Below are 72089 nucleotides of genomic sequence, written 5' to 3'. Positions count from 1 at the left end.
TACTAAATCGCGCTAAAATGATATCCTCCACAAAAAAAGCATTGCTAATTGAAATAAAAAACATTAAACAAGTACTCATCAATAATCATTTCCCCAATTACATTGTTGATGAACAAATAAAAAAAATGCTACAATCTTCCGATAACCATAATAATAATGTTAGCCAACACCGGAATGCAAACCCCATTAATATATTTTACCAAAATCAAATGACGCCTAATTTCAGAATCGAAGAAAATGCAATTAAAAATATTATACGAAGATACTTGACGCCTGTTGACAGTAATTTTAAAATTAAATTTATTATCTATTATAGGAAATTTCGAACACAAAACCTTGTGGTTAAAAACAACTCTTCACCGGCGATAAAAACGTTGGAACAAACCAATGTAGTGTATAAATTTAAATGCTCTATTGGAGAATGTAACTCCAAAAATAATACATACATTGGGCATACAACAACAACGTTGTCCCGGCGAATAACTATGCACCTTAACGACACAAGCGCGATTTACAAACATTTAAAAAAAGAACATAGCTGTCCCCCCTCCAATGTTAGAAAGGTCCTCGTTGACAATACAAAAATTATACAACGGGAAAATAATGTAAAAAAATTAAAGATTCTTGAAGCGTCGTACATTAGAACTCTTCAACCTAATATAAATGACATTGCATTTCAAAAAAGCAGTAACGTTCTGAAATGTCTTGCGTAGTCCGTGTTGGACGGACTTCGTACATGGTGTCTACGAACTTGCTGGTTTTAACACTCGAATTTTTAATCGACTTTTATTCTTAATCGACTTTTATTTTAACTCATCACTGACTATATATATTTTAGTTTTCATTTTTAATCCTCATTTTCGCAACCCTGTATTTTTAACACCTGATGATGATTCATGGACGAATCGAAAGCGCTCGTAACAGCAACATGTATGGATCCTTTATTAATATTTTTGATTTCGAAACAAAAAAGACAATACGAAAAATTGAAAAATTAAAAAAAAGAATTATAAGACAAAATATCTCCGTTGTATTTAATAATATTTGCTTGAATATATATATATATATATATATATATATATATATATATTAGTATATTTTGGCAGCAAGTCATTATTCAAGTACATCTGAATTCTTTTTTCCGATTTTGTTTGATAACTTTTCAATTCACCAAGTGGTCATTTTATTTCGGCTGGCATGTTGTATATTATGGTGCCTAGTAGTTGTTGTTCGGCCATATTCTTCTCAAGCGCTTTTTTGGAATGCATAGATACATTTATTTTTGTAAAAAGACAATTGTCCTAAATTAATATTTTATTGCATAATTAGATCAAATTGTGAAAATATAGTTAAAAAATACAATGGAAAATTATATAAGCATCAATAAATAAAAAAAAAATCAAAATATTAAACAGCAATTGGAATAATTAAAAAAAAAAGAAAAAAAAGAATTTCCCAAGACTTTGGTAATTTTTGTTTATTTCTTACTAACTCTTTACACCCATTTCTAACCAGTTGACACTGATAGATACACACTTTTGACTAACCCAACAAGCAGCAAAATCGCACCCCTTTATTGTTGAGATCCATACATGTCAAAAAGCCTTTTACTCTAATAGTTTTGAATTCCGTCTTTGTTTCTTATTTCCTTGATTGTACTAATAGGCAGAAGTTTAAATGTAACTCGAACAGATATTTTGTAGCTCAACACCCCACATAGTCGCCTGTAGAGATGATCCCAATTAGTAGTCACTCATGCCCAAGTGATAATATGCTACTTTTGAGGGTGAAAAAAAAAAAGAAGAGATTAAATACTTCCAACCAAGATATACAAGCTTGATATTGTCCTTAAAGCAAGCATCAAACCATGTGGTTATTATAAACGAAATAAAGGAAGTCAAGAAATTCTCTTTTTCTAGAGCAGATGTTTCTTCTCATTCACTGGTTTTCTGCAAACTTAATATTGTAGTAATTTTGTCCGTGTTTTCTCTTTATTCCAACATGAGTTGGTGTTTACTAGGTTGGGTGGAAAAGTAACCAGAAGGAGGAATTTGGCCAGGGTGATTCAAGAGAGTGTGGGAAAAAAAAAAAAAAAAAAAAAAAAACAGCCAATAAGCTTGCATACAAAGGGGAATAACCACTAACGCAAAAAATTGGTATGAAATATATTTCTTTGTCTTTGGCACTCATTTCCTGCTTTGTGATGATCAATTGCTCACTAACACTCATTATTCAATAAACCTCGAAAAACTAATTAAAAAAAGCAATTAAAATCAGTGAGTCACTTTTTGCATTTGTAGGAGATATGGGCAAAGAACACTGGTTAAGATAGACATGGAGAGTTACTTCCCTTGAGGAACACACACACGCACACAGAGTCCTGGCCTTGACAAAGGGAGATACATTTTTACTCCTCATGGAAACTATGGCCACTTGAGAGACTGAGTAGAACTGTAGCCACTTCTAAAGTGAGTGCTGAATTATTGTTGCTCTATATTGTGATGTTACTTTATTCTTTACATTTGTCGATTCGTAATAAATGTATACTTATGTACTTGTGAACTACTTGCGTTTATTAAATATTTGTGTTTGTTAAGTATTTTTAGTTTGAGTGAATCAATCAACAATGAGACCCCTAATATTTACAACACATTTTAATCACAGTGGGATAAACATCAGGAGGTGTGTAATTGGCAAAAAATCTTTGTCCCGTGTCCTCTCATGGACTGACGGGTGTTTGACATTATGCCTCAAGGCATAGCGTCACCTTCCTCACCCACACATGCTTGGATGTGATGTTTATGGAGTTGCATCAAGCTGCTAGGCTGGCCAATAACAATACTCTCATGATTTTTACGCATGTTTCAACCATAACTACTCAGACCAAGAAGAGAATAAGGACTTCAAATGACATGAGCCAAAGAGAGAAACAAAAGATTTCAGTTGACACCAGTTTTACCTTGACATACACACATGGTCTCTGTAAACAAATATAAAATGACCAACTTGTTTGGGTTTTTGCCATTGTTTTGTTGATTTTTACGACCAAGATTTATTTCTTTTTATGTACAGTGTATTTTTTTTAACATATATTTACAAAACTTTTTAATAAAACTATTTAAATCAAACTTAAAAAAATTTTTAAATATAGAAAAATCCACTAAAATAAACATTTTTTTGGCAGACATTGTCCAGTCCACGGTGTCCCATTTTGGAAGGAACGAACTCCCCAAAATGGGGCACTCTGGATTGATATTTTTATTTAAAACAAAAGAAGAATCATATTATTTGCAAAACATTTTGGTGGGGAAGCAGATTTTCCCTATAATAAAAATCAACTTAGTAATTGAGAATTTAGGACGTTGAATGGTTTATTAAATCAATGCTCGGTGGTAAAAGATCTCACTTAGATTCTTATCTGAAGGAATTCTTTGGCATGAAAGACACTCAGAAAATACCTTTTTCAAATTGTGTGATACCATCTCTGCACCACATCCATTTATTTAAATGTATTTTGTTTAAATATGTTTTGTTCCTAACATTAAAAACTTACTTTGTATTTAACTTTCATCTTGTGGGGAGTCAAGCAATTAGCCAAGTTTTGTATAAAAAATTTAAAAAATAAAAAGATTTGAAAATAAAATTATGTATTTTATTATTGAATATTATGTGATTTTATGATGCAAAAAAATTGCCTTGGTCTACAAGGATTTCTCCTTAACTGACTGCAGACAAGAAAGATCAATGTCGTAAAGTCTCAATTCTCATGTTGATTTTTAATGTAGGGAAAATCTTTTTATTAAAAATTTTTTATGGTAGTAAACTTCATCATTCCTCTCTTTGGTCAGTGACAGACAAATCCTTATTTTGGGAGGCTTGTTTCTCCCAAAATGGAACACTGTGGATTGGAATAGCAAGTTTTTTTCTTTCAAAATTGTCTTTGATAATTTGGCTAGGTGCAAAATGTAGTAATATGTTGTGATACTGTTGCATAAATGATGGACAAGGCCGTGAAAATATTGGATGTATTGCACGTACGCTAATTCATGATCTGAGCAAAGCTAGATGTTACATCCTATTGCTGACTGATGTCAACCCTACATTTCAATTGAACACAGGGTCTTGGAACAATGAGATGACATATTTTAACTTGGATTGGAATTGTTAAAAATGTGAAACAATAAAACAATAGAAATTCAGATTAATAAGAATGTCTAAATAAGTGAACAATCAAATTCCAATGTATGGAATTTCAATATAAGATATATGAAAACAGTCAGAAGAGCGAGAGCGAGTGACTCGGCAATGAATGACATTTCTACTGTCACCCCAAATCGCCCACAATGACCCGCCCACATTGACCGACACCAGACCACCAAACCCACATATCAGCAGTACTCGTCATATGCTCTTAGTGAAATGTAAATAAACTTGTATTTTGACTTAACAAATTATCTGTTTTATTTTAAAAAAAAAAACATGACTAAAAGAATGGAGAATGGACAAGTCCCTTAATCCTACAGGTTCGTGGGAGCGCTGCATTATTTTATGAAGTGTCTTGTGCAAGAATAGCCTGGCGGCACCATCCCTTTACAGGCTTCGAGCACATACAGTACCTGGTATTACCAAATGTTCACCCATTTTAGTATTGGCCAGGCTCAATGCTGCTTAACTTCAGTGATCTAACAGTAAAACCAGTGTGCCAACATGATTATGCCGTATATAGCTAAAAGAATAGCAGTGTGCATGTACCTTGGCATGCATTTGTTAAAAGTGCAACCAATGAATTATATAGACTGACTATATTACAATACTACACTTCATCCTTATAAAAATAAAAATTATAAAAACGTTAGTAAATACAATTATATATTTTTCAAATTTCACTTGTTTATACTTGTTGCTTATCTCTAAAGTAGGGAAAATCCTGTTCCCCACAAAATGCTTTGTAAATAATATCAATCTTTTAAATAAAAATATAAATCCAGAGTGGCTCATTTTGGCGAGCTTGTTTCTCTCAAAATGGAACACCGTGGATTAGAATAGCAGGTTTTTTCTTATCTCTATCTTTATTTTTGCTATTGTATAAAAGGAGCTTTTTTTGTGTGTGTGTGTGTGTGTGTGTGTGTGTGTGTGTGTGCGTGCGTGCGTGCGTGCGTGCGTGTGTGTGTGTGTGTGTGTGTGTGTGTGTGTGTGTTCTCGTTCCTTCCTATGGATTCGAAACTTGGCTGGGCCGATTTTTATGAAATTTCACATGAAGGTACTTTATGTGCTTGGCAAAGTTCTTAGATAGATTTTGTAATGGAATGTCTTTGATAAGTATCGATAATCAAAATAATCCAAGACGGAACAGGCGATTTTGACCAAAGTTAACACCTTGCACAACCTAACATCACAAGTGCATTTGAGAAGTTTTATTACCACACAAGCCAAAAGGCCCAACATATAAAATCAACAGTATGTTCTTTGATATGACAGGGGCGCATTCAAAATGATTTTTTTCTGTTCTCTACTTCGCCCATTTGTCACTCAAATCGATTGTCTGCTCTAGTTGGGGACCCACAATAATGCATTTGGGAGGAATCTTCACATGCCTCAGCACAGTGACTTAGTCCACAAGACATTTTAATGTACATTGCACTGTAGAGAAACTATTGCTGACTTTATAAAATTATTTTTATATGATTTGAATTAAAGGTTAAAATGCAAAAATTAAGTATCATGGTTCAACATTAATTCCAAACATGCACCAGTCTAATCAAAGAACCTATTGCTGATTTTGTATGTCAGGCCTTCTGCATGTGCGGTGATAAAACTTCTCAAATGTCCTTGCGATGTTAGGCTGTATAAAAATGTTAAATTTGACCAAAATCGGTTTTTTTTTCCTTCTTTAATCAGATTTTTTGGATTATTAATATTTATTTGAGATATTCCAATACAAAACCTATCTAAGAACACTCTCAGGTACCTAAAGTACATTTGTGTGAAATTTCAAAAAAAGAATCGGTCTGTTTTGAAGTTCATAGAGAATGAACTCTCACACACACACAAAGTGCCTTTTATATATAAGTATCTATATTATTGTAATCCCCTCTGTGTTGCATCATCTAATCCTCATTCATGAGTAGGGCTAGGGCATACACATGGACAGGAAAATGTGCATTAACCCTATGTCCAGGTGATTACACTCTTAACTGTCTAGTGGTCGACCCCTAAAAATGTAACCAGATGCTTACTGGTTATTAGAAACTACTGCTCTGATACTTTGGGCACGCAAAACATGCACGACTCTATGTCTGTGTGGCAACACTTTTATCTTCAGCTGGCCATTCGTCATCAGATGCTGCGGTTGAGTTCATCTTTCATAGGTCCTCTAGTGAATGGCTGGTATGCTGCTTTTCTTAGCTGCAACTTGGCGTCGAGTTCATGGTAAATCTGAAAACAATTGTGTTACTCTCAAACCAATATGCAATCAATAATCAATGATAACTCTGGAGATAATTTTCTTATGAATAAAAATAATTATTGCATAAAATCATTTTGGACACAGTTTGTACACAAAAAGTATAAATTTAAATAGCATTCAAACTTATACCTTGGTCACATGGAAAACTTTTTATTTAGAGACATATTTGCAATTGTGTGACTTTATATCTTTATCTTAAAAATAAAGTTAAATTTGGGGCTTCTCTCGGATTTAAGAAAAAACAAAATGTTTCTGGATGCAGAATCTTTCAACTGAAATGAAACTCTTCAATTAATTTTCTCGGTCGAAGGAGGAAAGTCGTTCTTTTCACTTTACTCTTTCGAAAAAAAAAAAAAAAAGCTGATGTCTCCTGCTTCGAGGTCAGCAAGTGAAATTTTCTATTTCTAAAAACACAGTTGCTTTTATGAAATCCCAATTCCGGCCACCATCTCTTTGAGATCACTATTTCCCCTCTGTCGTTTGAAGATTACCCTTTCTCTTTTCCTCTGAATCTCCTTTTCCATCTTTATCTCAACCATATCCCTCTTCAATTCTCTTTTCCCTTTCTAACTCATTTTCCAAGGAAACTGGCTTATTAGTTATGCACCCCATCTTTCTCTCTCTATGCTCCTTTACCTCATTCCTTCCCCCACTCTCTCTCTCTCTCTTTGTCTCTCCTTTCCAACCAAATATAGCTTAAGTCAATAATTTATTTATTTATTTGTCCATTTACTTCTTTATATATTCTAAAGGTTGTTTGTAACGACCAACCCTTATTTTTCTCCAACTGATAGTTTACCACTGTCTTATGGCTGCCTGGGTGGTCAATCATTTAAACATCTAAAATAGACTGAATAGATAATTCTTCTCTGATTCATAGTTTTTATAGACTTCTTAGCAACACAGTCTAGTTTTTAAATCTAAATTCCGGGTAACTGTCTGGCTTCACTAGTTATTTAAAATACATTTTTACCAAACCCAACTGTTCATGTTTCGTTCTATCTCCTCTAGGATCTTCCGACCACTCGGTTGTATCAATTAAGATAAAAATGAAATGCAAAAAGTCTTCAGACGTACCTCTCCACCATACAGTATATCGATACTCTATGGCTGACTGGGATAGCTTCCGTACATTTATATCTGATCTACCTCTGCATTCCATGTTTAAAAAGGATGTGTCCTCTATAGTATCAGACCTGACCGAACGGTTAATTGTAGGTATAGACAACTTCATACTATCCAAAAAATTCCAACAAAAACCTAACAGCCAGCCATGGTTCTCCTCAGAATGTGCTGCTGCCATCGCGCACAGAAATCACTTTTTCCATAGCTACCAACGTAATAGATGTACTGAAACTAAAACTGCTTTTAGGACTGCCAGCAAGCACTGTAAAAGAGTAATAAAAAATGCAAGAGAGCTATATGCTCAGTCCGTTAAATCCAAAGTAGTTGAGCAGCGGTTTGGTTCCCACCAGTTTTTGCAAATAGCAAACAGGATCTTGAACAAAAGCATGCATTCTATCCCAACTATCATCAATGGACCTGAGGTCATCTCGTCAGCATCAGACAAAGCCAAACTATTTGCCAAGAACTTTGCAGCTAATTCTACCCTATGTGACCAAGGTCATCAACTCCCCGTATTTCCTCCTATAACAGACAACATGCTATGCAACATACAAATATCTGTGCGTGATGTCGTCAAGCTAATCAAGAACCTTGATTCCAGTAAAGCAACTGACCCTGACAGCATTCCAATTATAGTGTTGAAAAAGCTTCAACCAGAACTTGCCCCCATACTTACAAAACTGTTTAAGCATTGTCTTAAGGAGAAGTGCTTCCTAACATGCTGGAAAACCTCATCAGTATGCCCTGTATTTAAGAATTCAGGTGACAGGTCATCTCCCTCTCAGTACAGAGCAATAAATCTCCTGTGTGTCATGAGTAAGTTGCTGGAATCCATATTACGAGTAAATACAGAAGTAATCAACCACCTGAGCAGAAATAACCTTCTTAGTGACACATAATATGGTTTCCATTCTGCTAGATCTACAGCAGATGTGCTAACGGTTATATCTCATAGGATTAGTGAATCTCTCAACAAAGGTTTCCTTTCTAGGGCAATTGCTCTTGACATATCAAAGGCCTTCGATAAGGTATGGCATAAAGGCCTACTTCACAAGATTTCCAGCTACGGTATAACTGGAAATGTTTTCTCAATTATTAAATCATTTCTCTTTGATAGGCTCATAAGAGTAGTGGTTGATGGGTAGAAATCAGAAGCCCACAGTATTAATGCTGGTGTCCCTCAAGGGTCAATCCTGAGCCCAACTCTTTTCCTGATCTACATCAATGATCTCCCAAAACACATACTTAAATCATTTGTTGACATCTATGCTGACGACACGACCATCTATGGCAACACATCAAAGGCCGTAAATGACAAAGTTCTCTCTGATTCTCTCTCCTCTGATCTTGATCTTGGTACAATGGGGGAAGAGGTAGTTGGTTACATTTAATGCAGCTAAAACCAAGCTTCTATTTTTACATTATCAACGCTCTGATCCCCATCTGGCATCAATTGAAATGGATGGCTCTTGTCTTGGGGAGGCTCCATGTTTTGACAAGCTTCTGGGATTGACCTTTACTCCTGATCTGAAATGCAACACATACATCAAATGTGTTGTCAAGGTCGCTGGAAAAATGGTGGGATCCTTTTACCGCTCCAGAAGATGCAATTCTCTATCTGTATAAAAGCTAAGTACGTCCAAGGATGGAGTACTGCTGCTATATCTGGGCAGGAGCTGCTAAAAACAGCCTATCCTGCCTTGACAGAGTACAAAATAGACTGGTTTAGTGGGGATGCCCTTTTCTCTTCGCTGCAACCTCTCTCCCACAGAAGGGACGTTGCGAGTCTGTCAATGTTTTATCATTATTTTCATGGGAAGTGCTTGTCTGAACTCCAATCTCTGCCCCCCCCTTGCCAATCTTTCATGAAAAACACCCATCTAGCTGAAACCACTGTCAGTAATTCTCCCCACTCTTTATCTGTGCCTGAATCAAAACGTAGATTCCATGAACAAAGCTTCTTTCTTAGAAGTGCACGTCTGTGGAACTCTGTTCCGTTTGCCTGTTTCCCACCTGACTACAACCTGGATGTCTTCAAATCCAACATAAACAAGTTCCTGATAAACCGCCCCCTTAAGTAAGATACTTTATCAGATCTCCATTACTAACGATAACTACGATATTGTCTCATTGATTATTGTATACGCAATAATCCTTATCCCCCGAGTGGCCTCCGGGCCTTGATAAGTGGTGACTTCATGTAAAAAAAAAAAAAAAAAGAAAAACAATCTCCTTCCTTAGTTCCCTTGTTCTAAAAAAATCCCATTATCAGGTTTATATTTTCATTTCACTGAAACAGATATTATTTTTCTGATGGACAAAATTTTATGGACATCTGTTTTTCCTGACCAATTGTCAGCATAACCTCCCTTAACCATACCTCATCCTCTCTCATCCTTATCTATCTGAGTAAGATTCCTGGTACCGCTCGGGATCTTGCTACATTATTATACTAAAGTTAAGTGTATAAAGGTTTGTTTCACTAAAGTTTTATTCAGTATATATTTTAATATAGTTAAAATATCTGTCAGTTTTGGGATTGAGTTATGTTTGAAGAAAAAAATCTATTTCATTTGTCAATTATGATTAATTGTTCTAATTAGCCATAATCACTCTTTGTCTTTATTAGCTGTCGTAGGTAATAAAGAAAAAAAATAAAACAATTGGAACAGTCCATTATAAAGAATACATTAATACACTTTAAGCCTTAGTTAGAGAGTAAAAAAAAAAAGATATATAGTAAAAAGAAAGGGGCTAATTTTAAAATTTCTATAATCTTTTAAAATGTTTATCTTGCTTTAAAAACTCCCTTCCCTTGCTCTTATTAAAACGATTTAAACTATGTCCAATGAGTACATGTATCTGAATAAAAATTTTTGGTTTTAGAGTAAACTTTTTTTTTTTTTTTTTTTTTTTTTTTTTTTTTTTTAAAGCTGACTCATGTTTTGCATAGACATATTCCATAATATATAAACAAGTACTAATTATCTATGGCGCAAAAATCCTAAAAGATAAATATGATACTTAGCATTCAAACTCATGCCTGGGTCACATAAAAAACTTTATTTAGAGACATGTTTGCAATTGTATGATTTTTTAACTTTATCTTAAAAACTGAAATAGAATTAATAAAATTTCAAATTTTTGGAAATGTACTTAGTCTAAAAACACTTTGGCCTTCAGGCCAAGATCACAGCGTAGTATCTGTTCTGATGTTACATTTCACTTTTTCTGTCCTTGGTCAGTGAAGGAAAAGTTCTTCATGATTGAGGCAATTTTTATTTTTGTTCCTATCCAGAGTGCCCCTTTTGGGGGAGCTGAATTTTCCCGACATTAAAAACCGACTTTGTGTCTGACTTCCTCGTGGGGAGGCAAGTAAATAGGAGCACATATGCATCTCAGTTTTAAGTTTTACTTCCTAAAACAATTCACATTAGTAATTTTAATACTAGCTCTATATACTTTATGTAGCCAAGTGGAAATGTATCTGCTATGACATTTTTTTTTTTTTACTTGAGTCACCACTTATGAAGGCCCGAAGGCTACTCGAGGATAAGGGTAAATGAAGGTAAGGTGATAGTGTAAATTGGGTAGAATTTGATTATTTATGGGGACAACTTGTTTACATAGGGTTTGAGGGCTATCATGTTGTATTCAACTGGGAAGCAGGCCAATGGAGCAGTGTTCCACAGGTAGACAGTTTTGGGAAAGAAGCTTTGTTCATGGAATCTTTGTTTAGGTTTAGGCACAGACGGAGTGGGGAAAATCGTATATAGTGGTTGTAGCTAGTAGAGTGTTTTTTTTTTATATGGCATTTATTGTGAACAAACAACAGGAATATGGCTTTATTATAATAGATTAATAGCAACACCATAATTCTATAATTTTAAACTTTGCTAATAAGTGGAGGAGAGAGAACTCATACTTTTTATTGTTACACATGGATCCATATGCAAGTTGGTTCCATGCTCTGATTCAACTTGTTTGATTGCGATAATGACCTCCTGCATCAACTTAATAATATGCTTCGATACTCCAGATACAAGGGTGCATGAAAGACAAAGAAAAACCTCTCTTGAGAGTGTGTACAAAGTCATCTGACTGCTTTGGATACTATGGATTGGACCACAAGGAGAGCAGATGTAAAATGTTGCCTGGTGGTGCCAACCTCCAAATCTAAGGCACCCATAGCACCTTAAATAAAAAACCTGATGTTAAGGATTATAGTCAGCTTTTGATTCTTCTGTGTTTCTGCATCATCAATTCATCTGTGTGTGGTCATAGTGGTTGACTGGAACAAGATCTTATTTAAGAGACAACACCATTTTACAATTCACAAATTTATTCATATCATCGGAAATAAAAAAAAAAAAAAGCAAACAATGTTTGTTAAAGTACCCCAACCTTCTACCTAAAGCAGAAGAAAATGTGCCTTTTGACCATTCAAGTTTGCCTCTGACAAAATCCAGCAGAAAATTTTGACATTACTTTCTATTATTCAGTGATAAACAGTGGTTGGGGAGAACGGTGGACAGCTTGCCTTCCTGAATTTTAGAAGCCAGTGTTACAAATAGAATCTTCATAGTCAACGTTGGGTGTGTGAGGTAGAGCAATCATCTTTTATTATATAATATCCCTTCTGCCTTTATTTAAATACTTTTACTTTTTTTTAACATTATAAAAATTTAACCCAAACAGCAATCAACAACCATGGTACACAAATTAATCTGTACAAAACACAATTACAAGCCAACCACTCAAGATAAAACTATTGTGAAAGCAAAAAAAAAAGGTTGGAACTCCTTACTAACTCTTCTTAACTCTCAATTCACCACACCAACTTTTAGCGTTGTATTTGGTCAAAACAAAAGGCTTTTCTCTTCCATGACTCACTCGCTTATTCACCCAAGCAGCAGTAGTACTTTCATCTTCTTCCTAACTGACAACAAACTCACGTGAACGAACTAATGCCCCCCCCCCCCTCGGTTATACATAATTTGTCTTTTTATGCTGCTATCTCGAACCCCAACAGCACCTAAATTTGCATTCCTTTTTTTTTTTTTTTTTTTTGTATCAGAAGGATTCAGGGTTCGAATACCAGTGCTTGTCTACAGTGGACACACACACACACACCAACCATGGTTACTTAATACTATTACCCTTTACACTATTATCACACTCCTTCCTGATTTCATGATCACACAGCCAGCATTCCAAATGCGGTCATTTTTGTTCGGTACTCCTTCACAGAAGTGGGGATTCTTCAGAATTTTAGGCTTCCTCAGGAACATGTGCTTCCACTTCTACCTTGTTAAAATCGTCAGTTTCATTATCGTATATCAAACTCTCTGAATTGCTCTCCGAAGATATTATGGTATCAGAATCTTCTGACAAGACTGTAATGGGGGTGTAGGTCCTTCATGTGTCGAGGCCTCCTATCCACCAGGATGGACTGTGAACTAATTATCTCGATTACCTGATCCTGGCCAAATTTCATTGTGCAGCGATTCTCTAGTGCTTTCACCCACATACTGTCCCCAACCTGGTTGAGATTGAACTCAAGACCTGCTAATGGTGGCATAAAATCAACTTTTCTACCTGGATTTCATAACGATAAATGGCATTGGCTGGTGCAGTCAAATAGGAGTCAATGTTTTTGGGATCAAGTTATACTAGTAGACAGCCTCTAGTATAGAACAGCACATACTTGCCAAGATTAGTTTCACAGTAGAACACAACTCTGCTATGCCATTCCCAACCAGGATATATGCACAACAAAATCTTAGGTTCACACCCCACTGTTGTGTGTTGAAGATGCACATACGCAACCACGCGCATGGTAGCTAAATGCACTGAACAATGGGGTCAGAATGTCAGAAGATATCGTGAATGGTGAAAAGTCAACTATTTGATGCATGCAGCTATCGAGATGAGCACACCTACAGAACAGTAGGTCACATATATAGTCCAGAGAAAAAGGCAAAAAAAAAGAAGAGAAGCATACAGTCAGCCAGCAAAGCAACATTAGCATGAGGTCCTGGTTCCATTCACTCACCCTCCTGTCCATACCTGTCTCTAGCTCGGCGCCGTACACAAAGCAATAATAAAAAAAATATTTTCTATATTTTTATATAAAGCAAAAGTGTTTTTGTTTTTTTTCTTTTAGTCAGCAAAAAATCAACTGCACAACACCACTAGTCTGCAAACATCCTGAATTCCATGCTGTGGAAGGCTAGGTCATTATGTGAGTAGCTCCTGTGGACTACATCCACAAAAACCACTTGCAGTTCACCTGCTGTCCTAACTGCCCCCACCCTCAAAACAGCGATGGTCCACAATCTGTGATAGTTAGGAAATGGTAAGCATCATAATGCATAATGTCCATCCCCAACTGTTGCCTATCATCGCTCACCTCTAGCTTTACCTTTTCTCAGTAGACTGCTGTTGGATCTATAGATTGGTATTTCACGTATGCTTCTATAGCTAACTTGACTGCTGCTTTCATCATTGCAGAGCAAACTGACAAAATAGATGGTATGTTGCACCCCTAGGTGTCCACTGTTTCTGTGGATGGCCATGATCTAGTCCGCGTCCATCTCAGCTACATGCACTGCACTGATCAGGGGCTCGGGTCCCCTTATCCTTCTTAATGGCATTAAACCACCACTATGGCACATGTGTCAATGGGTCAGCCATGTTGTGAATTGATGCAACCAATATCAAATCCACAGAGAGCTTGTATTCCTTTAAAAGCTCCAAGTGTGCTTAATCGTATCCTAATGAACATTTCACTAGCAACCTTGGTGTGAACTCGCGCTAGCCACAATCATTTGTCCTGCTTAACTCTTACAGCATTCTTGAGAAATTCCCATGTCTGCTTATGGCTCCTCATTTATCACAAAGATAAAAAAATCATGCTTTCACACTAACAAATTTTGAAAATCCGTCATCCAACATTTTATCCTGGCCGAAGCACACCATGACACTGGTCGCCTCAAAATACATGTCGTCTTGACTATTTGTCATTACAAGTCAAATCTCATCTCTCAAAAACATAAAAAATCATAATGCATACCTTCTAACAGTTTGAAATTCATTACTCAAACCTACAATTTCCTCATGTGGTAATTAATTTATCTCACAAAATAACAGCAAACAATACAAAGCACACACACACAAAAAAAAAAAAAAAAAAAAAAAAAAAGAGAAAAGTTTCTATCATAATTAACAGTACTACTATTTAACGGTACATATTTGTACACTTCTGTTCATCTCTTCAAGATGTAAAGGGAAGTAACCCTCATGTTTATCAAACTATATTTCTCCATAGACAGCTACAGCTATCCACGAGTGATTTTATATCTGCAACTGAAAAAATGATTTACAAAAAAAAAAAAAAGTCAGAACCTTAGGATTACTTCTTTTTATAAGTTAAAAGCTTGTTTATGCTTTCAGAGAAATTTATTTTAGAGTAAAACACAAACATCGCCATTTAGATTCAGGATTTGACTAAGACGTCAGAGAAAAATGCTTGATTGATGATCTGATTTTAGAGTTTGTCGCAATGAAGGTTTTGTCATATTATCCCACTTCCGAGGGCCTCGGAATAAGCACGGATGGCTAGGTCTACATTCTTCACAGGATAGTAAAACCCTAAATAGACCAGGTAGCTGCTGGTAGGTAGTACATGTAGCAGCAAGCCTTACCATAATACCCAGAAAACCTAGGCCTTGCTGTAAAAACCTTGACTGCACTTTAACTGACATCTGACTTCCCTGCCTACAACCCTTCGATTTCTTCATGTGAAGTGTTCTAGAACAAGGTATTAACAGAGCCAGCTGCAGCATAAAGGATGAGCTAAAGGCCAGGAACACCAAAGCTTCTGCAGCCTAAGCTGTGAGAAAATGATGAAGGCCTGTGCCCACTTCGAAGGCTATCATGAAAGCATACATATGGAATCCAGATGAAGTCATTAGATAATCACAAAGGAGTATACTAAATCATCTCCCTCAAAATTCATTGCATTTTATCGATAGTTTTTACTTGAACAAGAAATGTTAAAATTGCACATTTGGGGCACTAACCCCCACCCCAATATACTTATGAATTCAATGCAAGACAAATAAAAAGTAATTTAATTAAAATTTCAAAGTTCTATATTTACAAGTAACATTGTGCCTACTGTCCAATCATGAGCATCGGTTTTAATAACTGATAAAAATGTGATACATGTTCAATCTCAACACAAAAAAATTATTTTAAAAGTAAAAGAAAAAACAAAATCATTTTGTAAAAGTAAAGTTTGTCAATCGATCTCACAATAATATATGATGATGAAACAAAGATAAAACTTCTCTTAGCAAATTTACTGGGATCTGCTCTGTGCGGTATTGAATTTCTTGTCTTGCTGGATCATTGATTACAATTAATTGACACAAAGATGTACCCAAACTACCTAGTTTTTTTTATTGAGATACAACATTCAGGTCCAGAAGCAGAGATACAATCAGTACTGAAAACCAACCATCATCATCATAAGAGCCATGTGCAGGTTTATTCTTGTTCAAGCAAATCTTGACTGCCTGTTACTTGGTTACATGGTACCTGACTTCCAACATTTTCCTCTCATTTGTGATTTTTGAACTGATCCCATAATATTAACTTCCTTTCTTTGTTTTATTCAAGGCCAATTAATATAGAACATTACAAATCAAACTTGCAGTTTATCGGTTGTCTTTATTTTGGAAATAAAATCGACTTTATTACCAATGTGAAGTTTAAATTGAAAAACTATTAATTTTTATTCGTATCAGAGTGAAACTTTACCTCATCATATTTATGTTTATTTACTTTTGTAGGAGGTAAGGCTCATGATCATGAGGTTTGAAAAAGCAAGTACATTAAGTGAAATGTACTCTGGCTTATAAAAAATGCACAAGCAGTCCCATTTGCATTCTCCAACAAGGACACAAAGCAATAAACTAAACCCCTTCTCAGATTAAGATAAAACCTGAAAGGGTAGATCTAGAACTAAACAGAACCATACATAATGTTTGTAAAAGATACAGCACAATCACATTGACACACTAGTTCTCGTTAGACCAAAGTTGAGCAACATTGAGCCTGGTCAGTACCAGATGGGTGACCAATTTGGGAATTTCAGCAGATGTATGTAGAAGGATGTTGATACCTCCCTGCAAGAGGGGCAAAAACCTAACATTGTCATTTCCCCTAATGGGCATATACATGCGACTGGGGACCACTTGTGAATTTTACACTCCCATGGAACTTGTTTGGAGGAAGTCAGTTAAACTTGCATAAGGTTAGTGACATTTTCAATTTTTTTTTCCAAACGTTTGTAAAGGACAAAAGTTTAATTTAAAAACCCATAAAATAATGTAACTAAAATCTTGTCAAAATTTTAAAGAAAATCATAAATTCGATATTTTAAAATGGAGGCCTCCAAATGAAAAACACAAAAGGGTCATTAGATGCATGATTCTCAAAATTTTTTTTTTTTTTTTTTTTTTTTAAAGAAAATTTCACTTATCGACTTTAAAGGTGACACACTTTTTCAAGTGTGCTCTAGATATTGTATCATTGTCTGGGAGGTTTATAAAACAGACATTTTACTTGATATGAAGCATTGATGTATGTTCAACAACTGAAAAAAAAATCTAAAATTATTAGATTTATAACTTGCTGAAACTGTATTTAGTTTTTTTATTTCACAATATATACTTTGCACTATATCAAAGATTTCAATTTCACATGGCCATGCCACCTTAAATTCATTCCTTTACAAACCTCTGAGGCAACAATACAAAATCTAAAAACTTACTGTGTCAAAGCTGAAAAGATATAAAAGTCAATAGATTGAATTTTCTTAGCAAAAGATCAAGCCACACTACACATGAGGCATTTGCAAATTTAATATAAAATAAATAAACTTAAAATTATGAATTTTATTTTTATTTATCAGAATTGCTTTGGTATTAAAGTCGCCTGTATAAATTATTAGATCAATTCTTATCTGAATACATTTGTTTACAGTGAAAGAAACATACATAAATTGTAATAATAATAATAATAATAGTGATGGTATGTACAAATTTGAGGAATGCAGCCAGACTACACCAGCATCATAACACCTTCAATAAACATGGACCATTCCATAAAGAAAGCTGGACAAAGATAAGGAAAAATTTTTTATAAAAAGAAAAGAAAAAGCAGAAAAGTCACATTTACAACTGCATGGACATGTTTCTAATAGCAAAAATGAATACAAGAATTATCGTTTTTTTTTTTTTAACTAAATCAGTTAAAAAATTTAATTGTTCTGATAACCAATATTGATTGCAAAGATAGAATTGTCATTCTTTTTATTTTTCAAATTAAATTAAAATGTTTAAAACATTTATTTTTGAAAGATGTCCGTACTCTACAAGTATTTATTTATGAAAATCAGACTTTATAGTTTTGGATACCCCAAATGCGTTACCTTTCTTCATCTCGCCAAGTCTAATAATGTGACAATGAGGGAATAGGTGTAGAAAAAAAAATATAAATAAATGACTAAGACCAGCATCCATACGTATGTTTACACGGTATTTGAGATAAATGTGATAATTCTTTTGTTATTTTTTCATTTCAGTATCATTGAGCATTTAATAGCGGTAAAGTGCAACAAATAGCCATTTCTGTGTATGATTGGTGAGTTTTGAAAGATTCAGACCTTGGTCAACTATAAAATGCTAGATTAGAATTGACCTGCATCATGATGATTCGGGCCAGATTTGAAAATCTTAGCAGTAGCTCAATTCTCCTTGAATAACTTGAAGACTGAGCTGGATAATTGAGCTGAAGAAATAGTGGCTAGCAGGAAGGATCATAGACGTTCTGTGTTTGCATAATGAAATTCAGAGAAATTGCAGGAAAAAAAAAAAAAGTTTGCAAAGAAATCTCGGCAAGACATTGCAGACATTATTGAAAGAGATAGGTGGTGGAGAGGCAACTATAAAGAAAGTTTTAAGCGAGGATATTTGTTATTCATACAAGAGTTGCAAAAGTTCCAAAAGCCAGGAAAATGTTCAACAAGGTCAAACATCCAAGTGAATTACGGATGCTCAAGATTCAATTCAGATGGCTATATTAGGTTGCTGCTATAATCACGTTGACACACCGGTTCCCGTCAGATCACCAAATTTGAGCAACGTTGAGCCAGGTCATTACTAAAATGGGCGACCAATTTGGGAATTCCAGGCGCTGTATGTAGGAGGATGTTGACACCTCCTGCAAAAGTTGCAAAAACCTAACTTCGTCATCTCCCCTAACGGGGATATACATGCGACTGGGGACAACTTGTGAATTTCATGCTCCCATGAAACTCACTTCAGAGGAAACCGGTTAAACCCGAATAGGGTTAGTGCCGTTTCACACACACAGGTGTCAAACACCGAGTAGAGAAGGTGGCTGCAGAAAGGTCATCCATGCAACAGCAAGAGAAAGGTGACTGACACAGACTGACAAAGTGAATGTGCCGTTCAAATCCAATTCATTCCAGAGAAACAGTTTCGCTTAGGGATGCTGGCAGCCTTCACAGTCTTAGGGTACTTATTCTGCCTTTCTAGAAAGAATTTTAATTAGAAATATATCAGGAAAACATGCCAATAATAATCATCTGATTTATATAAAATGAATGAATGATGCTCAGCAGTAGTAGGACTCTACTCCATAAAAGCTAAGTGGTTGAATGCCAAGATTAAGTTGGTGTTCAGGCCCTTTTCGAAGGACACTATGAAGGTCACATACTTCAAATTCAGATCCTACTTAGAGGCTATGGCGGAAGCTCAGGGTGGTTTCTTTGAGCAAACTATTCATCTAAAGATTCTTTAACAGATGCACTTAGAATTTTGAGAATACATCAATTATTGTCTATGATATGGGGTTTTCTTTTTCTTTTCCAAAAAGCATCAAATTTAGTCATTTTGTTGTTTTGCTTTATAGTATATCAACTCTTCAGATTATTTTATGCCAAATCCAGTCATTTTTGTAAAAGTTATGTTTCAAGTAATTTATATCTTCAAACGTGCAGATAATGTATCGAGCCAAGAAAAATGAAAGCACACTAAAAATATATGTATATGCTATTGTCACTTTTGATCTCCTATTATTAGACTGGGATAGTGTTAAGGAGAGCTGTACAAGATTAGAGGTTATTAGAGTTCCTTGCCACATTTATAGATAGTTGGGTCAGTTTTGTTGGCTATGCCTGGTCATAGCAACTTTTGATCACCTAATTCCTATTCTCAGGCAGTGAACTATTTTTACACTGGAACCAGGGTTTTATGAACCAGGTGAGAGGGCCTCAGAAAAGGAGGTTATCATGTCAGATGAGGGAGAGGACATTCTCTAGCCTTTCAGTTGATTATTCATTTAGCCCTTTGATCCATTTTTGAATTTCAATTTTGATTCTCTTCCACCCCTATTTGCTCTATTTCTTCTTTCTCTTCTCACTTGTTTCTGTCTGGTTTAAAAGATATGACTTGCATGTATATATATATATATGTCTAAAACAATTTCTACCAAGCTTGGGATGAACTATGGTACTAGGCCCTTCATAAGTCATCTATTGTTAGACAGCCCACATTCCTCCTCTACTTTTCATCATGGTCTTAAAGGTACTGTAAAAGAGTTTCAGTTGGGCTGTCCATGAAAGTTACTATATGTTGGTGATTTAATAATTGTTGCAAAGTCTTTAGAACAGATAAAAGATAAACTAAAAAACATAGAAAGACAGCCTGGGGGAAAACGGTTTTGAAGGTTCACTTATCTAAAACCAAAGTGATTGTGTGTCTCTTGTGCCGATAGTGGGTTCATAAAAAGTATAGAGATATAAGAAAAAGTTAGCTCCAAATCCCAACTTCAAATGTAGGAGACATTGAGGCTTGTAAACAACTGGTAGGATCTTTAATTGTATTTAATAAAGACTCAAGCCTTTTAAACTCTTATGCAGGAGTTAATCTACACTTATGATGTAGACTTTTTTTTTTTTTTTTTTTTTTTACAAGCGTGTCACCACTTATCAAGGCCCAGAGGCCACTCGAGGATAAGGGTTAATAGGTATACATTAGTCATTGTGATGTTGCGCACAGATGGATATTAGAGTGATAATAAAGCATCAATCTGGAGAAAACTAAGGTAATGAGCAGGACTCCAGTGAAATATAAGGGATCAGATCAAGTTCGTTGATTCCTTTATATATCTTAGTACTCTTGCCCAGAATCTCTGGATTCCAATGATCATGGAGGCTATCAAAACCTTTGATAAGCTTGAAAAAGCATGTGATTAAAGAGCCATTAACATAAAAAAAACAAAGTTCAATGTGTACAAATTATGCACTATGTCCAGAGGTCCCTAAAGTTTTCAAATAGGAAGGCCATATTGTTGACTTTAGAGCTATATAGGCCAAAATAAAAAATTTAAAATGACCTGGACATGTTTTGCTTATTAACTTTGCGTTTTAGTGAAACCTCATTTTTTTAATCATTTTCTGAACAAAACAAAAATACTATTTTCACACATTTACATTTTTTTTTTAAATTTTCTTGAATATTTTTACTTTTTCCATAAGAGCTTTGCTGATCAGATCAAAGACTTTGATGGGATAGATCTGGCCTATGAGCAGTAATTTGGAAATCCCTGGTCTTATTTGTGTATTCCTCAGCAACATGGACCAAGTATTGCCACTACATCTAGGCCTTGGAAAGGTGCGAAACATGCCTAAAAAGAACCCTAAACATTAAATAACAATTGCTTGGATCAGACACCAGTTCCACAGCAAGCTAGTACATTGAGCATAGTAGATGTGCCAGTTAGGATGAAAGATGGCAGTTTTCCTTAACAGCTGTTATGCGGACAAATATTCAGGACTATAGCATGTCTTGGACTCAAGCAATGCTTTAAGGATATAGTTAAAGAAAATTTGAAAACCCTTAGAAAACCATTATGGAGGATTAGAAAAGACTACTTTCGAAGCAATCAGCTTGGCACAAGTGTCTATGATGGTTGCAAAAGATTAGCAGCAAAACAAATAGAGTACTTTATTTTGAAACATGCTCTGTAGAAGTGGTGAACATTGAACATCCCAAACATTTTAGCCCAAACATGTGCATGGTTCATGTACAAAAACCTGTCAAAAGGTCTACTGAGCCGCAATATCTTAGAGTAGCAACCAACTGCATAAGTGTTAAACAGAAGTGGGAGTTATAGTCGGTTAATGTATTTCTAAATTTCTGATGTAGCGCTACCAGAAGCAGTGTCAAAGGCAAATCAGTTCCCTCACTTTTATTGTTCTTCAGTATTTCTATTGTGAAGCAATTTATTGAAATAAAATATAAAAGGACATTATTGAAAAGTACACAATAAAAATGAACAAAATTATAAAAAGATAAAAATAGCAGAAGTAGTCTTTACTTGTATTTTTATAATAAAAAAAAAAAAAAAATTAAAAACTTTATAATTTATATAATTTTACAAGAAATGTTTATGAAAACATTTCTTATAAAATTTTAAATAAGATAAAAACTTATTTTTTTAGTTTTATTAAAAGTGCAAATAAAGAATAATTGTATTATTTTGTTAATTTTTATTGTATACTTTCCAATAATGTACTTTTCTTATATTTTTATTTCAATAAATCGCTTCACAAAAGAAATACTGAACAACAATAAAAGTGAAGGAACCGTTTCTGGTAGTGCTACACCATAAATTAGGAAGTATGTTAGCTGACTATAACTGGAATAGAATATAACTCAGTGGTTTTGTCTGTTATATGTGAAGTAAGAAGTAAAAACATAAATAAGAGCTGCTGAGTCACCTACATATCCACAACCAAACATCGCAATCTTGTCAAGATAATCTTCTTCTGTAAAGAAATGACCATAACCATCCTTAAATTTGAGCAAGCCTTCTTAGTGAAATTGAATGTAATGAAACTTTTTGAAAACTTGAATGACATGTAATGGTTATTGTATTGATGTAGTATTAAAGTACTGTTTTTCATACTAGTATCTCACTAAAGTTAAAATTTTATGGAATTATATATATATATATATATTGCTGTTCAATTTATTTGTATCATTATTTAAATGAAATATATTATATTGACAATTTATAAAAATTATAACGCAAAAAAGACGAAAAACGTGAAGGGAAAAAAAATTCAGTTGTAAACCATTAATTTGAAATCTTACCAATACTTTTACCCTGCAAAAAATTCTTTCTTTTAAAAAGGATACGTCCAGAATAATATATATGTCTGGAAGAGAAGGTCAAGGAAATAACGATTATGCAGAATTTAACAAAAAAAATTAAAAAATGAGTATACGAAAGCAAGAATATTGCAACATTATCAAAATATTTTACAATTTAATAACAATTTTAATATTGCAATAAGAAATATCAGATAGCAATAGTAAAACAAGATAAAAAAAAAATTTTCAGTGATAAAATACATCAGAACTTAATTTTATATAGTCCCCCACCTATCCAAGTTATAATCCGGCATAATAAAAAAAAATGAAAAGCCGAAAATTGTTTATATATTCAATGCTTTATTTTTATTTTAAGACTACACTTTTTGGCAGTGTACAGTTTTTATTTGACAATGCTTTGATGATTGAAGTTTTCTGTTTACTACTGAAACTTGTTCAAGTAGGCTTTCTTTTTTTTTTTTTAGAAACACGTATCAGCTTTACTTTGCTTTAAAACTGTCAATAAATCTCCATCATTACTTTAGGGTAAAAAGTAGATTGGGTTTACTTACAGCAGCCTTGTAACTCTCGCTTTCCTTATTTTGCCCTTTAGTCCTCACATTCCATGAGGAATGTTTCTGACAAAGGAGGAATAATTGCTGTTTTCTAGGTTCAAATCTATTCATATTACTCATCATTGACTAGTTTTTGACCTTGAAGTGGTATGCTTTTAGCTTCTTACATCAAGTGGTTTCATATCAAAAATCATACACACACATACATATATAATCCCAGGTGTAGTATTGTTCATAGAGGTTGGATAAATAATCCTATAAATCTTGATGTATTTATATAATCTGCATACATGTTATTGCTTGAAAAATCTGTTTTACTTAAATTTATTAATCATTTTCAATTGAATGAAATTTTAGCATTTACAAGTTTTACATAGTCAGAAACATTTGTATAAATAAAAAGTATACCATTAGTATAAAATAAAAACAATTTTTAAAGATTCACTAAGTTGTTTTTGTTCATTTAATTCTGATCCACAATGAGATTTGTGTTTCAACTAATTCTTCTGCTTACATTTCACTTTTTAGCTTCCAATCGGATATGGAGGATGTGGCAGTGTAAGCACAGAACATTTGTGTCACACATATTATGCTACAAGCATTTATTTACAAAAAACAAACTTATTGTTACGGATGGTTCACCATCCTTCTTGTAAACAAGTTCACTTTAACAATGCTAAGCTAGCAATATCAAGGTGACAACGATGGCTAAGTAGTTAATCACATGAACTGACAATCTAGGTGTGCCAAGTCTGAATCCAGTTTGTGCAATGGAAAAAAAATTCAATTAGAGATGTTGGCAACCTTCATGTGGACCCTCTCATAAGTACCAGAGGTTTTTACTAAAACAAACTAACTAGAAAGATAACAGAAACGAATGCCAACAATAATCATCTGATTCAGTCAAATGAATGATGCTCAACAATAAACAGCATCATCAATTAGAGATATACACATAGAATATCAAATATAGATTGAAATAAGAGATGATGAAGCAAGCATCCATAAACATGTTAGAAAAATAAAACTGTGTCTAGAAGCCAACAGAAGAAATAAATAAGTTTGAAAAGAAATAAATAAAAAGTAAAAAACAAAAACAAAAAAAAACACAAGGGTAGGAAATTAAGAGTATATGTTAAGTTTCCAGACTTTTTCATATGGGCACTTTTATTGATAGCAAACACATGAAACTAGACCACTTCAAAGTAATCTCCTCCAGCTGCAATTCACATAGCGTTCCTACAACTTCTGGAAGGCCCCATGGAAGTCCTCTTGTGCAAGCATATCAATGACCACTTGTCACAGCCTCTTTCATCTCCCCAATGGTCTCATAAGTACAGCTAAGGTTTACTTTGAGCTTGGGGAAAAATCAAGTCACAGGGAGCAAGGTTTGGACTATAGGAAGGGTGAGGAACCATCTTGATATCCATCTTGGTAAAATAGTCTGTGATCTTCTGACCACCCTTGGGACAAACTTTGCTGCGCAAATCTTCTGCATCTTCAATTCCTCGCAAATAATTGTGTGTACAGTTTCTACACTGACATCAAACTGCGTTCTTATTGTTTCTATAAACATGACAGTCCTTATCCATGAAATTCTTTATTTGGCCAATCAACTCTGGTGTTCTGACTTCCTTACTCACACCTGCCCTCACAGACTCCCTGCCTTCCTTGAATCACTTATGCTACTCAAAAACTGATGCTCGATTCATACAAGATGGTCCAAAAGCAGTCTGAAGCATTCCATATGTTTCTGAGACATTTTTTCCAACTTTAAAACAGAATTTTAGTGCATATTGTTCTTCTAAAATGTCCTTATGTCCAGATTGCATTTTTGAAATTCACCAGCTGTGATAATCAGGCTTTAGTAGGGTGTATTCCATTTCCTGCTGTAGCTGTTTATTTGAACCTAAAATCAGAAAAATTGGTCAGTCATCTAATAAGATGCATAGCAATAAACATATTGACAGACTTGAAAATTCGGGTTTAAATGCTGTACAAAAAACAGCCTGGAAACCTCGTATTTGCTATTGCCACAGCTATAAATTTATTTGCTATTGCTACAGCTATAAATTTATTTGCTATTGCCACAGCTAGAAATTTAATTTCTTCCTTCTTTTCGTCGTTGTCTTTTATCTTTCCTCCCTTCTTTCCTTCTTTAACTTTACGTCTTTTTAATGAGCTGCTGCTGCTGCTGAAAGAATCACGCCACAATTGGTTCTACTAAGAGATATTTTTCCCGCGAAAATTCAACAAGTGCACTAGAGCGGAGCGAAAGTCAGTTTTGGAGAGAGATTCCACGAGGGTAACACGCAAGTTACGAGCTCTGGTCCTACTCAGACATTCAAGTCTTAAAAATAGTAAAAGTTATTTCATTGTTCATAGGAATGAATAATGAGTTTCAGTAAGAGTGGAATCAAGTTGGTTGACTCGAAAAAAAAAGAAAGAATCAATTCTAAGAAGAATTGATCTATAAACTTGACGCACGATATGCGATTAAATGTCGGCATGTGGAAACCGAAATGTCTTTCCATGTTGTAACCAGTGAGAATTTCATCTGACAAGAAGGACGAACGAAGGTTTTACTAAACAACATTGAGTTTTCAAATTCAAGGATTATTTTCAAAAGAACTTTCAAGGATTCTGTCACTGAAGTGAGGACAGATTGATTTGGAGTGGCGTGAAGAAAATATATATGTAAAAAAAAAGGACTCACACACATATATATAAAGATAAAAAAAGAAAGGTTAAAAAAAAACGAAATCATTGTTTTACGCAGTAAGTTCTTATTCTAATTTTCTCTTATTTCTGTACTCTCTCTCTAGTGTTAATTAAGCCTTCAGTGCTTGCCATAAGGACATTTTTTGGCAGTCGAATTGGTGAACATATAAACTGTATTTTCTCTTGTAAATTGAACATATAAACTTTTTTCTCAATAATTGAACTTTGCAGCTTTGCTGCCTTCTTTCCCCAACCCTTATGCTTTCTTTTCCCTCCATAAAATGTCAATATTTTTTTTATTCTTAAAAGTATTTCCTTGTCTTTATTTTTTCATGTCCTGATTTTTCTAGGCTTATTAACATGAACCACGTGGGATAACCTTCACGGGACTCAGTGAATAAATTTCCCGCACCATGAGTATTATGAGTTATTGCTCAGGAGAGTTAGATAAATAAACAGGATTTGTTATTAGGGCTTCCCTACAGCACTTTACTTGGAGAACGGAGTTGTTAAGACTAACAGTGATATTGGACAAGCAGGAGACTTTAGCAACTCTAGCTGAAGTCAAGGCCCCTAATGATGCTGGCTTAAACAGAGCTGAGAAGGAGAAGATCACTAAATACCAAGGTCTTATGTATGACACAAAAATAAACTAGAAACTTAGGAAAACCATTCCGGTCATTATAAGATCTATTAGGTTTATTCGCCGAATAAGAGATAAAAACAATTATACTTAAGGGGTGGTTAAAATCCTAGAAAGATCTAGTGAATGGAGTTTTTGAAATAGTAGATGAATGTCAGGCATTTAGTAGGATGGCCCATTCCCACTAAAAAAGAGAGACATATTCATACTATACATGTAAATAGTAGTATGACAATTTGTGAAGCCTTTCAGTTAGGAAAGAGATAATCTGATATTAAGCCAGATTAGCGATTTTAATTCTCAAACTTTCAGAACAAATGAATAACTAATCTGCTGTTTGCTGATTATCATTAAATATTTTAAAAATCTACTTCCCATATCTATAATAAAGACTAGTCGTGTATACCTAATGCTGTGAGTGTTGATACTGGAATTAACGTCTAAAATCCTCTGCAAAAAACCTAATGAAAGAAAAATTTGGTAAACTTTACATACACCATCCGCATTTCATTTAGTAGACATGTCAATTTTCTAAAGGATGTAACGCTGATAATAATGGGTCAATTTGGTGGGAAATTCATCATATTGTTTTTAGTCAGAAAATTTTCATAAATTAATACCTGAAGCAACAACAAACTTATTTTGATTCAGACTCCAGTCTTATCAAATATACTCCCAACAATTTCAAAGGATACAAATAAACCCCCAAATAATCCACTGAAAAACAATATCCTTCGGCTGACAAAATATTTATTCCATCGAGAACCAGCTTTTATCATTAACATTATCTGAAAAAGAATAAGCAAATGAGGAAATTACAAAACATGTCAAGAGAAACGGTTATTCAAATTGCTTTCATTATAACATATATATAAAAAAATGTACAAGTTATTTTTTTTGTTACTAACAAAACATAAATTTTCTAAGAGGTCAATTCTTTCATTATACAACATAGAGCAATAGCAATTGTTCTATTTGTTTTATCTATATAATACATTAAGGCAATTTTATGTTTGTACATACATTATCACCTGTCTCCTTCCTTTTTTAAAAGATTGGATCTCATGATCACCAAAGATGCATTGCAAAAAAAAAGGAATTTTTTAAATTTCATCTGATATCACTGCTGATCAAACACGAAATTCAAACAAGGCTGTGATCAAAGTGTAGTATCTGTTCTGTCCAAAGATAGTACTATAATGGGATCTGCATTCTAGCTAGATGTCTATAGAATGCAAATATGTCACAAACTCCTACAAAGATTTTAGAGATAGTTTCAGAGTATATCTGGTTAAAGGAACTATGTTAACTAGAGTACTTAGATGAGTAGGTTTCAGTTTGAACAAAGGTGGTATAGTAATATAGTGGGGTTTACGTTCATGCCAGACTTTCATCAAATGGAAATATTTTTAAGCACAGCAGCAATATAGAACAAATGAAGAATACAAGTGAAATTTTCACCAGTCTAGAAATTTCATGTTTGTATGTAGGCATATGTTATTATCAATCTCCACTTTTTTAAAAGATATAATCATATGATTGCAAAGAAAGTATTCATCAGCAAATTTTATATTTATTTTTATGCTAATGTGTCACCATTTATCAAGGCCAGAAGGCCACTCGATGATAGAGGTTAATGAGTTTGCCAGGTAGATGGTGAGATAACACTGATGATTAGTAATGATGGTTGAAATTCTACAGAATTTGATTATTTAAGAGGATGGCTTGATAAAAATTTGTTTACAGTGAACTTGAAAACTATTACCATCACCGGAGAAGCAGATCCACAGTATTGTTTCACAGATGGGTAGTTCTAAGAAAGAATCTGCTCATGGAAGCTCTGTTTGGTTTTAGGCACAGAGATGGAGAAAAAGAAATTATTGACAGTAACTGTAGCTAGAAGAGCTTTTGTGGGTTTTTTTTTTTACAGTGGAGGGGGGAGGTATATACTGGAGTTCAGTCAAGCATCTACCATGAAAATAACGATAAAGTAAAGAACCACTAACAACATCTGTGAGATATTGGCTGTAGGAAAGAAAACCCCAACACCCATCCACCACTTGTCTTCAGTTGGTTTTGCATTGTCAAGGCAGGAAAGAGTGTGCTGAGCAGCTCCTCACAAGATGTGGCAACAGTACTCATCTTAAAACATATTTGACTCTTAGAGAATTGCATCAGGCATGAGATACCTTGTGAAGCAATAGAATGATCCAATTATTTCTTTTCAGCAACCTTAACAGATTTGATGTAAATCTTATGAAGGTCAGTCCCACAAGCCTTATTGAAGCAAGAGGTTTCCTCAAATGAAGAGATATTCATTTCAGTTGGGGCAAAGTGAAGATTTGACAGTTGACAGTGAAAGAAAATTTAGTTTTAATGCCAAATTTCATTACTTTATTTTGAAGTTTTTTTTTTAAACAAAATTTTATCAATGAAAACAGAAAAAAAATGTTGACTATTTTCAGAAAAACATTTTTCATCTTCAGATGCCTATAGTTAAAAAATTATTGATGAATTTTGATAATTTAAAAACTAAGTCTTGGACCAATTTATATTTTATGACTACCCTGGATTTTTATAGAAAAATCTATGACTTAATTTTTTTGTGAGCATTGCTAATTAAACTAATTGTTAACTTTTTCAGCAATTTTTCTAATCCAGTAATTCAAAAAAAGTGATGAGTTTTTGAAAAAGCTGGCAAACTTACAGAAAGTAAAAGTGAACTAATAAAATAAAATATAAATCCATGGAGACTTGTGAGCCCCATAATACCAGCTGTGGCGCCTCCAAGAGCTGACATAGATGTCCGGCAATAGTCCATGACGGCAGCATTATTTCTCATCGCCATCTCACTGTAGGCCACAGAATCTATAGATAAAAAGATCAAACATTTTTCAATCAATTATTAGGTGCTCAGTATAAAAAGGAACATTAACCATGCATAATTTAAAAAAAAAATTTTTTTTTTTAAATCAAACTTAGCAGTTAAGTTTTAAAATCATGTCACACAGGAAATCAATATCTGTATTAATCCAACGGAGAAAAGGATTAAATATATTAATATTTTGATTAGTACAAAAAGTGTGGTCAATAAACTGCAACCCTAACATTTAACATGCTTTAATCAATAATGATTATAGTAGTTATCCCAAACCAAAATGGTATCTTCGTTATATCTAAAATCGTTTAATGTAAGTGCATAGAGCTCTTCAAAACAATACAAGATTTATTTTGATAGCTCAATTCACTGCGGAATTATGATGGTTCAAAGTTTATTGGAAATGAGAAAATTTGCAGTTTTGTATTCTATTAATCTCAAAACGAATTTTCAGTGCATAACTAAAAAAATACAGGTTTTGAATAAATGAAAAATTCAGCATACATATTTGGCACAATTCCATTACTCCTTGTAAAAAATAAGTAAACTAAAATAATGATAATGTGCTAAAATGGCACGGAAGCACATCTTTATTCATATAAAAATCATTTCAAAAGCTAAAACACGGAAACAATTTATAGCACAGTAGAGATAAAGCTATAGTTTCTTTAACAGACAATTTCATAAAAAGGACAAGTATTTCTTCAGTATTTAATTCACTAAAAAGTTTTTATTTGCTTGAGTTTTTATGAAGGACAATTTAAAAACCTCATACTGACAAGTTTGTCTTTAGTACAGAACTATCTACATATGCATAGAGGTACAATATTGCATGTAACAGCTTTTTATTCACATAAGATAAAAATCACCCATCACTGAAAATAAGCCAACTTGAAGTAGCCGTTCCCCCTAAATAAAAAAAAAAGAACGATACAAAGAATTGTGCATTTATAAAGAGAAAAAGTTGAATTGTCTATATCCAAATTTTATCAAATTAAGCCAAAATAAATTAATTATATTATCACAAGTTGAAACTGAAGACTGGTTGTGATAGCTAATTATAATATATCGCCTTAAAAAAATACCAGAGAAATTTACGGATATATTTATGAGTGAAAAACATTAGTATACACTAAAAATTAAAAATTATAGAGTAAAATTTAAAAAAGAAAATCAATTTGCTATTTGGAGTCCACAAACTGAATAAAATTTATGTCAAGTTAACAAGTAGAAGATTATCTCCCTTCTAAAATAAACCTGCCACATTGTTGTTCAGAGTTTGATAGAATAGCAAATCATTTTATTTAACATTCTACTCGCTTATTTTTCATAATTTTTTGTATATACTAATATTTTTCACTGATAAACAAGCATATTCATAAGTTTTTATACTATTTTATTTTGAACTGCCATATTTTGCATGTATCTCAACATAACCACAGACAAGGTATGGCATAAGGGCCTACTTCACAAGATTTCCAGCTACGGTATAACTAGAAATGTTTTCTCTATCATTAAATCATTTCTCTGATAGGCTCATAAGAGTAGTGGTCGATGGACAAAAATCAGAGGCCTGCAGTATTAATGCTGGAGTCCCTCAAGGGTCCATCCCGGGTCCAACTCTCTTCCTGATCTACATCAATGATCTCCCAAAACATATACTTAAATCATTCGTTGACATCTATGCTGATGACACAACCATCTACGGCAACACATCAAAGGCTGTAAATGACAAAGTTCTGATTCTCTCTCCTCTGATCTCAAGTGCGTGGTTCAGTGGGGGAAGACGTGGCTGGTTACCTTTAATGCATCTGAAACCAAACTCCTATCTTTACATCATCAACGCTCTGATCCCCATCTGACATCAATTGAAATGGATGGCTTTCGTCTAGGAGAAGCCCCATGTTTTCACAAGCTTCTGGGCTTGACCTTTACTCCTGATCTGAAATGGGAACACGTACATCAAGTCTGTTGCCAAGGTCGCTGGAAAGATGGTGGGATCCTACCTCTCCAGAAGATATCTCACTACTGATGCAATTCTCTATCTAAAAGCCAAGTACGTCCAAGGATGGAATACTGCTGCCATATCTGGGCAGGAGCTGCTAAAAATAGCCTATCCTGCCTTGACAGAGTACAAAATAGACTGGTTTAGTGGGGATGCCCTTTTCTCTTCGCTGCAACCTCTCTCCTACAGAAGAGATGTTGCGAGCCTATCTGTGTTTTATCGTTATTTCCATGGCAGATGTTCGTCTGAACTCCAATCTCTGCCCCCCCCTCACCAATCTTTCACAAAAAACACCCATCTAGCTGAATCCACTGTCAAAAATTTTCCCCACTTTTTATCTGTGCCTAAATCAAAACGTAGATTCCATGAACAAAGCTTCTTTCTTAGAACTGCACGCCTGTGGAACTGTTCCGTCTGCCTGCTTCCCACTTGATTACAACCTGGATGTCTTCAAGTCCAACGTAAACAAATTCCTGATGAACCGCCCCCTTTAGACACTTCATTAAATCTCCGCACTAACGTACTGTACTTGCAATAACCCTTATCTTTGAGTGGCTTCCGGGCCTTGATAAGTGGTGACCACCGTGTAAAAAAAAAAAAAAAAAATATATTCACAACAAAAGATGTTTTAAAAAAGACAAGCAGTAATCTGGAAAAAAAAAATTTGACAGACTTCTAGAATGGGGGAGTCGTCTGGGGGGGGGGGCGAAGAAAAGTTTTTGAAATCAAATCACACTAAACAATTTGATAGACTTCTGAGATGGGGAGTTGTCTGGGAAAAAATAAATCTGACTTCCAACTTATGTAAAAGTTGGAGCTCCTCCACCCAACCAACTGTTGATAAAAAGTAACAGATCTTTTATTCTGAAATCTTTCAACAAATAACATTAACAGATCCTGTTATGCATGTTCAATTTAAAATAGAGAAATGGAAACATGGTTACAAAATTATTTACATATGTAGATGTCAAAGACCTCCTGAGTATAGATGCCCAACAAATTTACTGTTATTGAAAGAGACCTGAAATCTTACAAATTTTTCACTCACTCTTTGTGATTGACTAACTTTTTTTTTCTCATGTACCAATGCCTTAACCTCCATTAAAATCACTTGATGACTGGTATTCGTTTTTTTTTATATGATCATCCTTTCTATGTACAAGTAAAATGTTAATTATGATGTTTAAATAAAGTAGTTTGTTTCATAAAAAAACATTTATAAATAATACAGTTTATTATCAATTAACTTTGAGACAGTTTTCTAAGATGTTTACTTTAGTCATTTTACGAAATAATAACTATTTAAAAAACAATTTATATTAGAAATGAAGTAAACAGTTTGTTAAACACAAGTTGCTAACTTTTTCATAGAGAAGGAGTGCACAGCATATACACATTGACATTAGTTCTTATTAGATCACAAAAGCTAAGTGATATTGGGCTCAGGCAATACCAGATAGAAATGTCAGGTGCTATATTAAAAGATCAGAACTCCCATCCACTAGCAATGCAAAAATATAAAAAAATCATAGGTTGTCTTCAACAAAGCGTAGCCATCTTGCCAGAGTTATGGTCAAGTCATGAGAAGCAGCTTTGTAAACGTGTATTCTCAGTAGATTAAGATTACTTGCCTGCTTACAAGAAACTTGTTAGAAGCAAGGTGAGTTTTTTTATGCGCAGGAAAATCCAACTCTCAAAAAGGTCTTTCTTGGTTCAGTCGTCACCTAGATGAGTACAATCATAACCTAGATGATTTCAACCAAAAAGCCATTGAACTAGCCCCGTTAGAATTGGAGAAAACTATGCAGAGGAGATCAGCTGAAAACCTGGTTCAGAACAATAAAACAGGATAACGAGTTGATCATGGGTCCTCCCCTCTATGTGGTTCACCGTTGGAACCATGACCGGTTAACGCTCGTATCTGCTATTGTGACCATTGCACCTGGTCAACATTTGTTCAGGCTGTGGTAAGCTCTCTAGATGGAGCTGACCCAACCGCTTCAAAGTGAATGCAGAAATAAGTACAAGCACACATTTCATTTTACTAAATTATAAATAAACAATTTAATATTTTTTTTTTTTTTTTAAATTTAATTCTACTTATTGTACATATTTACTATGCCTCCCCACGGGACAGAGTTAGACACCAGGGTCGTTTTTTAACGTGGAGAAAAGGTAAAAAAAAAAAAACGACCCTGGTGTCTAACTGTCCAGTGGAGAGGCATAGTAAATAAGTAGAATTAAATTTAAAAAAGAAAAAAATATTAAATTGTTTATTTATAATTTAGTAAAATGAAATGTGTGCTTGTACTCATTTCTGCATTCACTTTGAAGCGGTTGGGTCAGCTCCATCTAGAGAGCTTACCACAGCCTGAACAAATGTTGACCAGGTGCAATGGTCACAATAGCAGATACGAGCGTTAACTGGTCATGGTTCCAGCGGTGAACCACAGAGGGGAGGACCCAGGATAAACTCGTTATCCTGTTTTATCGTTCTGAACCAGGTTTTCAGCAGATCTCCTCCGCATAGTTTTTTCAATTCTGACGTGGCTAGTTCAATGGCTTTTTGGTTAAATCTGAAAAGGAACGTTTCCCTTTCATTTCCAATGAAGACAATATTCTCTTCAAAGCGTCAAATTTAAAATGTGGGTGTTATATGTCTTGATAAAATACAGCATTAATTAGAGTGCAGAAGAGAAAATAAAAGGAAAAAAAACGGGCCAGAAACAAAAAAGTCTACTGAAGTATAATAGTATCAACCATTTAATGATCCCTGAAATTGATTGAATACATGAAAAATAGTGTTTAATATACATTCAATGACAAAATTATTCATACACCCTTTAATTTTGAATATTTTTATCCATTTTTTAAGCATCTAATGTTAGTATAATTCCAGTTTAATATATATTAATAAGCACACACACACACACAAAGGAAAATAAAACTTCATTTTCGACAGGCAAATTTTATAAAATGACAATTTGTACAGTAGAAAATTGTGTTTAATTCATTAGCATAATTATTTTATTGGCAAAGTCTTGTTTGTAATTAGCAATGAAATAGTACATAATTTATTATCTATAAGAACTGATTTCATACTGTTGTCACAAACAAGGTAATCTTGTAAAACTGAAATAATTATATCAAGGTAAAAAAAAAAAAAAAAAAAAAAAATTTAAAGAAAAGTTTTACTTTAAACTAATCATTCCATCCTGAATCTAAATAAAGCATCTGTTTGCTTGTAAATTAATGCTTATTTTAATCACAAAAAAAAAAAAAAAAAAGATAAGGAAACAATATTTTTTGTGTATTAAAAATGGAAACATTTTTTCCTTTATTTTTTACTTGCAGGCAAGGCAAAAAGTTAAACATTTCTATTAAACGTCTACCATCTTAATATCTCTTTCCTCTTCTCTGTTCAGCCCATTCCTCTCTAATTGAACATACAACTCTTCTAATAGAACTCTAGAGGAATGAGCCTGCATTTTCTTTCCAAATTAGTACACAATAACATTCTCAACTCCTTGCCCATTAACCCCCAGAGAATTAATATTTTTCTAAAATTTAGATTTTCATTCAGGGCAGCACAAATCAAGAATATAGCAACTCCATGGGTGTTTTGTACATTTTTGCTTTTAGCTGTGTGCGTTGCTCTTCATATAACAAATTATAACTTATGATTAGGGCTGTGACAATATTCTCTTTCAAATATGCTCTATATTCTTTTTATATGCCGGGAATATTCTTTAAGAATATGCTCGAGAATATGCTTTTTTTTTTACACGGGAATATTCTTTTTTTAAAAAATATGCTTTTTTTGCATAGGAATATTCTTTTTAAAAAGAACATGCTGCTTTGAGACGGAATATTCTCTTTGGCTACCATATATTTATTTTTATAAATCGCATATTTTCACTGTACTTCAAGCGAATATATTTATGCTAGGTACCTTAGATTTACGTTTGCAACAATATTAACCCTTTCGATTCCAATGGGCCGATATATCGGCCATGGGGATTTAAGGTAAAAGAAGACCTACAGATATTTCGGCCTTACTATAGTATTTTAATAGAACGGGTATAGTTGAGTAGTTGGTAATTTTGCAATGTTAGGGTCGAAAGGGTTAATTATTTGTTTTTTTATAAATTCTATTGATGATTTTGTAAAAGCTTCAGTTAATGCCGAAAACGCAAGAAAATATATAGAAAAAACGTTTATTTTTATGCTATAAATACTTCTAACAATTAAACACTATCAAGCTTAAACAAATATTTTATTCATTGCATTTTACAATTAAATGCGTTTTTAAGTTCTCAAAATTGAAACTTCTGCGGTTGTCTGCTAAAACGGTCTTATACTGGGAAAAAACTCATTCCACGTCGCATGAGACTACTGGGGCATATTTCAAGCTGGCCATTTCTTCGGCACTTAAAACTTTTAAATGATCTATGTCATCCAAATTTCCTTCATTTTCAAAAACCTTCCCACTAATAAGTGCATCGAGACGTTTTAAAGTAGCAAAACCTTTGTTCTTTGAAATGACATTATTCAGCTTTTTACGAAATTCGGAGTCATCCATCTCATCAAGTGTCATTTCGACCTCTCTAATTAATTCAATAGATTTTGAAAGACTCAGCCCTTTAGTCTCCAACTTTGCAATATTTTTTGTTAAAATGGAAAAACTGTTGGCGATAAAGCCGAGATCAAATGGCAGTGATTCCTCATCCAACAGTTTTTTGGACTCCAATATACTTTGGGCCTCTGTTGAATCTAGAGACATTATGACAGGAGTAATTTTGGGCAAATGTTTGGCGTAATAATGCGCTGCATCTAACCACGTACCCCATCTTGTTACAATGGGACTCGGTGGAAGGGGCACTCCTGGGGCTAGTTCCCTGAACTTTTCGATCCGATTGGGTGCTTTTAAAAATATACTTTTTACAGTTGAAATCAGTTTATTTACTTTTGGGTGCGCCTGCCTGACTAATTCCGCAACCCTGTGCAAGCCATGGGCCAAACAAGTAACGTGCACCATTTTCGGGTATAAAACCTGAAGAGCATTCATAGCTTTGGACATATATGCAGCTGCATCAGTGGTTACAAGGAGCACATTATTATAAAAGACTTGCTGCGGCCACAAAAACTGCAACGAATCATTAAAAAAAGCAGCAATTGTAGAATGATTAATTTTTGGCAGACATGCAATATTTCCCAAATAGCACTTGCTGCGTTCCTCTTATACCCCAAGAATGCCAAACACAAAGCAAGCAATAAAACGCTGCTCTACATCAGTGGTTTCATCAATCAAGACCCACAGTTTCATTCCAGCAGCTTTTTCTCTGAGTGACTTCACTTTTGCTTCGTACACTTCACTAATGTAATATTTTCTTAGTGTAGTCCGATTTGGAATATTTCTATGTGTGTACCTATGAAGAAAGTCTTTGAACACATTATTGCTCAGTTTATGAAACGGAATATCCGCTGCAATCAACGCTTTGCATAAGTCAGCGTTGAACAAATTATTCGTAATGGCTCCTAAATCAGTTGCTGCAGTAGGAACTTCGCCTAACGTTGCCGTGTAGGTCTTTTTTGCCAGATGTGCGTTGGTTTTTAAATGCTGCTTTATTAAAGATTTTTTACAACTTTTGATCTGTAAAAATAAAAATCAATTATTTAATGGTAATATATACATTTAAAGGAAGGGTGGAAAAAGTTATTTGAAGCCAATTAACATTTATTAATTAACGTAAAAAGTAGATAAAATAAATTGTAAATTTCAATGTTCAATCAAAGTTTAATACAGCTAGATTTACCGTTATAGAATTTCAAAAACAAAACTACTATAACAACGCCAATCTATTAGTCAACTATATTGCAAATTCTATGTATTAAAGTTTGTTCCTACCTGGATATTGCAGTATTTGCAGGTTAAGCAATTGCCAGTTAACTGGTAATCTTCAAATTCATCGACATATCTTGCCATCCGTTCAGCAGGAGTGCTAATTATTTTCGGCATTTTTTGTTTAGTTTTTTTAGATCTTGTAAATTCGTCCTGGGTACTAACACGCTTTGAGTATCTACAAGGATGAGATGTCTGTACATATTTATATATATGCCTATAATATCACTCTTTTTCAACAGACCAAATTTTAGACCCTTTTTTTATGTAAATTCACATCTGTTAGGGTTATACCACGTTTAATTCATCTAAAAAAATGAATAAATTAAAAACTCTTATCCAAATATTTTCTTTCAGCATATTTTTGGCAAAACAAAACTTATTCCATAAATATTTTGCATATTCTTTTTTAAAAAGCATATTCTTTTTTTAAGGAATATGCTTTTTATCAAAAGAATATTCTCTAACCCAATATATGTAAAGAATTGTTTTTTATTAAAGAATATTCTTGAGATTGCCCTACTCATTAATGTATATACTGTTTATATACTGTGAACAATTGAACACTCTATGGAACTTAAATATTTTATTTATTGCATTTTATGATTAAATTAGTCTTTAAATTATCAAAATTAAAGCTTCTTTGGTTGTCCGCTAAAATAGCCTTATAATGAAAAAAAAAAACTCGTTCCAATCGTAGATTACTGGACCATATTTAAACCTGGCTATTTTTTCGATACAAATTGTAGTTACAATCCTTTGGACACTACGGGGCCGATATATCAGCCCTGGAGACCTAGGGCAAAAAGGATACGCGGATATTTCGTCCCTAATATAATCCTCTAATAGAATGGCTCTCATTAGGAACCAAAGGTTATTGTAAATTCACAACTACGAAGGTTTTACCATGTTTAATTTAATTTATATAAAAAAGAAAACTTCGTAAAATTAAGACTCGTATGCAAATATTTATTTCAACATATTTTCGGCACAACTTATTCCATAAATATTTTGCATATTCTTTTAAGAGAATATAGGCTTTTTGTTAAAGGAATATTTAAAAAAAAAAAGAATATGCTTTTTGTTAAAAGAATATTCTCTAATGAAATATATGCAAAGAATATTCTTTTGTAAAAGAATATGCTTGTCACAGCCCTACTTATGATTAAACCTTTTTTTTTTCTTTATTATTGCTATAAGTTACAAGTCTTACATAGATAATTGCAGCAAAGATCACTTGGTGCATACAGTTTCACCATTGTTATTCTTTAATATAGGGAAGACAAAAGATCTTAGTATGGACCTGAAACTAAATTAACTTTCACAAGTCTTGAAATAGTGCTTTACAGTACTATTCCAAAATAGCTATTCCCAAGAAATACAGTATTCAACATGTCACAACAGAATTTGCTGAAAAATGTCACGAGAATTGCAGAAATACTATTGAAAAAATTTTCTATCAATCTAAGAGTTATTTTTGAAAGACTTCTCAGAAAAGTTTGTATATGATGCCTGTAAATTAATTCCTCTTTATCACTTGCACAATATATCGTTTGAATATCTGGTTCCATGGAAATGAAATGCTATTAGTTCTATAGAAACCAATTATGATGGACTTCTCTACAAATCAGGTCATTTGTATGCATATTTTGCAAAAACATTTGAGAAAAATTTTTTTTTAGGACAAGTACTAGGTTTTTTTTTTTTTGTTATATCAACCCTTTTATGTCAAATACAGTAATTTGGGGAAAAGATCTATGCATTAAATTCTTTATATGTTCAAATATAGATTCATAGTGTTTGGTTTAGTTGTTTTGTATAGAAAAATTGCAACTTTTTTTTTTATTTATTTTTTTTTTTTACTTAGCAGAATATGTGAATTTTATAAAGGGAAAATTACTATGGAATAATGTAAAAAAAAAAAAAAAAAAAAAAAAAGAAGCTTTTTTGACATTATGATGTACAGAAGATTTGACACAAGTGAGCCTTTCCTCCCAAGGACCACAGTGCTAATATTAAAACAGAGGCAATAAAAAAATCTGAAGACTATCAGTATTCTAGATTTAAATCTATAACTATCAGTGCAAACGTTTTACATAGGTTTGTGATTTATTTTTCAGCAAAATGATTTTAAATCTGATTGTGACTTCAGAAAAAGACGGTTACAATTCTGACTTGAATTTTATTGAAAATCTATGCCACAAATTAAAAATTCCGATAAATCAGTCACAATAAAATAAATATTCAGAAATTCTAATGACTAATCATTGAAGAGAATTATAGAAAAATCTAAAAAAATTAGAAAATAATTACAGCAATTTATAAAGATGAGTGGCCATTGACTAATGTCATTGTAAAAATTGTTCAGAATTTATGTGTGTAGCAACTGAACTTGAATACCCTTGTACTATATATGCTAAAAAACTAAATGAATTCAATCATTAGAACTTTGGGGATATATATATATATATATATATATATATATATATATATATATATATCCTATTAGACATGCTTAAAAAGTGGGGCATAGTTTTCTATGATCTTGAAATGGTTATGACAGAAAAGGCAAAAATTTCATGTCTACATTAGTTAGTGTAGAGAATGAAGACGTCTAGCTTTCAAAGCTTTATTTCATTAATTGATCTACAACGGTTGTGAGGCTGCCATTTATACTGGCAGAACAGGGAAGGTAGTAATATTTTGATCATACAGGTTAGTATTTTTTCTAGAAGATTAAGAGAGGGGAAAAAATGTAGCAAACACAAGAAATGTCAAATGACAAACACAAGGGTATCAAAAGTCTCCAAGAGATATGGTTAAAAAAAAAAAAAAAAAAAAAAAGTGTGGGTAGGGGGTAGGCATACTCTTTCATACCCTCATCCTCAACAGTAAAGTTGTCTTTCTGTTCAGATGTAGATTTATCCAGTTGAGAAAATCCTGCAGGAGTTGAGACATCTAAACAAAATGATGATTAGATTAAATAAAAAATCCAATTCAATTTCTCAGATTATCAGAATAAAAAAATGTTTTAGAATGTTTTTGAATTTGTATTTAATGTTTATCATTTCATAATCTGATTAAAGTCCAGATAAAATAGAATTATAAATTATTAAGATACTTTCAATAAGTTTTTTTTCCATTTTAAATACTCTACTAGCAGCCACATGCTATTAAAGTTCTATATAAAAGGAGCCATTTCTTAATCGTTCCAATAAGATAATATCAAGAAAAGGGCCTTACTAATTATAAAGAAACCAACATCTTTACATATGCAATACTGTCGACTTCTGATGAAGGATATGTTATCCAAAATAAAAAAATTTATAAGTCGAAAATAATTGCATCTTATGTAGTTCTAAAGAGATTTCGTATCTTACAATTTAAAATTCTTAAAATATGCTTAAAAAAAAACAAAAAAAACTGATTTTAAATATAATTACAAAACTTTAAAAGAAAATTTTAGAGTCATGAAATTAGATTTGGTATTTGTTTACAATCAAACTCATTAAAAAAAGTTAAAAACAAAAAGTCTTATTTTTAAATTAACATAATTTTATGTTTTAGAAATTTGAGATAAGGATTGATAATTTATATTACATGGATTATTTGGAGTACTGTTCTCATCATGGACATTATTCTTGCAAGAATCCATGGATGAAAAGTAGTAATGCGCATCAACCAAAAAACACTTTGGATATTTAAAAATTTCAGGGTAGTTCTACTAAAGTAATCATATTTTAAAAACTAAAACGTTAAGACTTCAAAATACCACCACTTTGTTTGGAAATGAATATATTTTCACATGCTTTAATAAACAATAATCTGCCTTTTGGGAAAGTAATGATAAAAATGTTAATGCTATGAAACGGCTATTTTATGTCAGATTTTTTTATCCCTCAGTATCATTCCGCTGAGGAATATAGTCATAAAATTTGGAAAACAATCAGAAAAAAAAAAAAAAATTTCACTTATTGTCGGGGTACGAAATAAACTAGTCCATTCGTTTTTGGGTTTTTTTTTTTTGCCGTCTTTAAAATAAAAGACTAACATGATGTGTCTTGAACATTTTAAAAATATTTTTTGTACCCCAACGTATGTTCTTATTAATTTTTATGCATTAAAATGATAATTTTATGTTAATTTCTCTTTTGGTATGGGCGTTTTTAATGATGCTCCCCCTACTAAAATGTTAACTCGTTTTCAAAAGTAAACAATGTAACTAGTAATGCTTATACTCATGAAGCAGCAGCCGTTTAGTTTAAAGCAACGAGTTTTATGAATTACATTTATTTTGAAAAACAAAATTTGTTTAAAATTAATGCAGATTATAATTCTTTTATAGAATTTCCTTCAAGAAATATTGGTTTTCAAATATACTTAATTTTCGAGCTTTAATTGTAGGAATAAATATCTTTTATAACTTGAATAAGAAACTAAATAAGATTCTATATTTTTTAGCTGATTACGTGGGAATAAAAAAAAAAATGACAAAAATAATTTAAGATTTAAAGTCAAGACCGGATCATTTTTGCATTTCTTGCCCTTTTTGATATTTTTCAATTTTTGAAAAAAATTTGTGTGTATATATAATATATATATAAATTGCGCTATTACTAAATATAGGTCCGAGTGACAAATCCACCTCATAAGAGTGCTTCTCTTGTATCTGTCGTACCATTAATCTTAAATCTGAGTGACAAGCCCCACTCTGAAAAAAGAAAAAAAATCTCGGGTGTGTATTACTATACACATATTCGAAAAAGTTGTCAAAAATATATAACAAATAAATGTTATCAAAGGCAAGATAAGTTACTATTCTACCTAACTGGATAATTTTTAGCGTTTTTATTTAATATAACATTTATTCAGCTCAAAAAATAGTGTTTACTGATGTATTTGAAAATTACAAATGGCGCCCGACTGTTGAACACGATAAGTTTGGAAAAATGAGTTAAAACTAAAAATTATACAAAATACTGTTAAAAACCCACCGAATATATGTCAGCCTATGTCACCGTAACATATATTGAGTGAGATTCTAACAGTATTTTATCTAGTCTTATTTTTAACTTTTTTTTTTTTTTTTTTTTTTTTTTTTTTTTTTTTTTTTTACATGGGTGCATACAGTTTCACCATTGTTATTCTTTAGCATAGGGAAGACAAAAGATCTTAGTATGGACCTGAAACTAAATTAACTTTCACAAGTCTTGAAATAGTGCTTTACAGTACTATTCCAAAATAGTTAGCTATTCCCAAGAAATACAGTATTCAACAACATGCCACAACAGAATTTGCTGAAAAATGTTATGAAAATTGCAGAAATACTATTGAAAAAATTTATCTAAATCTAAGAGTTATTTTTGAAAGACTTCTCAGAAAAGTTTTGATATGATGCCTGTAAATTAATTCCTCTTTATCACTTGCACAATATATCGTTTGAATATCTGGTTCCATGGAAATGAAATACTATGAGTTCTATAGAAACCAATTATGATGGACTTCGACAAATCAGGTCATTTGTATGCATATTTTGCAAAAACATTTTGGAAATTTTTTTTTTTTTTTTTTAGGAACAAGTACTAATTTTTTTTTTTGTTATATCAACCCTTTTATGTCAAATACAGTAATTTGAGGAAAAGACCTATGCATTAAATTCTTTATATGTTCAAATATAGATTCATAGGGTTTGGTTTAGTTGTTTTGTATAGAAAAATTGCAACTTTATTTATTTTTTTTTTTTTTTTTACTTAGCAGAATATGTGAGTATGGTTACAATTCTGACTTGAATTTTATTGAAAATCTATACCACAAATTAAAAATTTGGATAAATCAGTCACAATAAAATAAATATTCAGAAATTCTAATGACTAATCATTGAAGAGAATTATAAAAAAATCTAAAAAAATTAGAAAATAATTACAGCAATTTATAAAGATGAGTGGCCATTGACTAATGTCATTGTAAAAATTGTTCAGAATTTATGTGTGTAGCAACTGAACTTGAATACCCTTGTACTATATATGCTAAAAAACTAAATGAATTCAATCATTAGAACTTTGGGGACATATATATATATATATATATATATATATATATATATATATATATATATATTACAGTATCGGCCATAATATAAGGAACGGAAAAAAATTTACAATTATTCATGTATATTTAAAAAATTAGTGCATGGATTTTTCTGAAATACTCAGAATAAACAAATAGAACCAATGTGTATAAACTAGTACCAAAAAAAAAAAAAAAAATTACGATTCAATATTGAGAAATATTTTAGTTTATAATTATATCTGTGGATTTATCCTGGCCAAAAGTTAAGGAACGAAATAGAAAATTTATTTTTAAGACACTAAACTTTACATAAAAATAGCTAGTTTTTATATTGGAACTGCTGATAAGCACAAGAAAGAAAAATGGCGTCAACGATTCGCAAAACTGTCTCTCCAAGAAAAAAAATTAATTTTAGACAATTACAAAGAAAAGAAATCAATTTCAACAATTTCTAATATCGTTCGCTCAATATAGGCCACTCAAGGATAAGGGTTAATAGGCATACATTAGTCATTGTGATTTTAGCATAGTAAACAGTGAGAATTTTGTAACTTGGATTACTTAGGGGGACGATTCAATTAGAACTTGTTCACATTGGACTTTTTCTTTTTTTTTTTTTTTTTTTTCATAGGTATCAACACATTACCAAGGCCAAGAGGCCACTCAAGGATAAGGGTTAAAGAGTGTACAGTAGAAATTGGACAATATAATAATCATTAGTAATGAAAATTTGTTAAATTTGATAACTTATATGGAACGGCTCATCAAGAACTTATTTACGTTAGACTTGAAGACAACAATATTGTAGTCAGCCGGAAAGCAGGAAAACGGAAGACAATTCCACAGGCGTGCAGTTCTAATAAAAAAGCTTTGTTCATGGAATCTACGTTTAGGTTTAGGCACAGATAAAGAGTGGGGGGAATTATTGATAGTGTTTACAGCTAGACGAGTGTTTCTTGTGAAAGTTTGGCGAGGGGGGACCATAGATTGAAGCTCAGTAGCACACTTTCCATGAAAATAACGATACATCAGAGACAAACTCGCAACATCTCTTCTGTGAGATAGAGGTTACAAGGAAGAGAAAAGGACATCTCCTACGAGGCTACGAAGTCTATTTTGAACTCTATCAAGGCAGGACAAGTCCTTTCTAGCAGCTCCTGCCCAGATGTGGTAACAGTATTCCATCCTTGGACATACCTGGCTCTTATATAAATAGAGAATTGCATCAGCAGTGAGATATATACTGGATCGATAGAAAGATCCCACCATTTTTCCAGCGGCCTTGGCAACAGATTTGATGCACGTGTTCCATTTAAGATCAGGAGTAATGGTCAAGCCCAGAAGCTTGTCAAAACTTGAGGCCTCCTGAAGACGAGAGCCATTCATTTCAATTGATGCCAGATGTGGATCAGAATGTTGATGATGTAAAGAGAGAAGCTTGGTTTTAGATGCATTAAAAGTAACCAGCCACTCCTTTCCCCATTGTACTACATGCTCAAGATCAGAGGAGAGAGAATTGGAGAGAACTTGGTCGTTTACTGTCTTAGATGTGCTACCATAAATGGTAGTGTCGTCAGCATAAATGTCTAATTTTTTTAAGTTTTCCCAAACTTCCGTATTCATCAGGGAGTCAGGCGCCATTTTTAATTTTCCAATACATTAATAAATACCGTTTTTCAAGCTGAATAAACGTTACATTAAATAAAAACACTAAAAAATTATCCAGTTAGGTAGAAAAGTAACTTATCTTGCCTTTGATAACATTTGTTATATATTTGGTTTTTGACAATTTTTTGAATTATGTGTATAGTAATACAAACCCAAAATCTCCTTTAATCCTACCACTAACCCTATGTCTGAATGGCACTCACTTCAAAATAAAAATCCTTCCCTAACCATAGGTCCAAGTGGCAAGCCCTTCACATCATACAAACCATTAGAAACACAAAGTTAAAAATTTTTTTAAAAAACACTGAATTCGTCTTTGTCTCAAATTAACGGTCCTAAAACGTTAAAATGGTCTGGAAAATGGATCATTTTACACTAAATTTATGTGAAACTAATCCCTCACTCTAAAATAATTGTTTTTTGTTCTTTTTTTCTTTCTAAGTTTTCAGGGTGTTCACATGTAATTGCTCCTAGCCCTACCACTAACCCGAAGTCAGAGTGTCAAGCCTCCGCCTTATGCAAAGACCTTAAAACCACACTGTCTATAAAATAAAACTTACAAGATTATTTCCCCATAGAATAAACATGCTTAACTGCCCTAAAATCTTATCATGGGCGTGAAATTTCATTTATATATAGTTTAATTTCTTCCAAGTTTTTCAGCATATTCATATGTAATTGCCTAAAAAAGGAAGAACCATATATTTTGGGGAGGCAATTGCTCATCTACAATACCAAAGAAATACTGCAATATATTAATTTGTAATAGTCCTAGTATTAAATTTCAGTTTTTCATACATAAAATACATTACAATTCAACTTTGAGTTGTAACTTTTTTTTTAATGGATACATGGAATTTTTATAGTATTGCAACATATTTATGTGCATTTACTGCAGATTACTTGGAAACCATTAATTTCAGGAGATTTTCAGCGTCATATTCTGATTTCTTGCACAAAAGTACACTCCATGCCAAATTTCATCGATTAATCTTGTTATAATAAAATATAGCATCTTTACTGAAAAAGTGGTGTAAAAATATGACAAAACATATGGTCTTAAGAGAGGAAAAATATCCAAATGTGTGAGCAAAAAAAATATTCAATTTTTTCATGTCTATTGCTGCTAATAATAATAATGCCAAGTAATAAGTGATTATCTTCTGAAAATTGGAAGTTTAATTGTCAGTACAAGTAATGCTAAAAATACAATTACAAATTACTTAAGATTTCTATTTAGTCATGGCTAACTGAACAAGAGAAAACTACCTCCATAGATTAAATAAAGGATTTTGTTCCAAATTCTGTACAGATTCCAGAATTCAACAAACCACACTTGAAAAGGTCAGAGATTACATAAATGAGACATGAGAATAATATTTAAGATGTGAACAGTAGTCTGAATAATCCAAACAATCAATTTTACTTATTAAAAGTATATATGGATGTTAAAATCTGTTTCTCTATTATAAATATGGCAGCACAAAAATGCAACTATATTTGGTGTTTAGGTGCACAAATCATTGAAAATAAAGTCCAGGAAGCACCAAGACATAAAAATAGTAACCACGTTATGCTCTCATAGTTTAATAGAGAAACAATCTGATGAAAGCCACAATAGTATCATGCTGGATCAAATTTAAAAAAGTTATAAAAATGCATAAAAATTGTAAAAGTTTATTATTTTAGGGATATTATTCCAAAAACCAAGATATATAAAAAATTTTTCTCATGACAGTGATTGTAAAGATTGTAATCATAGGTCAATATCAATTTAAGGAGTGTGCTAAAAATGCTGCTCAGCAATATTTTCAAATTGCTCACAAAATCATGTTCAATGTTTTTTGTTTGTTTCTTTTAACAATTTAAAACAAATTCACCGGTTATTTCTTTACACTAACTTTGAAGTTAATTTCAAGATGGTTCCATTTGTTTACAGGCTGGTAGGAGATATTTTCAAAATGGCCATTCTATGCAAAATAATGCATTTTGGTCAGATTAAGGAATAATTTTTTTTTTTTTTTTTTTTTTTCAGAACAAATTTGTGGAGAAATGAAATTACCAATTCTGGGAGAGTAAAAAATTTTTAGAGATTTATTTTTACATTTACTTATAACCATAATGCATCACTCAGTATAGAATGGTCATCTTGGATATATCTCCAACCAGCTTTATAAACCAATAGCTATTCTGAAAGACTCAGGTTACCATACAGAAATAACCATGGTAAATCTGTTGATAAATGTTTCTAGTAAAAAAACAAAAAAAAACGTGATTTTGGAATAGTGCCAAGCAGCAATATTTAGGATTTCCTTAAAGTTAATATTAACCCAGGAAAAAGCAATAACAGTTTGCAAGGCAAGTTTACCCACTTTAGCATGTAAGTTTATATTCAGATGCAATATGGGGTACTTGTGCACTACAATTGGATATACAAAAAAATTCATTTTAAGTAAAAAAAATAAAAACACTACAGTATTTCCTCACTATTTGCAAGAGTTAAATTCTTTATACACCTCGAATATTAAATACAGTTTTAGAATAACTATATATGAGATTACAAAGTGCTTCTCAAAAACATTTGGACTCATACAGTCATAATGTAGCAATATGCATCTCGAGAAAAATTTACAGTTGAGTATTAAAACAGTAGACCTCTTTTTATTTGCCCATCTTGACATGGTCGCTGTCTGGTGTGCATATATCCTTCAAACTAATGTTTGTGCCCCCTCCCTTGAAATCCTTCAAACCTTACTGGCGAACAAAGTCTCCAGTTTTCACTTAACTTTTGTGATTTCATTTCAAATTAAAAATAGATCAATAATAGTGCGGTTTTTGTAAAAAAAAACAAAAAGTTTTAGCAGATCTATTCATTTTTGTATATATATTTTTTTTTAAATTTCAACATGACACAATTACATAAGCATTTTTACTTGAAATACATTTTAAAAATTTAGATATCCAATTATAATGTACTAGCAGTGTTTTATTTCAATCCAAATTATTGTCTTTTTTATTCAAAAATTGAGTTGAAAAAGATTGAAATTTACTAGTCACGAATTTGCCTTTACAAAACTGAGTCTTGCTGGTTATAACTATAGCTTTAAGACCAAGATTAATGACTAGTAAAATCTTAAATCTGTTTAAAAAGAAAAAAAAAATCTGGTAAAAATGAAAATTTTAACAGAAAAATTTTCTTAAACTTTTCATATACATGGAACAAAAATTTTGAGATCAAATGAAAATCAATGTTAATTAAAATCAAATCGGGATAAAAGTGATTAAAAAAAAAAAAAAAAAAAAAAAAAGGAGCCACACAGGGTTTGATAAGGACATTGCTCATACCATCATCTTCAGATGTAAAGTCTGCAAATAGTTCCTCAGTTTTGGCTTTATCTTTTTGAGAACGTCCTGAAGGAGGTGAAGACAATTAGGAAAACAATGTATCTATGCCATGGAGTCAGTCAACCATTATAAAAGCTTACATCATGATTTAAGTATTTAAGATATACAATCAAGAGTCAATTAAAAAAATGGTACAAATCAATAATACACATATAACAAAGTTGTGAAATTTTAAAAGTTGGACCTCAATAGCATTTAAGCTGACAGATCAGATTTTCATTTTTTATTGTTGTACAACGTTATTGGTACTACAATAATGTACTTTGCTACAATTTACTTAAAAATGATGTCGTGCCACCAGGACAACTAATATGGAAACATAAAAATGAAATCACCAAGGGGAATAACTCATTCTTTTAATTGAATATAAATAAAGTTTTTCCTCCCCTTACAACTAAAATTTCACCTTTTCCGTACAAGTTTAAAATGTGCAAAGAAATAAAAATTTGAAAAATAAAATGACTTCTCTGCATTCTGGATAATTGTATTTAGAGCGTCGCCTAGGCAGAGGATTGAACCTTCAACTTCCTGAAGATTGTCATTTAGAACTGAATTTTGCCAAATATCTTATCTACTAGACAACAGGTCCTTGCAATCTGGATAAAGTATTTGCACGATGTAGTAAAGTACTTGGTAAAATTCAGTTGTAAGTTACACTCTTCTGGAGGTTGAAGGCTCAATCTTCAATACTCAAAATACAATTGTGAATTACTCCAAACTTCTACCCAATCATAGCTGACAAAGCAAGACTATACTATAGCCATGGATTAAATAAGAGGATTCATTTGAAATTCTGTGTAAATTCCCAAGTTTGACAAGCTATACCTAAAGAAGGTTAGAGGTTACATCGACTGAAACGTTGTGAAAATAGCACTCGAGATGAGAACAGAATTCAAACGATGTCAAAAATTCAGGAAGAGGGTAGTAACTAATTTACTTTTATCAATAGCAATTTAGTTAAATCTTACTGTAAAAAAAAAAAAAAAAAACCCTAATCGAGATAAAACTTACAGACTAAAAAGTTGACCTTATTTAAATAAAAATAATTTGAAAAAAAAAAATGGGAGTAAATTTTACAAAACAGTATAAAAAAATCATCTGTATGCCAATAGATCAATTTCTGTTGTAGTCACAAAAATTAAGGGGAATATTTTTGTGCCTATTAAAAAGGTGAATAAAATTTTCTTATTTTTATTATCAGTTATCAAGATTAAAATCTCCACCCCACTTGTTTGCTCATCAAAATAAGTTTGTATACATGATTATTGAAGAGAACCAGATACATGTACATCCATTTTTGTTATACAATTTAAAACATGACAGATGTAAAAAATAAATTAATATTTTATTTTTATAACAGAGTTTAACCTTTGTTGGACAGATTAAAGACAACTAAAGGAATGCACATTCTTTGAAATTTAGAATGTAAGCAGCACACGATTTCAAGTTTTATTTAGATTATTGTTCTCGTCTTGAATATTATTCTCATGACATTTCACTGATTTCTAAAAGGTATGTCTTGTCGAAATCTGAACTTATACAGGATTTTGAACGGAAACTTCCTTTTATCCATGACTAGCGAGGGGTACCCGGCGTTGCCCGGGTGTTTGGAGGTGTGTGTGGAAACTCCGTGAGGGGGGGGGGGTAAAAAAAAAAAAAAAAGTATGAGGATCAAACCTGAACCCTTGAGGCAAAGTTGTAAATTAAAATGTGAAGAAAAAAAAAAAAAAAAAAAAAAAAAAGTGCGACGTTAACCATTGCCCCACCGCGACATGCTAACGGAAACACGTTTGAATTTATTTAATTACTTGGATTTAGCAGATGCCCGTTTTAATGAGTTAATGAGGTCAAGTTGGACTGCGGGATTTCATTTAATGCTGAACGCTATTTTTCCCTCCGCAAGATGTTATAGGAAAAAGACTAACCCACATGCGGTGAGCTACAAATGTTGAATATTTATCTTCCCGAAATTGAGCAAATTAAATAGACAGGCGAGCTTCGTTATTAACTGAGATATTATGATTTATATGTGACATAAAAGTTTTAAAAAGTTGTGAAGCGAGCGACCACTTCTCTGAAAAAAGCCTTTTGTCGACACAAAGATAAAGCGAACACACATACATTTTCGCTTTTATATATATAAATGACAGCTTGCTTTTGCTCTGTCAGCCATAACTGGGTAGAAAGTTTTAAGTAATTGTATTCTCAGTACCATCCATACTGATAACTGAACCATGAGAGACATTTAAAAATGATTTGGCACTTATCCATTGTGCTACAGATTCACAAATGAAGGTCTCCGTTCAAAATTGCAAGAATAAGATATAGGATTAGAACAATAGTTTGAATAATCTAAATTATCAAGTCTCATCTCAAAAATTCCAAAATACAATCGTAATACTTATCTCTTAAAATTAACTGCATTCTTTTTTTATTTAATTCTAAGTGTTTTGAGCAAATGTTACCAAAGGCAAGATAAATCCGTCTTCCATCTACAAGGTTTTTGTGTGTTAACTTATCTGCAAGTGCTCTAGTTCAATACAAAATTACTGTCAACTGTTTAAGAAAAAAAAATTACAAAATAGTATCATAACAAAAATATATAGTTCAGTTAAGATTACATTTTTGTACAATTGGTAACAGCTGTTAGCAGTGATCCTTAGGCACCTCCAAAATTCACCAGAGAATTACCCTTCCCCATATGTAACACAATGTCACTTTATTAGAATTAATATTATCAATAACTTTTGTACCATTTAAAAGGACAAAATAAACTAGAAATAATTTTAAAAAAAAAAAAAAAAAAAAAAAAATGTATTGTATGAAAATAATGAAATTGTGAGACGAAAATCTTGTTTATATAATTAACGTTTTAAAATAACATTCACATGTAGAAGTCATTCCGAATGTGAAAACCTACCCATGTTTAAATCTAGAAAGAAAGAAAATGGTCAGATTTTCATGAAATTTTCAATACATATCCATTTTAGAATGGAATTACATATAAAATGCAGTTTCCGTAAAATATATGAGGGGGAAATATATTTTTAGTGCATGCCCTCCCCTATTTATTTTCGAAATTCAAACAATATATTTAAAATCGATCAAAATTTCTATTTATGAAATATAAGAGTTCAAATAAGTAAAAAATATTTTTTTAAAGTTTAAATACACGTATTGAACAAAAACTTACCTTGCAGTTGCAATTATAAAATTGATATAAATTTATTATTTTTTAAATAGTTTTTTCTAATCAATATATACTATTATCAGTTGAATTACCAAGAAAAAGAAATTTCTTAAAAATTTTTAAAAGATTAAAATTTCATTATTTAAAAATGTTCTGTTACATACATTTTTTATTGTTTAATTTTTTTTTTTATTAAATATTATAATATAAACATGACTTTTACCAGCTATTTTATTGCCAGATTAAAAGCGAATGAAAAATATTACAAATATTTTTTTAGACCACTACCATATCTAGTTTGTATCTTTTTACTGATTAAAAGTATGGAAACCTGTAATTAACCAAATGAACAGTTTAGTAAAACCATATTTCATATACAAATGTTTATATTATTAATTGTTAAACTGTAAATCTTAAAATCTAACAAAATTATAACAAAGATTTATTAATTGCAGTTTGAAAAACAAAGGTTTAAAAAAAAAAAAATCATTAAGTAGCTTCTGCTTTTCCCTACTTTGTACAGTTAACATAAGTTTGGCATCACGGAATCATGCACTCCATTCTTGAAATATTATCAAGACTATGTGATCATCTAATGTAAGCTAATTTTTTGCTCTAAGTTAGAGCTGACTTTGCTTTAAAATAAGTTAAAAAAAAAAAAAACTTATCCAAATAGGTAAAAGTAACTTATTTTACCTTTAGTAACATTTGTTGCAAATGTTTTTTTCAGCCATTTTGATTTTATTGGCTCTTGTTAAAAATTCTGAATACTTCATTTAAATGTACATTTTTTTTTTTTTTTTTTTAACATTCAAAACAATTTGAATTTTTTTCAATTTTAGTTTGATTTTTATGCCAATACGTTTAGCATGTAATAATTAAAAAGCAATTAAGCTACTGCATATAGTCTTTCTGAGAAAATTACATAGATCAGGAAACTATGATTATCGAAAATTATGAACTGGATTTATCATCTTAAAAAAAAAAAAAAAAAAAAAAAAGGCAATTCTATTTTCTGGAGATTTTTTTTTTTTAACTTAAAAATAAGTTGCTTTTGGAATTAATTTAAATTTCATCTTGAGTAAAAATAATTTTTTTCTTATTTTGTGATATTGAAGTTAAAAAAAGGCACTTGTCCAATACAATTTTTTGGGGGAGGGGGGAGTGCAGTTGGGACATACCGGACTGAATTGAAAAAAAAAAAAAAAAAAAAAAAAAAAAAAAACAACAATCTTTTCAGAACAAAACCAGAATTTTGACATTTTTAATGCATTTTTTTTTTTTTTTTTTTTTTTTTTTTTACCGTGAAAGTGCACTGGATGACCACCCCGAAGATGGTCAATGTGCACTGGTTGTCCAACCTGCAAAGGATGTTTATTTGAAAAGCAGTTCTTACCATGGGGAGGTTGGTGTTTATTCCAAAAGACATTTTCTTATTTTCAACCTCCCCATAATCAACAAGATATGTCTTCGGGTGGTCCCCCAGTGCACTATCACTTTAAATAAATGTAGGAAACTAACACAAAATAATTTTTTTTTTTTTTTTAAACAAGTGAATATACATTATATGCTTGTAAATTTGAGAAAACTTGAAAGTAGAGAATAGTTAAAAAACACCCTCCCCATGTTAAGACTGACTTTCTAAATGTTATTTCAGCATGGTAAAAGTTTTAAAATGATTTAATATTTTATTTTATAATTTAAAATTAAAAACATTACCAATAAAAATGAAATTTTGGGTACTTATGTATTTTTGGTGCCATGCTGAAATGATAACGTTATTTTTAAAAAGTGAGGAGGTGAAGGTGTTTTGTAACTATTCTGTACTTCCACCTTACAATTAAAAATAGGTATTGTGAAACTTTAAACTGGAAAGAAAAAATAAATAAACTATATAAAAATAGTGCAGTACCATCTGCCACCGTATGCATCTGAGAACAATATCTACTGTAAAATTAAACAAAAATTTGGTGCTTATGCATTTTTGGTACCACGCTACTTTTAAATATTTTTTCAGGTTAAATTAAAGTTTCACAATATCTTCTTTTTTTTTTTTGTGCTAATGCAGAGAGTGATCTACGCTATTTTTTTTAAATCGTATTTCCACGTTTAATTATTTTTTTTTTTTTATTATTATTCAATTGTAAGGTTAAAGTACAGAATAGGTACAAAACACCCGCCCCATGTTAAGAATGGCTTTTTAAATAATGTTATTTCAGCACGGATCACTCTTTGCATAAGTACCCTTTTTTTTTTTTTTCTTTTTTTTTTAAATTGTAAGGTGGAAGCACAATAGTTACAAAAGGGTTTGTATTACTGTACGCAGATTCGAAAAAGTTGTCAAAACACAAATATATAACAAATAAATGTTATCAAAGGCAAGATAAGTTACTTTTCTACCAAACTGGATATAATTTGTGTTTTTATTCAATGTAATATGTTTATTCGGTGCCCGGAAAACTTGTCCCCCCCTTTTACTAGGTAGGAAAACTGGTCCCTTGTTGAATAAATATCAATTGAAAACACATTTTATTACCGTTCTTGAAGGAGATATTGTTTTTAAAAGAGACTATGCACCCCCCCCATAATATTTTTAAAAATTATTTTTTAACTCTTGCTTAAAAAAATAAACTTGATCACGGAGTCAAGATACGACAAACGAAACCAAATATTTATTAAAAAAATACTAGTTTTAACACTGTGTCATTATGAAGCAAAAATAAAGAAAGAAAACACTTATTATCAAAGAAAGCAATTATTTTATTTAGAAGAATTAATTCAGTTTAAATAATTCTTGTGTTATTACAAAAAAAAGAAAACACGGTCTTATATAACTTTGGTACCGCGCTGAATGTTATTTCGAAAGCCATTCTTAACATCAGGAGGGGAAGGTATCATTTAAAAGTCATTTCGCGGGGGGGGGGGGACACTACTTAAAAATATACAAATTTATTTTCTTTTGGAGGTGGGGGAGGCTCGTTTTAAAACTATATCTATCTCAGTATTTTCTTTAATTTTCGGACATTTTTTGTTAAAAATTATTGGGTTTGTAGTACTGTACACATAGATTCGAAAAAGTTGTCAAAAAACAAATATATAACAAATAAATGTTATCAAAGGCAAGATAAGTTACTTTTCTACCTAACTGGATATATTTTTTGTGTTTTTATTCAATGTAACATATTTATTCAGCTCGAAAAACACAGTGTTTACCGATGTATTCGAAAATTCAAGATGGCGTCTTATTCTCTCTTTAACACGGTTAGTGTGGGAAAAGATGTTATAAATAAAAAACCGGATAAAATACTGTTAAAAACTCACTCAATATATGTTACCGTGACATAGATTGATTCGGCAGGTTTTTAATAGTATTTTGTATAGTTTTTTTTATTTATAACGCCTTTTTTCATACTTACGGTGTTAAAGAGGGTGTGAGACGCCATCTTGAATTTTCGAATACATCGGTAAACACTGTATGTTTTTCGAGCTGAATAAATATGTTACATTGAATAAAAACACAAAAAATATATCCAGTTAGGTAGAATAGTAACTTATCTTGCCTTTGATAACATTTATTTGTTATATATTTGTTTTTTGACAACTTTTTCGAATCTATGTGTACAGTAATACAAACCCAAATTATTTACTAAATAATGTCGAGTGCGACATTACTTGTTATTTCTTTTTAACTAAATAAAGTCTTTAAAATAAGTTTAAACACCAAAAACTTCAAACCTAGGTAGAAAACGAAAACTTAGAAAAATCAATTTATTTTTTTTAAAACAATAAACATGTACAAATATTATGGGATGTGCATAGCATTCACTGCAGTGCATACATACCTAAAAATATACAAATTTATTTTCTTTGGGGTGGGTGGGGCTCGTTTTAAAACTATATCTACCTTGATATTTTCTTTAATTTTCTATTTCTGAGCAATTATCCTCCTAAGACATGATCCTCTTATGTCGGACATTTTGTTCATAAGTAACACTCGACATTACTTTTTTTTTTTTTTTTTAAACTAAATAAACTCTTTAAAATAAGTTGAAAGACCAAAAACTTTCAAAGCTAGGTAGAAAACTAGGTATTATTATACAAACACCGTGACAGCGTTAGGGTTAGGATTAGGGTTAGGGTTAGGGTTAGGTTTAGGGTTAGGGTTAGGGGTTAGGGTTAGGTTTAGGGTTAGGGTTAATTCGCTGTCACGGTGTTTGTATAGTTTTACCGAAAACTAAAACTTAGAAAAATTAATTTAATTTTTTTAAAACAACAGTAAACAAGTAAAAATATTTTTTGAAAATATTATGGGATGCGTATTCTCTTTTAAAGACAATCTTCTTCAAGAACGGTCATAAAATGTGTTTTCAATCGATATTTATTTAATAAGGGACCAGTTTTCCTACCTAGCAAAAGGGGACGAGTTCTCCTAAATTCGTTTATTCAGCTCGAAAGGCGTTACCGATGTATTGGAAAATTCAAAATGGCGCTCGACTCTCTTTAACACACTAAGTTTGGGAAAAGGTGTTATAAATAATAAACTAGACAAAATACTGTCAGAAATTCGCTCAATATATGTTACCGTGACATAACTCGACATATATTCGGTGGTTTTTTAATAGTATTTTGTCTAGTTTATTATTTGTAACACCTTTTCCCAAACTTACCGTGTTAAATAGAGAGTCGAGCGCCATTTTGAATTTTCCAATACATCGGTAAACACTACGCTTTTCCAGCTGAATAAACATGTTACATTGAATAAAAACACAATATATTCAGTTTGGTAGAAAAGTAACTTATCTTGCCTTTGATAACATTTATTTGTTATATATTTGTTTTTTGACAACTGATCCGCACTATTTTTTAAATCGTATTTCCAAGTTTAAAGTTTTATTATATGCTTTATTCAATTGTAAGGTGGAAGTATAGAATAGGTACAAAACACCCTCCCCATGTTAAGAACGGCTTTTAAAATAACGTTATTTACGTCCGGATCACTCTCTGCACTAGTGCACTAGTACCAGAATAGTTACAAAACACCTTCCCCATGTTAAGAATGGCTTTTTAAATAACATTATTTCAGCACGGATCACTAAGTGCCCTAGTACCAAAAGAAAATATTTAATCATTTTAAAACTTCATTTTGCATTATTTGTTAAACAACGTGGTTAATTTAAATTAAATTTTAACATGATGATCACATTTTCAATAATTATGTTATCATATTTTACCTATTTAAAGTTTGTGAAACATGTATAAAAAAAAAAAAAAAAAACCCGAAAAACAGCTACCGGTGTTGACCTTTAAGTGTCCCTTTTAATGATTACCTGGTTTGAGGATATTTGTACAACTAAACAGCAAATCTGCCCAAATTACTACGGGAGTTTCGTTTTTCGATTCGAAAGCCGGGTCTCATCTTGTGTTGTCATCTTAGACTTAAATTCGGTACCGGATTTTCCCGAAGTAATATCGGCAGCTAGGGGGGGGGGGGTTATCTGTAGAAGCGCATAAATACACAAACACACACATGATATAACGAAATAGTACTTCCAGAAACTGGTGAAGGATTTCGGATATATTTTGTAAACGGTTAACCCAATTAAAAAATGAATAAATTTCACTCGGCTCATTGGTTGATGAGGGGGTAGGTTGCTAGGATTCACAATTCTAAACGGCATACAACTTAATTAACCCCAGAGGAGAGAGGTTCAAATTTTGATAAACCTATAGAAAGTTCAGCCATTTAACGATTTGTAATATCGTTTCGGCCATCTGAAAAGCGAAATGCGTAATATTTCCAACAAACCTCTGCGCCCCTTTTTCGTTTTCAAAGCAATCGTCGTCGCCATGATTGATCCGAATGGGCGACCAGACAATGCGCCTTTCAAATAATGAATAAAAGGACTATCACCCATAATTTTAAATTTAAAGACCCAGCATTCTGGACAATAAATCCAGAGAATATTTATAGACAATGTTTTGTAATGGTTCATCATATTACAAGTGTTATCCATAATACGCATGTAAAAAATATCATATTTGAGGGAGCATTCATTGTTTTATAATATTAAAGGAAGAAGAAGACAGGAATAGTATTTCAATGTATATATAGTTTGTAACATTAGTTTATTACGTATTCTAATCTAAACTATATTTATATAGTTTTACATTAATTTAGATACCTAAAATTTAAATAGTTTCATTATTTGTCGCTAAACTAGTCTAACAGCTAAGATTCAAACAATGAAGCCTCCCTAGCAAAGTGTAATAAATGTGATTGCAAGTTTCTTACATCAAACGTTGGCATTTTTTTTTCTTTCTTTCTTTCTTTGCACCCATTGTAAAGATCGTGTAAGTTTATTTTATGTTTTGTTTAATTAAAACGACAAAAATCGAACTTAACAGTAAATGCATTATACTTTTCTTTGGAATAAATAACTAATTAATCTAATACATGGGTAAAAAAAAGAAAAAATCAAACTTTTAAAAGGAAGAAAACGTCAATAAAATATATTGTCGTCTGCTTTAACCATTTTTTTTTTTTTTTTTTTTTTGGTATTTTATATAAAGTTTTCATTCTCTTAAAAAAAAAAAACAAAAAAAAAAACAAGATTACTTGTTTTCCATTTTAAACTATACCTAGACCTAGAAATAAAACTTTTGAAGTTTCAAAATATTTCTCACTTGTGTTTAATTTATTTTAGAAGGGGTGAGGGAGGCGCCCGCCCGGCTTTGCCCGGTCATGAAATACGCTTAAATATATTTTAATTCATGTAGATTTCGTATTTATTATTCCTATTTACAATGCCTACCCACGGGCCAGAATTAAACACCAGGGTCATTTTTTAACGTGGAGAAAAGGAACAAAAATTAAAATTGTTTCAGTTGTGAAGGATTTCTCCTCCAAGGAGAACAATAAATTGAAGTAAGCAAATACTCTATTGAATATTATATTGTATCTAATACATAGTACTGATTCCAACAGATTTTTTTTTAATGACTTGGTGCCATCAGCTTCAATCAAAACCAAAACAGTTAACACTCCAGCTGCGTTCCCTACCGTTTAAGCTATTGACAGATAGATAAGAAAGATTTAAAATTAAACCACTTCAATCTGTGAATGAATTTGTGCATGAGCAAAAGTAATAGAAACATGTCGACAAGTAAAAATTAACATTTTGCGTTTCAACTTGCCGGCATATTTCTGCATACATTATTCATCCATCCAAACAAAGATTTTATTTGTTATAAACCATCCTTGGTGTATGATTACTATTTCCTATTAATTTCAGTGTTATGTGACCAGTAGTTTAAGAGTTTATAGATTAAATATGTTCGCACAAACAAGCAAACATGCATACAAACATACATACATCTACTATTTTATTTATATAGATTTGATTTAAAACAAGAAGTCGTCCAGCTACTACCACAGCAAAGAAATTTCCTCTCTGTACCAAAAACCAAATGGAAGTTCCATGAACAAAGTTTCTAGAAAAATCCATTGGTAGAACAAGATACCACGAGTCTACTTCCCAATCGCCTATAGCAAATCTAATGTAAACAAATACTTGTTGAGCCGTTTTCTTGGATAATCAATTCATTTTAAGTAAACTTCTGTCCATTCTACACATTGTTTTTGGTCCTGTCATGGTAATCATCATCTAAATGATAATCTCTTAAATCCTTATCCTTAAGTGGTGACCCTGGGGTCTTAACAAATGGTAAATCATCTGTAGCAGTCACATGCCAAGTTTTCACTGGTTGTTGACGCATCAGGCACAGCTGTAGGTGCAGTGTTGCAACAGCAGCACCAACAACCTCTTGCATACTTTTCGAGACAGCTGAAACCAGCAGAATAACGTTACAGCACATTTGGCCGTGAACTCCTAGCAATGTACCTCGCAGTGAAACACTTCCAACATTCACCCGAGGGCCATCAATTTGTGATCTACACTAATCACCGTCCGCTTACATACACACTGCATTGTAAGCCGGACAAATATTCTCCTCGCGAAACGTGCCACTTGGATTTTGTTTTGCAATTTACCAGCAATATCCGACATATCTCAGGTGAGCAGAATGCAGTGGCAGACGCTTTATCCCGCCTTCCAATTAATTCTCTGTCCTCACCTTTGGATATCGACTTAGAGCAGATGGCCTTGGACCAGCCAAGTTTGGAGACTTTGGATCCATCATCACCTGAATTTGCAACTTGCAAATTCGCATACCTGCCCGTGTCTACCTCGGACACGCAGGTCATTTGTGACACTTCAATAGATTCACCTTGACCATTTATTCCATTGACTCATCGTAGAGTTGTTTTTGACACCCTACACAATCTGGCACACCCCGGATACAAAGCCATAGTGAAGCTGATTACAGCTAGATTTTTCTGGCCAAATATTAGGCATGATATCACTACCTGGACACATTCCTGTGTATCCTGTCAAAAGTGAAAGGTGCACAAGCATATCCGTGCACCCCTCGGAACATTCAGCACCCCAGACGCTTGGTTTAGCCACTTCACATCGACCTGGTTGGACCTTGGTTGGTCAGTCAGGGATTTACTAATCTCCTGACCTGTATAGACCATTTCACATGGTGGCCTGAAGCCATTCCCCTCACAGACATTTCAGCTGAGTCCGTAGCGCGAGCCCTTATATCAGGTTGGATATCATGTTACAGAGTTCCCACAACCATCACGATGGACCATGGTATACAGTTTGAATCTCCCCTATTCCGGGAACTGTCCAGGATCTTAGGGATCACACAGATTTGGACCACAAGCTATCACCCAGCTTCTAATAGGATAATAGAATGCTTCCATCGCCAATTGAAAGCAACATTACGTGCTTACCCCGACCAACGGCGATGGAGCGAATATGTACCGGTTGTCCTTCTTGGCTGTCGTGCATCGATCAAGGAGGACCTGGGATACTCCCTAACTGAACTTGTCTATGGAGTACCTCTATCGTTGCCAGGTCAAATGCTGACCCCGATAGAATTAACAACAACCAATTCAGCTCTGTATGTCGATGGACTGCAAGCTTATTTTAGTAAGCTCCCACCAATACACACTAGGGAACAGACCATAAGATCATCGGTCCGAAAGGACATTTCATCTTGGACTCACGTTTTTCTCAGAAAGGACACCGTGAAAGCCCCCCTAACTTCACCTTATACTGGCCCTTATCACGTGCTTTCACGTACTGATAAAGATTTCACCCTAGATATCAGTGGTAAAAGAGAAACTGTCTCTATTGACAGAGTAAAAAAAGCCTTTCTAGACACAAAAACACACGAGCCACACATTCCCCCTACTTACACACAGCATCAAAATACACATACACCTGAAGTGAGGACTCCACCCAAAGACAATTATATAACTACTACAAGTAGTGGTCATAGAGTACATTGGCCAAAGAAATCATGTAAGACTCTGTACATATAAAATGCCTTTGTCCAATTTCTGCTTGGATTTTTCCAAAAAAAAAAAGAACTTTTTACAAGAAAAACATTTTTCCCGCTCAAAGAAATCACATTTTTCTTCTTCTTCAGGAAAACCAGCTTTTCACGGAAAAGCAAGAACATTTTTTTCACAAAAAATTGTAAAATAACTGTACCATTTCTTTTCTTCTCTATTGGCTTTCCGCCTAAGCAGGAGGTGATGTAGCAAAGAGAACTATTTTCTCTGGTGAATCAATGCCCCCCTCTGAGTTCTCCGGCCACAGGCTGACCAATTGATTCATCTGCTCCCTAAAAGTCTTGAGGGAATGCCAGCCACTCAGATCTGGACCACCAGCCTAGCAACATCTATCCTCTTTTGTCTCCTGTCTCCCGGACATTTCACTATAGTATTGACGGTCTCGATTTGAGACAACTGCTATCCAGCCGGGGACGACATGGTACTGACTGACCGACGACAATGACCTTAAAAGAACTTTCTTTTCCTTCTTCCCTTTTAGCAGCCTGACCTGCCAGTTCCTGCTACAAATAAAATACTCTTCATTGTTATTGTTTGAAAGGAAGTTTGTGTTTCTTTTGTACCTTGTTCTTTGCTATAATTTATTAGGAAGGTAAAACAATTACCCCTCACCATGCATCAGTTAAAAAAGGAGGGTGGGGCTTATTTTATGTAATTTTTTTAGAGTGAAGTGGGTTTCAGTCTTGGCATTACTTTCCAAACAACTTTATTTTTACTTAAACTATGTTTTAATAAAAATAAATAAATAAAATAACAGTAAAAGCACCAAGTTATAGAAAATTTCATTGTACATTTGAAATGTTGAAATGAAAACTTTGCTTAAAAAAATATAGTCGACATTTTTATCAAGTAGGATTTTAATCTCTTCACTGAAATTTTAGTATGAGCATCATTGTTGATTTTGATCAAGAAATATTTAGGTTGTACACTAAAAGAACTAACTAGGTTGCTTCTAATGAACTTTCACTAAACAATCTACTTTAATCAAAGTTTTATTGTAAGTTTGAAGCTTGTCTGTGATTTTTTTTTAGGTGATCCCAAATTTCATGTTTAAAAGATAGGGTTAGTGGTCCCATAATCCTGTTTTCTTTCTTTTCTTTTTTTTTTTAACTATATTTAAATCTGAAATTAACGACTACAAAAAAAAAAAAAGAAATCAGTGGCCATTTTATATTGACAAATTGAGCTACGTGAAAGCCACAAAATATATTTTTAAATAACGAAACTTTAAATCAGTTAAGAAACCAGATAACATGCTGCAGGATTTTTTTTTTTTTTGTGCAAATAAATGAATTTTTTTTTTTTTTCTTGCAAACATGATTTTTTTTTTAAATAATTTTTTTTTTTTTTTTAAATAAATGAATTTTTTTTATCTTGCAAACATGATTTTTTTTTTAAATAAATGAATTTTTTTTTTGTTGCAAACATGATTTTTTTTTTTTAAATAAATGGATTATTATTTTTTTTTTTTAAATAAATGAATTTTTCTTTTTTTTTTTTGACTCCATGAGCCTTCTTCAGAATGATACAGACAATTTTTTTCATTGTCGAAAACTAACAGCGTTGTTGAAGATTACCGATTTCTTCCGGTCTTGTTGAAGAAACTGTTTTTTAATGTCTGCAAGCTGTAATGAGATGCACTGGTATGCATGTACAAATATTGAAATAAATTTTACTATAGTAGAATCATTGGTATAATGAGAAATTTGAAAATCTGTTAAGAAACAAGATAACATGATACAGGATTTTTTTCAAATAAACAAATTATTTTTTTTAATCCAAATTTTCGGTTCCATGAGCCTTCTTCAAAGTGATGCAGACATTTTGTCTTCATTGTCAAGATCTAACTGAATGTTCTGGTTTCTTAGCGTTGACTGCCATTTCTATTTCTAGAAATATGTCGGTGATAGCCTCCAAAAATGTTTTCGTAAATTTCCATAATATTGAAGCTATATATGCTAAAAATCCCTTAATTTTAAAGTTTTATCATTAGTGTGCCTATCCAGTCATTACTAGGGTTATGACAACACCATACTCTTTTCATTGTTTTAACTCTCGAGTATATATCTGACACAGACAAAATTAATTAACCGAGAACCACATCACTCTACATAAAAGACATATAAGATATCACTGGATATATACCTGAGAATCAAAACAAGGAAAAGAATATGCTGTTGTTGTAGCCCTAGTCATGGCAAGAAAAATTAGGGAAAACAGACAGACTGCTACATGTAGACATACAAAATGGATTCCAACAACAAAAGAAATTGAAACATTCTTAGGAATACTTCCGTGAATGAGACTGGATCAAAAAGGTTCTATTTCATCGTATTCGAGTAACAGTCCACTGTACAAGAACCACATTTCTTTTAAAATGAGTGGAAATAGGTTTGAATCATTTCTCAACTGTTACCATTTTTCCAATAGCAAAGAAATTATGACAAGAAAATAGACTAGGGAAGATATGTAGGATAAAGGAACATGGAGATCATGCACACACACAAATTCCAGGATAGTAGAGAACAAAGATAATACCAGATTGAATTTTGTACACATATATTGACCTCTGATGAATCAAAGTGATCCAGGTCAGACTTTTACACATATATTGACCTCTGATGGAACAAAGGAAGAAATTGTCAATGACAGCAAAAGGTTTACTGAATACAAAGACAAAGATAGAGAGAGGTGCATGATCATTACATCACTAGTTTGTCAACCTCAAACCTCCACCTTTCACACTCTTGCTTGGTATGTCTGACGACCACTGACAGGCAAAATAATAATTAAATAAATACAGTTTTGTTATAAAACCGCCTCTGTGTTTGACTGTCGAAACTGCTGGAACAAGCACATGTCTTTGTAGAAGTGTAACAAATATGTGATGCGATAACCAGATAAATCATTACAGAGAAAACAGACTGTATAACAAATATCATCCTTATTAGATCTTATTAGTTGTTGCCCATGAAACCCTAATTCCTTGGAGAGAAAGATTAAAATTCTGCCAATTTATTCTGAAGCTCATAAATATGGAATAAAACTCTTCAAAATCTGTTCATTGAGAGGGCTTACAAACAACCTATCCATCTATTCAGGAAAGTTAAAAGTAGACCAAAAGGAAGTAGGATTAGCTAAGAAAATCTGTGTCTATAATATATAATATATACAATGATTGTTGGCAGCTTTGGTAATGAAAAGAAGCTGTCAACAAATATTGTTGATGTGGCATCATTGAAAACTGCCATGTCAAGATATCTTGTTGACATAGCTGTCAATGTGTTAATATATTTGGAAATTTCCCATACCGATGTTTCTAATGTTACGAAGTTGAGTGCGAGATCTCATTTCGATTTGTGAAACTTTCTTGCAAAGAAAACAACAAATTAGCAGGAGCAGCAAAGGGCAGTCCCAACCATGACAAATAAGAGCAGCAGCAGCTAAAAACAACAATATTTACAAATCTTTACAAAATACCAAAATACTCAACTCTGATTGGTTAATTTCTAACAGTTTGATTGGCTATCAAAATCCAACTTTGACCAATCAGAAAAGACTTGCTGTGGGCGCTGGGCACCTGCTAAATTACGTTTAAATAGAAAGGAGCTAAGCTAACCAGAAGACTAGCTCGATAAAGCCCGGCGCACGCCACACAAATACTTATCAGTTGAAAATCCAACTTTAAACCTAAGGAGAGCAATCAATTTTAACCCTTGCCAATTTGGTCGCTGGTCCTGACTAAAACCTAGAGAGAAGTACAACAACTTCACTGGTCTACCACCGGCTAATACTGACTTCCACACCAGACCACTGGTCAAATCCCATCGAAAGCACTACTACATACGCCAGGAGACTTGACAGCTTTCCTGAAAGAAGGACGCAAATCGCCAATAAAGACTATGCTGAAATGAATAATCTTAACAGCAGAGACAAACTGTTGTTGATCTGAAGAACACTTTAATTTATTTTGCTTTTCTTAAGTTTGTTTTTAAAATAAACGATTGGGCAATCAATTGCTTAAATTCTAAACCTATATTATTTGGTTCTTTCTAGCCACCGACAAATTTACTTATAATCAAATAATTATTAAACTACAGCTTCCCAAATGGACGTTATGAAAGATTCGCATACTCGAACCTAGCATATATGTATTTTAGCGGCTTATTGTTTCCCTCGTAAGAACAATTGATTGGTGCCTCTCAACTCCTGATGTCATACATATAACATGCGAAGCTCCTTGTCCTCAAATTGATGGCACCCTACAAGTGGTGGTATTCGCCGTTCAAAAGGTCTCTACAAGTGATGAACCCTTTATCAGAATCCGGCAGGACATGGAGACCTGCACAGACAGACTTTACGCTGGTAAGCATTTCTTCCCCCGTGCAATATCGGCAGATCAGAACACTTGCGCGGCACAAAAATCGAAAACGCCAGTTTTATCGAAGTCAACTTTTCCTTCATTGATTTAAATCCCACATTTTTTTTTGATAGATCCTCTCCACGCATCTCATAAATTTCTTATGATTTTCATTATAAGAATAGAAAAGAAACGACCAGACACAAAAAAAGAACAGAATCGATTTTTCTTTTCCAAGTATCCATAAATCAATCACTCTTATCCACAGACTTTCTTAAGAAATAACGACACTGGTCTCTCAAAATTACCGATATTTTCTGAATAATCGCTCAAAAATCGAAGATTAAACGACATGATTTTTTCTACAAATTGAATGCTGACGACAGCCAATTAGTGCCAAAAACAGACATGCACCTCCTACAGATTAACGGTCATGTAGCTAACACGTTGGATAACCCGCCAACTAACAAAATTCTACCTACATTGCCAATGGTCATTATCAATGCTGAATTAAAGTGTTGTGGGACTACGCGTGCCAATGTTAGTCCCACAAACTCCAAAAAAAAAAATGAAAATAAAGTGTAAAATGGAGTTGAACAATCAAACAAAAATGACTGAGGCGGATGAATAAATTTAATACAAAATTTATTTTCTCAAAATCGATATTAAGTGAAAAGAGAAAACCAGAAAGTTTTCTTTGTTAATTGAGTCTCTTCCTCCTACTGGGGTAATTAAATGTTTTTATATAATAAAGTAGACAGTCCTGCGACTGAGGTATTAAAAGTTCTATATGTAATGAAGTAGAAAAAGTTCTGCGACTGAGGTAATTAAATGTTTCTTTATGTAATGAAATAACAAAAAAAAATCCTGCGGCTGAGATAATGAAATGAAATGAAGTCGAAAAGTAAAAGTTCTCAGTCTGAAATACCAAGTCCTTTTTAGGAAGAAATCAACAACATAAAAGTCCATCGCTTACTTTAGCAGAGATAGAAAAGGGTAAAAATCCATTAGGGTAAAAAGTCCATCTCCACGTCAAGAATCAAATGATGGTGCACACGAGTTTAACGTCTACAGTGACGGAGTCAAACAGTTTGTTTATGGTGTGCTGTGCTGGCGTGAACTGACTGGTTTTGGCACAAAAATTCTCTTTTTAATTTCCAACCAGCTCCACGAACACTATCAGAAAAAAAACATTTTTGAAATTTGCTTCTTCGTAATCTGATTGGATGAAAAAAACCAACATCTTTGTGACGTACGATGCTTTCAGAGACGTCCGTGTGAAAAGGCTGAGTTTAGCTTATAAGCTCACAGAATTTGCATGCGTGTAGAAAGGCGATGTGTGCACAGTTGAAATGAGCGTTATACAGCTGTGTGCATGCAACTGGGTTTTGCAGTTGGAGCTGCACCCATTATTCTATTTGAGTAGATTTCGCTGTGGCGGTGGTGAGGCTACAATAAACGCAATATTTTCCGTGAAGTTTGCATCCCCATGAGGACAAATTACCCTCACGCCTACCCACAGCCTCTTCAAGACATCAAGCTAACCAGAGATATCCCCATTCTTTCCCACATGCGTATATAATCATGCCCACCAGGTCAAACAGCATGATCAACATTTCAGAACGAGCTTATCACTTGCACCTCGGATTCTTAAACAATCCTGATACAGTTTCACGCATGCACAAGCACGACTACATCGCATTTCTCCCACAATGCCGATAGACCACATGCATGCATACATGATGCCATTCAAGCCATCGATACCGTCGATCTCATACAGATCGCAGCCGAACCCAAGGAATGACAACAAATTATTACCGACGACATTCTGACTTTGCTCAACTCAACAATATTCTCTCCGAATCAAGCATCCTATGTACCTCGCTACATACGCAGCTTATTTTTCGATATTGCACCATATTCTCACCAGGCAATCTCAACAAGTTGGTGGCATCACTTTTCTCTTGACTGCCATCAACAAGTAATACGCTTTCAAACACGGCCAGTTACCTCACCTAACAATTCAGCGCTATGATTTTCACCGGACCCAGCATACACATGGAACATCCACACAAATTTGTCAACCAACGATATGAAAAAAAAAGAAAAAAAAATACTAAATGCTTAAATCCAGGAGCATTTAAATGAATAAAAAAATATACATTTATGGATATTGCTACGAAATTCTCACCAATATCCCATATACACAAATCGAAGTGAGATCTGAAGTAGCTTTGTTATGAAGTTGAGTGCGAGATCTCATTTCGATTTGTGAAACTCGCAAAGAAAACAACAAATTAGCAGGAGCAGCAAAGGACAACCGCAACCATGACAAATAAGAGCAGTAGCAGCTAAAAACAACAATATTTACAAATCTTTACAAAATACCAAAATACTCAACTCTGATTGGTTAATTTCTAACAGTTTGATTGGCTATCAAAATCCAACTTTGACCAATCAGAAAAGACTTGCACCTGCTAAATTACGTTTAAATAGAAGGGAGCCAAGCTGACCAGCAGACTGGCTTGAGAGAGCCCGGCGCATGCTACATGAATCCTTATCAGTTGAAAATCCAACTTCAAACCTAAGGAGAGCAATCAACTTTAACCTTGCCAGTTTAGCCATGGGTCTCGACCAAAACCAAAGATGAGTAGTACAACAACTTCACCGGTCTACCACCGGCTAATACTGACTTCCACACCAGACCACTGATCAAATCCCCAGCCTAAGGATCAACAAATCTATCGAAAGTGCTACTACCAGATGCTGCTACTACATACGCCAGAAAAATGAAGGACGCAAAGTACTGATAAAGACTATGCTGAACTGAATAACCTTAACAGCAGGGACAAACTGTTGTTGATCTGAAGCACACTTTAATTTATTTTGCTTTTCTTAAGTTTGTTTTTAAAATAAACGATTGAGCAATCAATTGCTTAAAATTAAACTTATATTGTTTGTCTGGTTCTTTCTCGCCACCGTACGCTTATTCATAATATAACACTACTGTAGCAAAATTGATTCCAATATTTTACATAACTTAGTCTCCAATTTTTAAAGATATGCGGATTGATAGAAAATTTAATGTTTTGCACTTAGTAAAAAAATATTTGTTGTATATTTTACTTATTTTCGATTTCTTAGCTGTTAACACTGCACTTTGCTGATTATTTTTGTGTACAATTTAAAACACTGTATCTATATCTTTTTTAGAAAAAGGTTTGGAATCACTAAGAATCTAATTCGTAAATTTATACAAAAACATGGCAAATTTGATTCATCCATCGCTGAAATTTTTGGTGATGAATTCTTTAATTTAAGCGACACATAGTTTTTTTTTTTTTTTTTTTAGATACTCAGATCTTTGTTTTACCCCCAGTCAAAATGAATGGCTCTCTCCCTGAAGTTATTTACCTCCCTCCCACAATGGGATGGTGTGACAAGGATCAGTAAGTGAGATTTGGAAAGCCAGCACTTTAGAGGAAGAGCATTCTAGTCTGCAAAACATGCTTGGGTAGCCATTGCTGCCTCAGTTGATTAGCAATAAACTAACTCCTTCTCAAATGGAAAAAGCAGTCTAGGACATGTGGACCTCCTAGAACTGCACAGTACCAGAGACATACCTCAGCAATAACAGGGAACAAGCCATCTCAACAATGGTGTAGGTTCTGTTGACTTTGGTGCCGAGGTTAAACTCCTGACTAATGGCTGAACCTTTTTTTTTTTTTAATTTTTACATGGAGGTCATCACTCATCAAGGCCCGGAAGCCAGTTGGGGATAAGGGTTATTGCGTGTACAGTAATCAATGGGATAGTATCATAGTAATCATTAGTATTGGAGATTTGATAACGTGTCTTACTTAAGGGGGCAATTCATCAGGAATTCGTTTATGTTGGACTTGAAGGCATCCAAGTTGTAGTCAGGTGGGAAACAGGCATATGGAAGAGAGTTACACAGGCGTGCACTTCTAAGAAAGAAGCTTTGTTCATGGAATCTACGTTTTGATTTAGGCACAGATAAAGAGTGGGGAAAATTACTGACAGTGGTTTCAGCTAGACGAGTGTTTTTCGTGAAAGCTTGGCGAGAGGGAACCAGAGATTGGAGCTCGGACGAGCACTAGCCATGGAAGTAACGATAAAACAAAGACAGGCTCGCAACGTCTCTTCTGTGGGAGAGAGGTTGCAGGGAAGAGAAAAGTCATCCCCACTAAGCCACGAAGTCTATTTTGTATTCTGTCAAGGCAGGATAGACTGTTTTTAGCAGCTCCAGCCCAGATGTGGCAACAGTACTCCATCCTTGGGCGTACTTGGCTTTTATATAGATAGAGAATTGCATCAGTAGTGAGATATCTTCTGGAGTGGTAGAAGGATCTCACCATTTTCCCAGTGACCTGGGCAACAGACTTGATGTACATGTTCCATTTCAGATCAGGGGTAAAGGTCAAATTCAGAAGCTTGTCAAAACATGGAGCCTCCCAAAGACAAGAGCCATCCATTTCAATTGATGCCAGATGGGGATCAGAGCGTTGATGATGTAAAGATAGGAGTTGGGTTTTAGATGAATTAAAACTAACCAGCCACCTCTTCCCCCACTGTACCATGCGGTCAAGATTAGAGGAGTGCTGCCGTAGATGGCCGTGTCATCAGCATAGATGTCAACGAATCATTTAAGTATGTGTTTTGGGAGATCATTGATGTAGATCAGGAAGAGAGTTGGGCCCAGGATGGACACCTGAGGGACTCCAGCATTAATACTGTGGACCTCTGATTTCTGCCCATCAACCACTACTCTTATGAGCCTATCAGAGAGAAATGATTTAATAATTGAGAAAACATTTCCAGTTATACCGTAGCTGGAAATCTTGTGAAGTAGGCCCTTATGCCATACCTTATTGAAGGCCTTTGATATGTCAAGAGCAATTGCCCTAGAAAGGAAGCCTTTGTCGAAAGATTCACTAATCCTATGAGATATAACCATTAGCACATCTGCTGTAGATCTAGCAGAACAGAAACCATATTGCATGCCACTAACTTTATATTTTTGGTCTCCTGGAAAATGTTGAGTACCTAATCATGAGCGACTGTGAATATTTGTGAATAGAAAAATGTTTGGATGGCAAAAAGAATGTTATTGAAACAAATTAGGTATTTTAAAGAGATAAAATATTTGTTAAAAATTTATGTAATAACTTTGGAATTTTTAACATAAACAAAAATGTGAGGAGGAAAGTATTTCTTCAAAACTCTGCAGATTAATGACTTTCACCTCTATTGCTGTTTCCTTTCCAAAAAATAAATATGTCTTTAACTCTCAACATACTTTATTATATATATATATATTTTATCTTACTTCAGTGGAAGTTCTCAGAAATCAAGGGGTCCACGACCTGGGGTTAACACTTGAAGTCTATATGAGATACATAGTTATTCAAATGTTCCATTAAAGTTCTTTATCTCTTAAGCACTGAGTTAGTAAAGAAATTAGGAACATAATTTTCCTCTCCCCGATTAACCATTTTTATACATTGTAGTATATCTTTCATGTTGGTCTCATGGTCTTACTGGATTCCAGGACAAGAATTTATCTAGTCTGGTGGAGTATCCAGCTTCGTGCTATTACTTGAGGTAATATCACTTGGAGAAGGTGCACCATTCCTCGGAAAAGCTCTGAGGTAGCCGTAATGAGTAGATCTTATTTGGGCTGCGAATACCATGTGATTTTGAATATTTGGTCAGGGTTTACTTCTATGGAAACGTATCCTCATGCCAGATTGTTCTGACAAACCCCTTGACAGAGAGACCTTAGACACTCGAGGATAGTGTCTAGTAGGCATTCAAGTTCACTCCAGTAGGCATTAAAGTATGTTGAGAAACACTTTAGCAAGAGTTAAAGACATATTTATTTTTTGGAAAGGAAACACCAATAGAGGTGAAAGTCATTAATCTGCATAGAGGGAATTAGACCTGGAGTCTAAAGAGCAGAGTTTATTTTAATGTATTAGTAAATGTATTAATACTTTTAAAAGAAACTTCCCATTGTACTGAAGATATATAATAAGCTCAATAGGTATAGGTATCTTAGAGCTATATAATATTGAATAAAACAATTGATAATTGTGAATTAAAAATCAGTCTCAAAAGTAAAAAACAAAATCAACTGAAGTGTACAATCGTTTCGAAAACGATGTTCATTTTATTGAAATTGACAATAAGTCAATCTTCAGAGACAAGATATAACAGCATGCCAAAAGATAGATTAACTGAACTTAAAACAAATTTTATAATGGAAATAAATAAGGTATATATTTTTTTATTATTGTATTTTTTTTCTTAACCGTATT

General features: G+C 33.0%; 1 protein-coding gene across 4 annotated transcripts; it reads right to left on the bottom strand.

Moving 5' to 3' along the window:
• Positions 1-17541: 17541 nt before the first annotated feature.
• LOC145265636 (ER membrane protein complex subunit 6-like) lies at positions 17542-57856 on the bottom strand. Of its 4 annotated transcripts, none has more exons than XM_080121818.1 (6): positions 57708-57815; positions 40447-40527; positions 29492-29652; positions 27480-27572; positions 22846-22910; positions 17542-17775 (listed from the first exon to the last, which is right to left on the bottom strand). In XM_080121818.1, the coding sequence occupies exons 1-5, from the start codon at positions 57748-57750 to the stop codon at positions 22878-22880; spliced, it is 411 nt and encodes a 136-aa protein (XP_079977944.1). In that variant the 5' UTR covers positions 57751-57815; the 3' UTR covers positions 17542-17775; positions 22846-22877. The 4 variants fall into 4 exon arrangements, with proteins under 4 accessions (XP_079977944.1, XP_079977853.1, XP_079977945.1 ...); XM_080121727.1 differs by having other exon boundaries at positions 22891-22910; positions 57708-57769; XM_080121819.1 differs by lacking the exon at positions 40447-40527 and having other exon boundaries at positions 22891-22910; positions 57708-57856.
• Positions 57857-72089: the final 14233 nt, after the last annotated feature.

Source organism: Euprymna scolopes, chromosome 1, assembly GCF_053919585.1.
Source record: "Euprymna scolopes isolate OS-2025 chromosome 1, ASM5391958v1, whole genome shotgun sequence".
NCBI lineage: Eukaryota > Metazoa > Mollusca > Cephalopoda > Sepiida > Sepiolidae > Euprymna > Euprymna scolopes.
Note: the sequence above shows the minus strand (reverse complement) of the source record. Positions and strands in the feature narration are given on the sequence as shown.

What these genes read in the sequence shown, in the direction of transcription:
- LOC145265636 (XM_080121727.1), bottom strand. Translation starts at nt 57,750, where the DNA reads ATGGCGACGACGATTGCTTTGAAAACGAAAAAGGGGCGCAGAG. An exon ending in CTTTACTGTTGAGGATGAGG is followed by an intron (nt 29,653 to 40,446) that starts GTATGAAAGAGT and finishes TTTTATCTATAG; the next exon opens with ATTCTGTGGCCTACAGTGAG. An exon ending in ACATATATATTATTCTGGAC is followed by an intron (nt 17,776 to 22,890) that starts GTATCCTTTTTA and finishes ATCTTTGTCCAG; the next exon opens with CTTTCTTTATGGAATGGTCC.